General features: G+C 43.3%; 1 non-coding gene across 1 annotated transcript; it reads left to right on the top strand.

Annotated features, from left to right (window-relative positions):
- The first annotated feature begins 39,326 nt into the window (after window positions 1-39,326).
- On the top strand, window positions 39,327-39,418 carry trnar-ucu (transfer RNA arginine (anticodon UCU)). The gene is given in 2 exon segments: window positions 39,327-39,363; window positions 39,383-39,418. It is a non-coding gene; the product is annotated as a tRNA-Arg (tRNA).
- Window positions 39,419-72,089: the final 32,671 nt, after the last annotated feature.

Raw genomic sequence — 72,089 nt, 5'->3', positions numbered from 1 at the left:
CAGGGCCGCAGCGTTTCATATGAGCTTCTGCAGTGCTGAGAATGTCATCGAGAAACGGGAGGAAAAGGCTGCAAATCTTCTTCCCCGCTGCGTTGAAAATTCCAACAACAACTCCGAGGACCCAAGCTACACAAACTCTACGTTTTTCCGCCGCAGAGAATTGCACCCTCAACTCCCGCGTGCAAGGTGAGGATACCAAGCCCTACACTATCAAGGATGGTAGTTAGAGCGAGGCCAACACCTGTCACTATAATATGGACACCCACAGACACACTCTTTTCACATGAAAGTATTGGCAACCGTAGGACCGAAGCAGCCTGTGCTGGGTGTTCATATTCCAGACTATTTGTGTTGTACACCGTTTTCCATGAAAGTGAATGGAGATCGTTCTTTCACCGTTGCTGTGAAGCGAGATCCTGCACTGAATCTGATCGCTGTTTTTTTTGCTGTGGCGAAACGGCGGGCAATCGCGTTATAAAACATTGTTATACTTCTCTACTTTCCTTCATTACTGTCTTGATGAGCGAGGCTGGTGATTGGCTGTCTCGATCAGATGGAGGCACCATTGTTGGTCGAATTTAATGAAGAATGGAATTGGATATAATTACTTTTCATGGTTCATTGTCGTTTTGTTTTCTGTTACTTGAGCAATTTCTGGGACTTGGCAATGCGCTAAATATTCAGGATGCTTGGAAGCACCGCTTTGAATTGTCTCTCTGCCATTGTGTGAGCGGTTCATGACATACATGTCAGTAATTTTCTCGCTTTTATCACCGAAATGACCAGAGGCCATAGAAGCCGCAAACACAGGCACTCATATTGTTCATTTCAGTGTGTGTGGCACAGAAGGCCTCTGGTTTTTTCGGTGTTAAAAGCAAAAAAGTATTGACTGCCTGTGAAAACAGTGAGTGCTCCTCCTGTACAAAACCTCCTCAAATCCATTCAAACAGCCCGCTTTCTGACACATAGAGGGCCGCTTTTGCTGCCACATTCAGTGTCTGAAATGGTCAGCGCATTTGGCTGAAATGTTGGCGACTCGAGCTCACCCAGGCACAGAGCTTCAATTATTTCAGATCAGTCATTGAGACCGATCACGTACTGACATTGCAATCATCAAACCTTCAACACGAATCCGCGTGGAGTGAGACGAGAACTCGCAGCAGAATGCGACCACACTCTCTGCAACCTTCACTGCCAGCAGAAAGCGGCCACTACAGCTTCAATCAGCGGCTTCCTGCTCAGCCCTGGGACACAGCTCAGAGAAACTCCTTCCTCAGGAACGGCACTTCCCGTGTGAAAGGGGCAAACAATCCACTCTAATTTGCAAACAGCTTCAGAAAATTGGAAAATTGTTCCTGTTCATGGAAAGATTTTTAATCAAAACTTCTGTCTCAGAAATGACAAATAGTAAAAGATGTCGGCAGGAAATACAAAGAAAGTGTTGTTCGTGAGGACTGTGTCTCGTCAGGCAGACTGGGTGTCCGACATTCTAATCAGAAATGATTGCGTGCCCTTAGGCAATTTTCTGATCGATTTGCCGTCTGAAAGATTGACTGGGAATCACATCGGCGATGTAAACATGAGGGTAAAAAATATTTAAGTATTAATATTGAATATTAAATCCCGATACAAGTGCGAAATAAATTGTAATTTCCTGAAGGAATAAAAGTGAGACGTGAAAGGTATGAATGATGTTATTTGTGATTGGGAGGAATGAATGAATCCTTGCCAATTGCAGTGCCACGTGAATTATGCGTAGTATAAAATGATGAACTAAGCCACTGTGCCCCTGCGTTGGCTAGACGGTCGTGGGGTCATGCCCCGTAGTGGTCGCTTTTCCTTGTTAATACAATTCTTGCTCTCCATTCCACTTGCAGTATGACAAAAGAGTGCTACTTTTGTTGCCACGTTTTTGATCACACGTCGCTTTCTGAGTGAAAGCTATCTCCACTTAACTGGAAGTGCCAGATACAAGTGTATCAGTGACCCTTTCAAAACGTCATGTTCCACTCTAGCCGTACAACACACAATGTGCTCAGAGTCACTGAATGGGAATGACCACTTGTTGGGGGGACTGACAGTGACGGTTCCATATCAGATTGTCCCGAACCAAAATTAATTCATTCAGAAAGTTCTGATGGAAAGCGAAGGAAACTCTTCCTGGAAGTTTCCCAATTCACAAGGAAAATGATTTTGTTGTGTGTCAATGTGGGTTTAGGTTCTGAATAGTTTATTGTCAGTAATAGGTCAGACAGGATTGTGAGGTTTCACAGTGGACAGAAATGATCTGGTTGAACAGGGAAGTCAAATATCCACAAAGCAGAGAAAGAGGTTCGTCCAGTGTCATTCTCCCATTTTCTGTTTCTGTATTTCAAAAGAAATTGCTGTAAAATCTCAGCAGGTTTGAGAGTGTATTGGAAAGCAAAACAGAGTTAAGACCTCGGAACTAGTGACACTTCTTGTTGGATTTCCATCTCCCTGTGCCTCTCTGCACACTTCTTTTTAATGAATCCTTCCTGACTTCCAACTTTACGCTTAGCTTCTCTTTTGTTACTTCCTCTCCAAACATTTTCGATCATGCTAATAACCCCGGACAACATCGATCAACTCGAAACAGCAAGGTAGTACATTGGGCACTGCCAGTTTCAGTGCTGGCCGAATGTCAGTAGGCACGGTTGCACGTTTGTGACGTCGAATTTCCGTTCACTTCACACCCTACACGTCCTCCGTTCAAACCAAGCAGGCGTTTGATTTGTTCCCTTTTTACATGCAGAAGTTTTTGAATTGTTGTGAACGGAGCATTCGTGCTTGTTGTACTCATTAACAAACCTGCTTTGAATTTGCTCGCCCATGCCTGCCGCTGCGCTGAAACGAATGACAGTTCCAATTTATTGTTGTATGAAACGTTGTTCAGCTTCTCTCCTCAGATAAAGTGAGGACTGGAGATGATGAAGCGCTCCTGCCAGAAACCCCGTTTCTCCTGATGCTTGGATACTGCCTGAACTGCTGTGCTTTTCAGGCACCACACTCTCAAGTGAAATTCTCTTCTTCCTGGTTGACAATATCTTTCGCTTTGTATCCCTCGATGGGCGTCCACTTTCAAGGTACAGTTACCGGACATTAATCCTTTCTGTACTTGTACTAAGGCATTTGCTTTACATGTCAATGTGTCAATGTGTCCTGCTTCAGTGTCAGGGAGAACACCTATTTGCTCCTGTCACAGCGAACATTGGAATCCTGATGTACAGTCTCTGTCAAATGCATGCAGAAGTAGGATCCGAAACGGCGCATTTGGCTCTCTCTAGTGTAACTCAACCTGTGTGAACCAAAATCAGAAATCCTCAGTCATGTTTTGGAGCAGTTCACACATTAGAGTGTCGAAGCACTGGACATGCTTACACCTCTTTCAGTCATGATGACGAATGAAAAGATTTACAGACTCAGGTGAACTGCTTGACTCACAATCTCGGACAGTAACTCATATTACCGTGTGGTTTGAAACCCATCCACTGAAATTGAGGAAACTGCCGTTAGCGTGCCGAATGTCATTGTATCCATTTTGTTTTCTTGATACACAGAGTTGCAGAAAAGTATGACGACGGACAGGGAGGAATGCAAGTCAAATGCAACTCTGTTGAAACGCCTTCTGTCTGATTCAGTCATGAGCAAGAGACAAGGATGAGACTAGACGCAGATCATTTCGTACACTGAAGAAAGATCAATAACATACAGTTACTACTGCTGCCACATCTCAGATCGCCTTTGATCTTTACTCAATTTGTGTAGAGTTTTATACATCTCTAAGTAAGAACCGTTTGATTTACTAACATCAAGTGAGTCGCATCTCCTTGATTCCCACACAGGTTTCCAACTCAGCTGACAGCCAGGTTGCAGTTGCTCATGCCTCTGCTGGAAAATTCACGACAAATGAGAACGAAAAGGGAAGTTGCAACTCGTTACGGCACCGTGTTTCGAATAACCTCGCTACGTGGTCTGTCATTCTTGGATTCCAGAGTTAGCATAGGTTTTCAGGTGGAGGAATACCTTTCTGCTGCGTAATCTGCAGAACAGGCTCACTCGCTGTGAGCATGCTGCAAGGTATCATCAGGTACACGGTATTTGCTTTCCGCTTTTAGCCTGTCTGACAGGGTGGTTGAGCAAGCTGAGAGGCTGCGTTTCAGGTCCTAGTTCTTCAGAACGCTTAGCTTTGAATCTTAGCTTTGCCACTTGTATTAATGGATTAAGCTGGCAACGTTTGGCAGAATGAGCTTTCTTGAAGATGAACAGAATAAAACGTAATCATTCCTTCTAAGCCACGCTGCGTTGTGGCAGAACACAGAACTACCAATGTGGCAGTATTCACGCAGTGTTCCCCTAATGCTGTGCTTATCACACGAGCGTCCAGCTGGAAAGGCCCCCAGCATAAGGACCCGAGATATCCCCGTCATGTTCCAGATGTTTTGCGTGCTTCACCATTTTCTCTGAAAGTGAACAGAGATCGTTATTTCACTGATGATGTGAAACCAGATCCTGCGCTGAATCCGCTCGCCGTTTTTTGTTTGGGCTAAAAGAAGGGCTATCGCAACATGAAACTGAGTTCCATTCATTTCGTTTCCTGCATTTCTGTTCTCAACAGGGCGGCTGGTGATCGGCCCACTTGATCCGGTTGTGGCACCTGCGCATTGTGAACCTAATCTAAAACAGATTGCAAATGGTAATCTTCACTTTTCGTGGTTCATTGTTCGTCTGTTCTGTTTTATGTTACTTTCGTACTTTCCAGGTAATGGTGGTGCACTAAGAATCCAGTGAACTTGTGAGCACTGTTTGGAATTGCCTCACTGCTATTTGTGCGAGCTGTTCATGACCCAGATGACTCAACTGCTTCACAGAGAGCAGTCCTGCTTCGGTGTGCCAGGAATTAAGTTATCTTTGTCAGTTGTGTTTCTGTTCCATGTTAACAGCGGTCAGTTTTTGGATTCGTTGGAGAGCTGAGGGATTAACACGATTTGTGACGTCTTTTATGCAGCCAAAATCGTTGACGCAGAACTTGGGAATGTGTCAAGAAGAATGGTCAGAGGAAGCAAAAGTTCAGAAAACCTTAACCTCCGGTTGGATGCGAACCAACCATCTTCAAAAACGCTAACAAAGCGTGCAGGATGAATAACGTGCGCCATCTGATCTTGCCAATAAACTACACAGGATGCTACTCAGTACTGAAGCATCTCAGTTGTACTGTCATGGAAAATAAATCAACTCGACTCAAATGTTAGCAAGTGCAAAAAGAGACGCTTATTTGAGACCTTTGCAAAGGGACATGATACATTGGCAAGACGCCTCATATAAGGAAGACCTGAGAAATTTCAAATATTCCTTTTATACAATAATGCTACAAAGTGAACATTGCCAATTGCAATCTGGATTAGATTAGGTTCATAATGCCTCTCCTTGTAAACACCCCAAGGCCAGGAGGCTGGAACAGTCGATTTCCTTTCCAGATATGGAATTGTTTTTCTCATTCCTTGAGTTCTGATATGGTAGTTTAACTGGCCTTGTAAGTCTGCTGATAGGTCAGTTTGCCATTTAATTTTTTCTGTCTGTCTGCAATACGTGCCCCAAATTTTGGTCAGGCCGTTACTTCTTTGTTTTCCCTATGCTTTTATAGATTTCACAATAAATGTCAAATTTCCATTATATTTCCCCTTTTTTTGTCATTTTATAACAGCAACAACAAAAAAGTACGGAGCCTGACAGCTGTACATCAAACTGTAAGGGAGCCCCAGACCTTTACTCGGACACCAGCTGCCAGTAAAACAGCTTTCTGTTTGTATCAACACTTGCTCAGTTGTGCCCTATACATAGCCCAAACTTCACATGTAACACACTTCAACATTACGGTGTGGTGTGATTCGTGCGATTGGACTTTCCTGCTGTTGGGCATCTGATCGTTTTGCCATTTGTTAACACCGCTGCACTCATAAGCAAATTCAGGAGGCACGTACTCAAGCAGGGTCCTTGGCAAAGCCCTATGTGTAAGACCAGTCCTACAACTGGTCGAGTGTGTAGGATCCAATATCCCCATTCGCCCCAAAGGGAGATTAACCTTTGGAAGCAGGAGTCATCTGCTGGAGAGGCAGTCTAGTTGCCAGTTTCATGTGATTTATTACACCAGTGATATTCTGGAACTCAGCTTGAGGTACCGAACATTGTGCAATGGTACCCTCTCTCGGCCGTCAGTATGTCTAGTAATAATCAATTTAGTATCACCGTTTCCCTTACTGCCGTTAACTCAGTATTATTGAAAGTTAGACCTTCCTCCGTCTCATTTGCTGGCAGTAATACCCTATATGTGAGGCCGTTCATCATGTTTATTGCCATCGTTGTCCCTGCTCACAAGAGAATAGACCACCCAATATTCGCTCCAAGTCTAGTCTAGGGGTCTGCGAGTGTGTACCATTCCACTTCCGTGGGATGTCACTTCGGGTTCGCCCGTTCCTGGCATTTGGTACGAACACTGTCATGCCAGAAGACAGTACCACGGGGTAGCAGCACCGCTTCCATCCCTGTCTGTGGTGGTATCCTTTCTCTGCACAGGTCCATATTATACCCGACATCATGGTCTGATTATTGATAAAGGATCAAGCATTGTGTAAAATCGTACCACTTGCATAGGTTGCGGAGCAAGAGTCATTGTTCAAGTACAGCGTCGTATAACACTGGGAGATCCACAAATGAAGTCTCCCCTGATGTGTACAAATACACGTTTCTCCCCTGCCTTCCACTGTATGGAAGGCTGTGGTTGGTCGGGTATCAACATTGGTACTGCAGTTAACGTTAAATTCGTGTGTTGGCGCGAGATTTACCCTAATTCCTCCCCCTATTAAGGTCAGGGTAGTCACCGCCCGTGGAAGCAGGCAGCTCGCATTTCTTGCCAAGCTCTCTGTTATTTGCTCAGCAGTCCATCGTCGGGCTGCGTGCATTAATATCCAACAATGGTAGCAAATCTCTATTCTCTGGTGTTGCATTAGGTCGAAGGCACACGCACTGCTCCCTTCACATCTAGTGATAGCCCTTCCCAACTCCCACACATACTGCCATCGCATTTACGCCATTTATCTCATGAAGCGCCAATTCCATTACCGAGTTTGACTCCTTCCCGAACCCTGATCAACTCCGTTCAGTTTTTGGCGTGACATTAATACGCTCTGCTCTGCTTGGTGTTTGGTCCATTATTTCGTTTGGATGGTTGCTGTGCCCTGGTGCTACTATTTCCTGTAATATACCTCGCTGGGGGAGGGGGCTGTACCACTATATTCACCATATATATCGACGAAGGGTCGAACTATTGCACACCACCAGTCTTCCTCATCCCTCTTCTGAGATTTGGTTATTATTACCCGTGCCATAGCACTTCCTTCATTGATAATAGAATACCGATATCCCGTGTGAGGTGCCCCTGCAGCCGTGGTGGCTACTACTAAGTACCAGTCACTGCGACCATAAGGATCCCTCCACAAATATTTATTGTGCCATTTATAGTTGTACTGCTTACTAAACGGCCATGTAAAAGTCAACTAACCATCTTCGGTTAAGACTACCGTCTGCGATGTATCCCAGACGCCCCTGCCTTCACGAATCGTCCTGCCAGGGAAGCCCCATATTTGTGTGAGTCTTCTAATCATTACTTGCATGTATTTGGTTCCGCTATTGTCCGATGGCTCTTCAAGTCCAGCTACACGTTTACAATGGCTGGTGTGTATCTACGTTGCTCTTTGGGCGATCTTCACAGCTGACTGTGTTGTAAGGAGCACTTCAAACATTCCCACACACCTCTTCGCCTTCCAGCGTTTCCTCCTGACGTCTTTCAGCACTATCCACTCTCCAGGTTCTAGGTCTTGCATCTTCATTTCGGCTGATTTGGGTAGTGCTGCCTTCACTTGATTCTGTATTTGAGACAAAAGTGTAGGCAGTTGCACGGTGGCATGGTGTTTAGCACTGCTACTGAACAACGTCAGAGACCCGGATTCTGTTCCCGCCTCAGGCAACTGTCTCTGTGAATTTTTCACATTCTCCCCGTGTCTGAATGAATTTCCTCTGGGTGCTCCCGTTTACTCCCACAGTCCAACAAATGTGCAGATTACGTGAATTGGCCATGCCCATCGTGTTAGGTGTAGGGGTAAATGTAGCTGAGTGGTTCTGGATGGGTTGTTCTTCAGAGGGTCGGCGTGGACTTGTTGGGCCGAAGGGCCTGTTCCCACACTGCAAGTAATCTAATCTGATCTCATCCTGACAGTGATCTGCTATGGGTCTTACCTTATGTCTTCGGCCAATTCCTGTCTTGGGCGGCCGAACAAACAAAATTTCTCAAGGGACAAGATTAGCTCTTCCTCCCCTTCTGGATCTCATGTACTTTAGTACAATTGGAAGCCTTTGTCCATGTCCCCCCGAAATCGTCACGACGTTTGTCAATTTATTTTTTAATGTAATCTCTTTCCATTGCCACCAGTCGCTGTGTGGTAGGAACAGTGGTGTCTCACGTTTACTCCCAAGTAATCACTGATCTACTCGAGGGCAATATTGACAAATGGTGTCACATTGTCGCTGCTAAGCCATTCAGGAATTCCCCATTTCGGAATTATTTCAGTTAGCAAAGCCTGGACTACTGCAATGGCATCCTGTTTAGACTTGGGGAGCGCTTCCACCCATTTCGGAAACATATCAACTAATACCAGACAATGCCTTTTCCCTTCGTTGGGCATTAGTTCAATAAAATACATCTGCAAATGTTCAAAGGGTCTTCGGGATTGGGGGTGTTCTGCCTGATTCATCTCCCCACATTATTAGTCGCACAGATAACCATCATTCACAATATTTTCAGGAGTAATGAGTAAATCCCTTAGTGTACCAGTGCGTCTAAATACTGTCGTACATCCCCCTTTTGACACATGGTCCTCGCTATGTGTTGTTTGGCATAGAATGGCAACAATGATCGCGATTGGTTTACCAATACGGCCGCACCACACCCATGACCTCATTGCCGTTGTCGATTCACGCTTCTTCTCCGGCATGGTCTACATCTGTAACTAGCATAAGTCTGTTTTGGATTACACATATTTGACATACACATGACAACTGAGCACTTGGCAGCTGCTGGGCTGCCGTCCTTGCCGAAAAGGAATCATGATTTTTTTCATGTGGGCTTCACATTTGCAGACAGCGATTGAGTTAGACGATAGGACCGCTTCCAGGAGGTCAGAAGCAGGCCACGGTGTATGTTGGGCTTTCCAGTGTAAGTCAAGAAGCCCCTGTGTTTCCACAGGGTTCCAAAATTATACACAACCCCAAATGCACATCTGCTGTCGATGTAAATTTCCACCTTTGTTTCCTCAGCCAATTTACATACCTCAGTCAAGGGAATCAGCTCTGCTGCTTGAGCTGACAGATGAGAAGGGAGTGATTACGTTTTGACTACCCCGTGGGTAGTTACTACAGCATACTACAATCCTGGCCTGTCTGTTTGCTCCTGAATGCTGACCCATCCACAAAAAAATGCCATATCCTGATTCTGAATTTGTGAATCCTGCATGTCTGGTCTTGGGCTGCAAATTCCATTCGTTACAGCGACACAGTCACGTGGGTCTCCTTCTCCTTCTGTTGGGAGAAGGAGAACAACATTATGGACGTAACATCTCTTTATTGTCATGTTAGGCATCTCCAATAGCACAGTATTGTGCCTGAGTCCACGTGCTACCGACATGTGTGCTGTGTTTTGCTCTGAAAACAGTAAGGATGCATGTGGGATCAGGGCGGGTAATTCACCATCGCCAACTGTGTCCCTGGACGCTACAATAAACGTTTTCCGGTGCAGCCACGGACCGCAGGCATTTTGGCAATCCTGCCTCGAATGGGTCGATATTAAGCCGAAATGTAAGCTACCTACTTCAATTTTCCCGCATTATCCTGCATCAGCACAGATGTTATGCAGCCACGCTTCTCATCTCCCGTTTGTACAAAAGGCTTGTTTGGATTCGGACCCCCAGTGCAGGTGTAGTTTGGAGCGCCATTTTCAATTCAACTGCAACATACTCTGGTTCTACAACGCTTAGCCATGGGAAATTTCACTTCGGGGGTCCTCAAGGGTTGTGTAATGTGGGATAAACATTCTACAGTCAGAGCACATGACCAAAAAGGATAGCAGTTGTTTCTTCATGTGAGTTTTTGGAATTTGCTGGATTGCTTGATCTCTGTCTTGACCAATGGCCTTCCCTTGTTCAGATAAGATGTGACCTTAAAAACGTCACCTGTTGTTTAACAAACTGTAGTTTGGCGAAACTAGCTTTGTGCACATCCCTGGCTAGATGGCAGAGCAATGCAAGCGTATCTTTCTCACATTGTTCCTCTGTTGGGGCTGCTATTAAGCATTCGTCTGCATACTGCAGAACCGCAGATCACGGGGTGAAAAGAAGAGTCTCCAGACTCCTGCATAGAGCCTCATTAATTATGGTGGGGGACTCAGTACTCTTGACAAAGTCACGTGAACGAATACGTTTTGCCTTTGAATATAAAAGTGAACCAGAATTGATTTTCTGGGTGTATTGGTACACGAAAGAAGGTATTTGCTAAATCCACAGCAGAGAACCATTTACTGTCCGGTGAAATTTGAGCGAATATAGTGCAAGGACTAGGAACATTTGGGACGGGCGGAAAACAGCATAATTGACTATTTGCAGGTCTTGAACAAACCTCCATTTCCCCGATTCACCTGGAATGTTTGCCTTTTTGACCGGACAAATGGGGGCTCTCACCGGTGATTATCCACAAGGGATTATCACTCCTGCCTTCAGGAGGGATTCAAAGATTGGAGTAATTCCCTTTACAACTTCGGGTTTTAACGGGTCTTGTATTCTGCAAGGACGATACTCAGACTTCGGGGTTATTCTTTTGGGTTCACAGCTTTGTATGGATCCTACATCACGTTTTCCTTTTGCCCTGCACTCAAAAGGGACCCTTCTTAATCTTCGGTCCGAGACACCTACCATAGCTAAACGCCAGGCTACCCTCTTGGCGGTGGTTACCTGGACTGCCCTATCTGCCTGAGTTAACCAATCTAGTTTCTCCATCTATGTCCTTATATCTGCATTGAAGCAGATATGCACATCGTCCCTGAAGACAGAAGCTTTCGTTTTTTTTGGTGCCAGCAGTACCCATTGTCCCAAATCCTATCACCTGTTACTGGATGTATTCGCCAATGGTACATCAGGAAAGGAGCGTTCCACATCAAAATGATAGGGTCTACTTGCCGTCACAGATACTTTGCATAAGTTTACAGTGACTGCACATCTGTTATCATTCTAATCAAATTCGCACAATAATAACTGATCTGGTTCAACCAATATCCTAAAATAAGACTTCTCATATGATTTGCCAGGGCCATGAGGGTGTATACGTGCTGTGCAGCTCTACACATCTCCAGCAAGATAAGCGGTGTTAATGGGATGAACATGGTTACTTGCTTCCTGGGCGAACGAATCCCTCACTGAACTTATGGCTCTCTGGCTTAATCACCACTCATAGCCATGCATCGGGGTCGTGATTCGTATTTTACAGCCTGTGCTGGTAAATCTTCTATTTGTATTACCTGCAAGCGTGTCGGGGTACTGCGCAAATCTGACCCCAGTCTCACTGTGAGACCGCCAGCCATCAGATTTAAAGGACAGAATTCCGACAACAGAAATGAGAATTGGAATGTTTCACCATTACTGGTTTCGCACAATAGGGGTGCTGTTAATCTCTCTTGTGTCACGAATCCTGATGCATCCATTGCGTTGAGTCTCTCAACTGCCTTAATTAAAGGAATGAATATGTTGCCCCTGTATCTACCGAAAACTGGCGCACATTCCACATATAATACATTTTCCCTTGAGACTAGACTTCGCTTCTTCTTATCAACACCTCAATATCAGGGGCCTGAAACATTCGAGTTCCTTCCAGATACGGAGTTATTTTTTTTCCCATTCCTTGACTGTTGATATGGTAATTTACTGGCCTTGTAAGTATGCTATTAGTTCGGTTTAACTTTACATTTTTTTTCAGTCTTTTTATAATACTTGCCTCTGCAAAGTCAGGTTCTTACTTCTTTGTTTCCCTTTGCTTTTATTGGTTTCAAAATAAGTGCTAATTTTCCATTAAAATTGACATCACATTATTTTTTCAGGTCGCTGCATCAGCGAGGGCCGAAGTGCCTGCACTGCATTGTAACGTTGTATGGAGTAAGCTAAATTTCCTGCTGGTTTCTGATGTCTCTCCTCACTGTGGAAGCTTCCAGTCACACCTTCCAGAAATTTGTCTGCACTTCATTTAATCGAGGCAACTGTATTTGATGCTCAGAATGTGATCTCTGTGCAATGGAGAGAGGAAGACAGAGTCCGTGACAAAGCTGAGATCACTTACGTTCTTTCCAGAATCAAAAAAATCTATCCCGATCTTCCAGTCTCATGTAACTTTCAACATCACAGTGTGTTCCCACCCTTCAGGCTCTCTGCCTGTATTCCTGATGAAGGGCTGTTGCCCGAAACGTCGATTTTACTGCTCCTCAGATGCTGTTGATCTGCTTTGATTTTCCAGCCCCACTTTCATCGAGACATTGTGTTCCCAGGCCACTATTTTGGTCTCTGGTCTGCTGCAGTGCTCCTTCAAGGCACAACACAAGCTGGAAGACCTGCAACACATTTTCAACTGACAGACCATGCAAACTTTAGGACCCAACATGGAGTTCAATCATTTTCGAATCCATCCGCCCACTTCCATATTCGTCACCCACCCTCCCATCCCATCAGTTCCGAAGACAGATCATTGCACTCGAAACATTAACTGTCCTTTCTCATCAGAGATGGAAAAGAGCTGCTGATTTTGTTCAGACCTTTTGGCTTTAATTCAGGGAACTTTGCTTGTCCATTGTAATCGGCAGACTGCTGGAAGCGTCTGATTGCAGATGTTCACAGGAGTTGACAACAATGGCAAGGGCTGAACCTTTCCCATTGTGAAGGGTAGACGAGCTAGGTCGGGGATGTTTATCTAAGCGCAAAGAAGACTGATTGAGTAACTGATTAACGTGCACATTTTATGAAGAGGATAGATATGTATGACAGGGATAATCCTGTATTGGGAAGGAATAGAGTGACATAAATGAAAGACAGGAGACAAGATGTTTTGAGGAGATTTTGGGAGAATGCTTTCACCAACAGAGAGTTGCTTATCTGGAAATCATTATCTGAGCATGTGGTTAAGCTAAGTATCATGAGAACGTTCCAGCAGTCTGTAGCTGAACATTTGAAGAGCCAGAGCACACGTAGATAAGGAACATGTACTGGAAAGTGTGACGAGGACACACAGACGCGAGGTGGGCGTCCTGAACGCAATGGGTCAAAGGCAAACTTGTGTGCTAAAATGCATTTGCGAGTACGGCTCTGTGGCACAATGGAAAACGTGTTGGACTTTTATGTCTCTTCTCTGGTTGTTATTCAAAGGTCGTGAGTTTGAGTCCCATCAGCGTCGGGGTTTAGTTTATGGTTTGGAAGGTGGTCAGACCAGATTCGGCTGCGCCTCTGCAAAACCAACAATATTCGTGTAGAAACGCAACTGTCTCAAAACGGAACATGTTCCTCTCACAGGTTTCCATTTTCGATGTCTATTTATGATAGAGTAGGCAACACGATGATGTGGATAGACTGGAAAAAGACACAAAAGTGTTGTGTCAGCCATGATGATATAGAATCACGGAGCAGGGCAGGATCGGTGTTAAGAATGGGCTCCTTTGTGTCTGTGCCATTTCTGGCCCAGGTGTTTAAACAATCACAATAAGGACAATATACATTAAGCGCCAAGTAATATTTTGGTCTCACCTCCATTTCGATTCCCTCCCAGCTGGAATATACAGTTCTTGTTTCAGCTTTACATCAGACAGCGGAGGATTCTCACAAGTTCTCCTTCAGGCTGAATGTTCTTCCACACAGGTTTCCAAGTGGACACATGGAACAAGCAATTGCGTGGATGCTGGGGATTCAGGGGCGGTTTCCCCTTTGCTGGGCTGGAATTCTGACCAAGGTAATGAACGTGAATTTATGACATTTTGAATCTGACTCTGGATTCTTGCGACTTTACTAATTAAACTGAATTTTAATTTGCCCTAGCATAACATTATTCAATCTTCACTGTTTATGAAAACCATGGCACGTGCTCGTGGGTGCAGTATGCTGAATATTATTGTCGTTGTGTGCAGTGTGGGTCGATGTGTCATATGAACGTGCCAAAGGAAGTTGGTGAAATATCAGTGAATCGAATTCTCTGTCGAATTGAAGCCGATAGAAGGAAAATCCCAGGACAGTGGCGACATGACATTTACTATGATCAACGCAGGAAACCACGGCAAACGTACGCAGCATTCAATAAAACCGATGTTCACCACATTTTTCTATGCCACATTTTAACCACATTTCAGGGACATTACTGTAATCTCTAAGCTCTCACATTCTACAGGAAGTACATTCTGTATGGCCGACCATACATTACTAATGTTCTGAATTCACACGCACACATATATATGCTCATATTTTGCGCATGCATGTACTTGTGTGTGCATATATATTTAAAGTGCAAAAGAACATTGAGTAAAAGAGCATTTATTCTAAAAAAATATGATTTTGTAGAGTGTTCTGTTCTTGGGAAATACCTCAGTTCCTTGAGGCCAGTCATAAATACTCCCTGAGTGTATATCCATCACTCAATAGAGATGCAGAGGTGATTTTTGCAAAAATGACGTTTTTCATACCACTAACCCTGCGCTGTGTTAAATTCTGGAAATGATGTTTGGCGCGTTTCATATTACTAAAATTGCTGCAAGCTCGCACAGGCCATTAAAACAATCCACAAAGTATTAGATTTAACTCATTGGACATTTTGACTGTTATTGGAAAAACTGGAATCGAAATGATAACGATGTTTTTAAGTATTACTACGAAGATCATAGAATTCCAACAGGAATATTTTTCGTGTCTTGTCGCTGGATATTTTTGGGGGAGATGATTGAGCAGCAAATGGTATCACTCCCTTCTCTGTGATTGCATCCAAATTTTCCAATGCAACGCATGAAAGAAAAAACGTGTTTTACATCGGCAGGTCAGTTCCAACTTACGATAATATAGTTTCACTTTGATTATCGCCATCATCTAAAGTATTATCTGAGTGAGGAGATCAGGATCCTGACGGTATGCTGAGACATTGCGAGAATTAATCCTACACTGTTGGCATCACTTTATCTCATAAACTAGTTATGCAGCGGACTGAGCTACCCGGCTTCCCTTGAATGCTGAGCTAACACAAACAGCTCAGTTCTTTGATAGACGTTCACGTAGAACAAGCTGCTAAACCTTTCCTCACAATCAGCTCATTCTATACTTAGTTGTACGCAGTTGCAGGTGTTATGAGGTTTATTTCAAATTAGCGTTAACCAATTAGAGAGTGTGCACGTAACACGTACCCATTCTAGCCGCCCAGACTCCCTGTCCTGGCAACATTCACGGCTTGTGTGTCTGCACGCGTCTTCACAAATATTTTAGAATCAGCTTCTGAATATTCTTTCCTGCCAAAAAAATAATCAATTTCAAATGCAATAGCTGTAGAAGGAAAAAGAGAACGTGCTCCAAACTTCTCTTTATCATTCCTCGCTGGTTTTGAAGTTCCATAGTCTAGATATAGATCCATCCGAATGAGGGAATTTCCCTCCTGTTTATTCTCACCAAAATACATCGCGTGGAAACCTTCCATATGGACACAACTCAGTTTTACCTGGTGTCACACCACATGATCTATTCGTCTTTTCCACCACCCCATGAAACCCCGCCTTGTCTTTTCAAACGGCATTACTCCTCACTACATCGATGGCTTCCTTTCCGTTTTATTGTTTCCAAATAAACGCTGTCCATTCTTCCTGACGACTTTTCATTCCAGTCATCTCAATCCATGTCTTTTATTATCTCTACATATCCAAGTATAGTCCATGCTGATAAAGGATACTGGGTCCAATGTCACACATTAAAGCCCGTTCTAATGCTGTATACTGCCATTACCAATGTAGGAAAAATGGGAGCTAGTTCAGTCAAAAGGGAATCCGTTGGTTGTCGTACAATGGATCATCCCTGACTGGGAAGTGACTGTTTTTCCTCACTTTTCTTCCCTGTCTGAACATTTGCTAAAGCAACACAATAAGGGAACATAGAATGCCTAAAGTTCAGAAACTGACTATTCGTTGCAACAAATGCACACCAATCCTCTCGGGATTTACCCTCACAGATTAATTCCTTACCCTTTTTCTCTTCGTTTGCTCCTGAATAAGGAACCTTACTGACAGTCGACCCAGTTGTAGGCAAATCATATCTCTGGCGCTGTGGGGCAGCAGTGAAAACCAGTGAGCCACCTTGCGGCCCTGTACAATATTGCACGGCATATGCGGATGCGTTTGAAATGCGATTCCTGTCAAAGATGCTCTACTTTTGTTGTTGCCCTTATCAGGAACAATAAATCCTGATTCCCTGACCAACAAATGAACCCAAACCACTGTGGTGAAAGCGCTGCATTGTAACCACGAGTCGACCAGGAAGGTCGGCATGTGCAATTGCATCTTCTCTTAACAGCATAGCTTTCATTTCCTGTGATGAGAAATTTCTATCAAAAAACAATGTTCGTGACACCATGCTTTTTCAGCACAGAATAATACATTGTGTCAGTGACAGTCATCAAACAAACATCCATTCTCGTTTCCAGATACCAATACTTGGCCAACAGCCTGACGTCTGAAATGTTCATCTGAATGAGACTTTCCCTGCAAAGTTTTAATCTCAAATGAACCAGCAATAGAGACTGAAGTCAGATACTGTCACATTTGTTCATGACCTGCGGGAGAACTGAACCTCATTTTGACCTATAGAGGGAACTATACAGACACATCTTTTGAGAGCGTCAAAGGCCTCAGGAGTGCCCAACTTAAATAAAATGAGGAATTGAACAGTTTGGCCTCTTCTTTTTTCGCTACTAGCTTTAAAATCCGTTTCTGTTTACATAGGTAAACTGAAGACTGCCCCAATCGTGAACATTTGGTACCTGCTAAACGTTGATTTCTCCACGTCTGAGGCAGACTGGCTAGCTGCGCTCTTCCAGCCTCCTACCTGTTTAATTTGGATTGAAGCACATTCCTGTCTCTACATAAGGAACGGAAGCACACAGCCGCATCACTCTCCGTTTACGTCCTGCACTGTTTCACCGTTACTTTACTGCTTCTACTGAATCACGTTGTTCTTCCTGCCAAACGAAGACATTCTTCGCATCAGAAGCTTGTCTTCCCCATGGTCTTCAGAGGAAAAACACGGATGTGGACTTCCATACTGAAACCGATGAGGCCTGGTCACCGAAAAAAAAATGACTTCCAGCTGTTCCATCAAAAGTAATTCCTAACAACATGTAGAACGCACCTTCTGATGCTTGCTGCATAGTTGTAAGAAAATTCAGCAAGGCTGCCGTGAGAATGGAAGTTAAAACGCCTGGTTTACAAAGCCAGGGCTCGAACCACTGCGTTATGGAAGCACTAACGTTCGAGTCGTTTTGAGACTGACAAAAGATGATGACTTCGAGCAGAACAAATTCTTTCAAATCAGTTTTGTGATACAAGCTTCGTTTTGTGTGACAAAATACGACTTGAAGCCCACTTCTTTGATCACTTGTTTGATATAACACTTTGTCAGCTTCCCAATATCTCATAATGTGACAGGGATCAACATTTGTTAAACTGCCTCCAGTGTAAAATCTTTGAAGTTTCTATTATAAAAAGGCACGACGTAGTGTTGATACCAATTAATTGCCTTTGATTTCAAAATGTGTTACAGTTTTTCTTCTTCACTTGGTGAGCAATTCCTTTCCAATAGCCCTGTGCGATTTACGTAGCAACGGGATTTCATAATTTATGGCCTTGGCAGATGACGTTTAGGCACCAAACGTGAAACAGTTCAAATCGAACATGCTCTGGAGGTTGGAATTCTAGGGAATGCATATGTCTGAGAGAGCCCTTTAAAACATAATCTCGGGTGTCGTGTCCGCTGGCTGGGTTGGCATACTATTGACCAGCTCTGTTTGATCTTGAGTGGGCTGGAGGACATGACAGTGATAGATAGAGGGAATACTGTCAAGAGACTTGTAGAAAATGATGAAACCTCTGAAATTTAGCAGCCCGGTGATGGGTGAGCAACCCTTGTTGTGAGTACACCCACATGTAGAAGAGGTATTGAAAGACATCAGGATTACATCAATAACCTGCAACTCCTTCCCTTCCACCATGAGGGAGTCCGTGTGGAAAGATAAAGCTGAGAAGGCCACATTACACGTTTGGGAAAATGGGCGTTGGTAAAAATGTCATTCCGATAATGCACAATGAAACAGTGAACAGAACGCAAGTACACCCTTGAACAGAAGCAGAGGGAGTTAGACCATAGAACATAGAACATTACAACGCAGTACATTCCCTTCGGCCCTCGATGTTGCACCAACCTGTGTACCAATCTGAAGCCCATCTTACCGACATCATTCCATGTACGTTTATATGCTTGTCCAATTACGACTTAAAAGCACTTAAAATTAAGGAATCTACTACCGTTGCAGGCAAAGCGTTCCATACCCTTACTAATCTCTGAGTAAAGAAACTACCTCTGACACCTGTCCTATTTCTATCGTCCCTCAATTTAAAGCTATGCCCCCTCGTGATGGCTGTCACCATTTTTGAAAGAAGGTTCTCCCTATCCATCCTGTCTAACCCTCTGATTATAATATATGTCTCTGTTAAGTCACTTCTCAACCTTCATCTCTCTGTCGAGACAACGACAAGTCCCGCAGCCTTTCCTCGTAAGATATCCCCTCCATACAAGGCAACATCCGAAGAAAATCTCCTCTGCATCCTTTCCAAAGCTTCCATATCCTTCTTATAAAGTGGTGACCAGAACTGTACACAATACTCCAAGTGTGGCCGCACTAGAATTTTGTACAGCTCTAACATAACCTCATGGTGCCAGAACACGATCACTCTATTAATAAAAGCTAAAACTCTGTATGCCTTCTGAACAACTCTGTCAATCTGGGTGGCAACTTTCAAGGATCTGTGTATCTGGACCCCGAGATCTTTCTGCTCATCTACACTACCAGGAATCTTACCATTAATCTAGTATTTTGCATTCCTCTTACTCCGATCAAAGTGAATCACCTCACCCTTGTCCGCATTAAACTCCATTTGCAACCTTTCAGCCAAGCTCTTCAGCTTGTCTATATCTCTCTGCAAAATACTACATCATTCGTCACTATCCACAACTCCACCAACCTCAGTGTCGTCTGAGAACGTCCGAACACACCCTTCTACGCACTCGTCCACGTCGTTTATAAAACGAACAGCAGTGGACTCAACAGCGACCCTTGAGGTTCAGCACTGTTAAGTGGACTCCGGGAACAACACTTCCCAACAACCACCACCCTGTGTCTTCTTTCAGCAAGCCAATAACTGATACAAACTGCTACATCGCCCAAAATCCCATTCATCCGCATTTTGTACGATAGCCTACTGTGGGGAACCATATCGAACGCTTTGCTGAATTTCAAATACACAACATCATCTCATCTACCTGCTTGGTCACCTTCTCAAATAACTCCAGAAGGTTTGTGAGGCACGACATAACCTTCACAAAACTATGCTGACTATCCCTAATCAAATTATTCTTTTCTAGATGATTATAAATCCTATCTCTTACATTTTCCAACATTTTCCCAACAACTGAAGTGAAGCTCACTGGTCTATAATTAACAGGATTGTCTCTACTCCCATTCTTGAACATGGGAACCACATTTGCTATCCTCCAGTTTTCTGGCACTATTCCTGTAGACAATGACGATTTAAAGATCAATGCCAAACGCTCTGCAATCTCCCCATTGGCTTCCCAGAGGATCCTAGGATAAATTCCATCTGGCCCAGGGTACTTTCCTATTTCCACACTCTGCAGTATTTCTAATATCTCCTTGTGAACCTCAATCCCACCTAGTTTAGTAGCCTGTATCTCAGTATTCCCCTCGACATTATTGCCATTTTCTAGACTGAATACTGTTGAAAAGTATTCATTTAGTGCTTCCCCGATCTCCACTGACTCCGCACACAATTTCCCACTACTATCCCTGATTGGCCCTAATCTTACTCTTGTCATTCTTTTATTCGTTAAATACCTATAGAAAGCCTTCGGGTTTACCCTGATCCTATCCACCAACATCTTCTCACGTCTCCTGGCTCATCTGACCTCCCTCTTTAGGTCTTCCTTGGCTACCTTGTAAATATCAAGCGCCCTAACTGAGCCTTCGCATCTCATCCTAACATAAGCCTCTTCTTCCTCTTGTCCAGAGAATCAACTTCCTTCATAAACCACAGCTCCCGCGCTCTTCAGCTTTCTCCCTGCCTGACAGATTCATCCTTATCTCGAACACACAGTAGCATTTCTTTGAATAAGCTCCACATTTCTAATGTGCCTATACACTGCAGTTTCCTTCTCCATCCTCTGCTTCCTCAATCCTGCCTACTGGCATGATAAATGACTTTCGCCCAGCTGTAACTCTTGCCCAGTGGTAAACACCTATCTATTTGTATCGCAATAGGAAACTTAACAGAACTGTGATCTCCATCACCAAAGTGCTCACCTACTTCTAATTCTAACTTATGGTCGGGCTCATTACCCAGTACCAAATCTAATATGGTCTCGCCCCTTGTTGGCCTCTCTACATACTGTGTCAGGAACCCGTCTTGCACACAGTGGACAAAAACTTACCCATCTATAGTAATCGTACTATAGTGTTTTCTGTCAATATTTGGAAAGTTGAAGCCCCCATGGCAACTACCCTGTCTCTCTCACTCCTATCGAAAATCATCTTTTCTATACTTTTGTCTACATCTCTGGAACTATTCGGAGGCCTGTAGAAAACTCCCAATAGGGTGACCTCTCCTTTTCTGTTTCTAACTTCAGCCCATATTACCTCAGTTGACGAGTCCCCAAACATCCTTTCTGCAACTGTAATACTGTCCTTGACCAACAATGCCAAACGTCTCCCTCCTTTACCTTCTTCTCTGTTCTTACTGAAACATCTAAATCCTGGATCTGCAACAACCGTTCCTGTCCCTGCTCTGTTCATGTAATCGAAATGGCAACAACATCGAATTCCCAGGTACCAACCCATCTGCAAGTTCATCCACCTTATTCTGGATGCTCCTGGCATTGAAGTAGACACACTCCAAACCAAATGCATGCTTGCTGGTGCCAGCTTGCGCCCCGGAAAGTTGATTTTGGACCTCCCTACTCTCAAACGTTTCTATACTTGAACTAGAATTTTGGTTCTCATCCCCCTGCTGGATAATTTTAAACCCACCCCAATAGTCATAGCGAATTTCCCCCCCACCCAAAGATATTGGTACCCCTCTGGTTCAGTTGAAGATCATCCTGCTTGTACAGATCCCACCTACCCAGAAAGAGCCCCAATTGTCCAAGAATCCAAAACCCCGTCTCCTGCACCATCCCTGTAGCTACGCGTTCAACTCCTCTCTCTCTCTCTATTCCTTGCTTCACTAGCACCAGAGAAGGGAGGGAATTTGAAAGAACGGATGGAAGTGTATTATGACCGTGTAGTTCAAACGAATGGTTTAGAGTTTGAGCTGCAGAAGGGCAGAGATGTGGAAGAGTTAATTATGTTAATGAGGTGCAAGTCGGCTGACATGGTGATGATGGGGATATGTGGTTAAAAACACATCACGAGGTGAAGGATGTCACCCTGTTTATGACGTGTCTGTTCAGACTCAAACAATTGCCAGGGAGAAATTTGAATCAGTGGCGAGGCATTTTCCCCCGTGACGTTGTCAATGATGCCTTCCAGCTCATCTCATCAACTTCCCTCAACCAAACTCCCAAAACCCATCCCTCCAAATATGACGAGGACAGAACTTCCTTCTTCATCACTTTAAAATCTCGCAGCCTCTGTAGACATCATGTCATCCTCTGGTATTTCCGTCAGCTGCAAATGATCCCAACAATTAAGATAGGCTTCCCTCCCCACCCCTATCCATTTTCGTTAAAGATCATTCCCTCTTCCACTAGCTTACAAAGTGCACGCTACCACCAAACCACCCCCCCCCCAGCATCTTCTCATTACAACACGGGATTTGCAAAACATCCACCAACACCTCCGTCCTCAACTCTGTCAAAGGCCCAAAAGGACCCTTCCATATCCATCAGAGTTTTACCTGCATTTCCACGCATGTCATTTACTGAAGCAATTGCTCCCTTTGCAGTCTCCTCGACATATAGGAGATCGGATGCCTAATTACAGACAGCTACGGAAAACATTCCCGGGACACCCGTACCAAACAACGCCACTCTCCCTCTCACACAGCCAAGATCATTCAGGTCCAGGGCTTCCACCGCTCTCATGAACTATCCTATCTGTCCATCTTCCATCCCACCTATCTGCTCTAGCCTGCGCGACGACCTATCATCATCATCCTCATCTCCATCAGTCGATCACACTCTCAGCTACCTTGTCCCAGCCCCACCCACTCCCATTTGTCTCTCTACGCCCTCGGTTCACAAGCCTGTTTCCTGATGAAGACTCGTGTCCAAAACGTCGATTGTCCTGCTCATTCGTTGCTGCCTACCCTGCTGAGCTTTTCCAGCATCACAATTCCAACTCAGTGGTAAGGCAGTGGAATTTGTGTTAAGATTGAAGTCAGAGGCCTCACTTTTGCAATGATTCAATTGTAAGAAATGTCTGCTCCAACAGGACTGGATGTTAGACATGACAGGACAGTGTTTGACCTGGAGGGAACAGGGAGGTGATCGTGTTCATATCCACCTGCTGACCTGCTCGTTCTCTGTGGTGGAAGTTGTGTGCATGAAAGATTCTGACAAAATTCTGGTCAAATCCTTAGTGTAAAAAATCCCTTATCTTCAGACAGATTCTAGAGTCTTTTGAAAGAGAGTTTCACATTCTCATTTTTGGATAACATCAATTTCCCAGGATATTAGAAGGGGAAGGTTTAAAAATGAACCTCTCCACCATAATCTAATGAAGCCACGCATTTTATCCCAAATGCAACTTGATCAGATTTCGAACATGAAAGGAAAAAGCTCTGATTACAGTGTGAGATAAGTCGTTCACTGATTGTGTGTGTGGACCAGGTTTTTACCTGTCATCAGACTTACACACCTCAATTGCAGTCATATTGAGGAATGACTGTGGAAATGTAGGGATTCATTTCCCTGACTGAGCTGAATTCCCATGGACGCAATGATACCAGGAACAAGCGATTCAGCTGCTCAGAGTTTGGGAAGGGATTCACTCTGTCTCTGACCTGCTGCGACTCCTGCTCGTTCAAAATGATGAGAAACCATTTCAATGTCTGAACTGCGGAAAATGCTTTAAAACTTCCAGCGATTGGAGAACCGAACACCACACTCATAGTAATGAGAAACCTTATATCTCTCCGGACTTTGGAAAATGTTATCAAACCTCTATGTGCTTCATCTCTGAGAAATATGCTCACATAAATAAGAGTCCATTAAGATATATAGAGACTTGACGTCTGACCCACGTGCTCACCCCGAATAGAGACCTCTCCAATTCGAAATCTATGGGACCGTGCTGTAAAGTCCGAGCGACAGGATGGCTCATCAATTTTCTCGCAATATTCACAGGTCTTTCTAAATGGCATGACTGCGGGAAGTGCTGCACAAGTTCCTGAATACTTACGTATGATCAACGTGTTCACACTGAATAAAGACATTAATCATTATAAACATTCCTGGGGACAGTTCGTCATCACATTGTGGAGAGACCTATCAAATATGTAGCCTGTGAGATTTGCTCTCTACTCTCTGTAGAACTGATTTCCCATTGTTATTTTCGTAATGTGAGAGACGTTTCAAGTGTATTTATTCCAGGGAGAGGTTCGAGCGATCATCTCAACCTCCAGTACACCATCTGGTTTGCCGTTGGTAGCAAGCATTTACCTGCTCCATGTGAGCAAAACAGTTAGGTCACTCATCGACCCTGCTGAGAGAGTAGAGGATCCCACTGAGGGAAGAAATTCACTCACTCATGACCCTACTGAGACAGCGTCGTGTTTACATATCTCAACAGCAATTGAACATTGTTGTTCTTCACATTCAGGTCTGAAATCAAAGTTGGAATATTCTAGATAACAATCAAATAAATCAGCTTTGTGTTAAACACGGTATCCAAGGTCATTGGAAGGATGGGATTACAGAGTACGTGAACTATCAGCACAGGTTCTCAGGAACAAATCATTTCTGACAAATGTATTAGAATGCTTTGAGGAGGTAATGAGCAAGTTCGACGAAGTCAAGCCTGTGGAAGTGACCAGCTTGAATTTCCACAGACATATGTCAAGGTGCAGTATGTAAAACTGCTATATAAGAGACCATAGATTGAGGCTTGGCTGACTGGCAGAAGGCAGACAGTTGTGTAAAGGGGTCTTCTCTAGGATGGCAGCCCGTGACTAGTGGAGTTCAGCAGGAGTCAGTGTTGACAACACAGCTATTCACATTATGTATGAAGGATCCATTCAAATGAACTCAGGGTGCTGTTGCTCCATTTGAAGAAGAAACAATGACAGGTGGGAGGCCAAATCTTATTGATGAAGCGGACATGCTGCAGAATAATTTGAACGGACTGAATGCTTTGAAAAAATAGTTGCAGTTGCGATACTTTGTGGAAAAGTGTAAGGTCATATGTTTGGTGGTAAGAGTAGAGACATAGACAATTTTCTGAAAGCAGAAAGAATTCAAAGTTCAATTTTCTCTTATGTTTAGCATACAGTTTCAGTTGGTGTTTGGGAAGGCAAATACAATACAGGCGTTCGGTTCAAGCAAATAGGAAAGCAGGGGCAGAGATTTACACCTCAGTCAATAGGATGCACTGGACAGATGCATTTGGAACATTAGGAACAGGTCTAGACCCCATATCTAAGCGATTATATGTTTTGAATTGTGGATAGGAGGTTCATAATGGCTGACTCAGTGGTGAGTACTAATGTCTTGCGGTCTCAGTGATGCTGGTTCAATATCTACTTTGGACGACTGTGTATTTGGAGTTTGCACATTCCTCCCCAGACTAAAGATGTGTGGCTGACGTTCTTTGGTCATGGGAAATGCAGAGTTACAGGAATTGTGGAGAGATGTGTGTTTGTGTGTGTTTCCCTTCGCAGGATTAGTGGGGGCTTCTTGGACCGAATGGCCTGTTTCCACATTGTAGGTATTCCGTTAGAACAACGTTGATTGCTGAGATTTAAGCCTTGTCATAAGAACCGTTCTTAAAAAAGGTGACAGCTTCCATATAAACACATGGTTTAAAGTGAATCTCTTGAACGACATAAGGAGTGGAGGGGCATTCTTAAGGAGGACATCATAAAGGTCAATCGAGGATATGAGATGTCATCAGAACATAAAGTTAAGTAGAGTCTAAAAATTTTATGCAAGTAATTAAGAATTTGAGACAAAATAGGACAACTTTAAAATGAAAGTGCTCACCTTTGTCTTGAACCTCAACAGATGGAGAGAGATATAATGTTCAGTTCGCGTCAGTTTACACCATGGAGAATGAAATCACTTGGACAACTAAATATTGAGTTTTGAAAGTAGTTCACGTTGAAAAGGGGAAGGGCTGGACGACCTGGAAAATATCAAGTTGGATATTTCTCTGGGTTCTGATCTCCTGTATACCGGAACCTTGTGGGAAGATAGGGAAAGAAACCTTTGGGCCTTCGTAGAAATATTTTTATCATCTATTACGACGAATGGGGCGCCGAATGACTGTGGGTTGGCTAATGTACCTTTGTTTAGAAAGGAATTCATGGAGAAGTTTGGGAGCGATAGAAGTTTGTGTCTGCTTATGGTCGTGGGTAAGTTGTTTGGTGCAATTTTAAACGATAGGATTTATATGAATCTTTAGATACAAGGAATGAATTGGAATAATCAGCATGGGTTTGCACAAAATTGATTGAATTTTTTGAAGGCGTAACCAAGAAGATCAATGAGGACAAAGTGGTAGAGTTTGCTCACTTGGGCTTTTATAAAAGCTTTTACACGGTTCCACATGGTTGACTCATTCATAAAGTTAGATCACATAGAGTTAAATGTAAGGATTCCAATTAGATATAAAATTAGTTCAATGGAAGGATGCTGAGAATGGTGGTGTAGAGTAGTTTTCAGACTGGAGGACTGTTACTAAATGTGTCCCATTGGCTGAGCGCACATTCATTTTTTTTTCATTTAAATAAATGATTTAGGTGGCAAGATAGATGTAAGTTTGCAAAATTGGTAGTAGAAGGTTGTCAAGTGATTTTCTCGTCAGGTCAGTTTCTCTCCGGCCTCAAGTTTAAAAAGCGTGTGGGAGAAAAGTGGTGAAGGGCCATTCGTCCATCGTGAAGCGCACGATATCAGATATCCATCTATTCTCGTCCCGGTTTGCAGCAATGAGAGTCTCTCTGTGATCTTAAATGACATAAGAATGGTACTGTTGGTTGACCTGGTCACACTGTTGAAACCTATTTGTGGAACGTATTCTCATGTTCACATGCAGAGGCAGTCACACAGGCACATTCCCAGATAGTGACAGAGTCCTCAGGATTCTCCCCACTCCATGTGCTTTATGTCTGCAAGTTTCTCCGGAGAAAGGCGGCTTTAACTGGAATACAGGGCACTTCGCAGAAAATGTGCATCATTGCGGTGAGGCGTGATATGAAGTGGATACTGAGTTGAAGTAGTCCAACACGCTTCTCATGTGTAACTTTCAATAACACAATTCCCACCAAAACAAGCCCTCTGGCTCCTGGGACCTGACAGGATAGCGGCCAGCAGTCATTCCTCACAACAAACAACGGACACACAGCAAATCTAAACACTTTCACGTCTCGTCTTGTTCTACTTCTGTCCCTGTCACACCTCCAGTTTCCCCTGAACGTTCAGTCCCAATGTCAATGAGCTGTTTGCTATAAACACAGGCACATCGAGAAAGTAATCTTTATTTCAAAAGCAGAGCCAGGGAATATAAGCTGCAAGGGCTTGCTCTCGGCTGGGTAATGAGACATCATGGTCTCATCGTCCTGATTATCATATAGACTGATTCCACAAATATGCACCGTAACAGATATTACCAATTGAAATGTGCCAATGAATACCGTGACTGTCAGAAAGATCAGGGGAGAGTAGCTTTGACTCCTTACTCGCCGAGGGACATTTTGCAAAGAATGTCCTGCTACTTCACAAACTGTCCACCTCGCAGTTGGCCATGCAATTGTCTAGCACAAAAATGACCTTTGGCCCACTAAGTCTGCACCAGTCCCCTGAACTGTTCTGATCTCATTTGGCGTCACCTTGTTCAGAGGGGCAAACATATTCAGTAATGGAAGTGTACAACTAAATGGGTATTACCTGCTTTGGAGTCTTCAGCCTTTTCTATCCTGACAGGCGGTTGGTTGCAGATTACTAACGTTCCTTGCCTGAGTTATCTGCATTTCATCTTATCCTACGATTTGAATTTCAAACAAGAAAGCAGAGAAAAAGCACTCTTCAAGTTCACTCTCGGCTCTCAATTACAGTCAGCAAAATGCTTAACTGCATGAGGAATCCACAGTGGAGTTAACGCACATTGCGTCAAACACTTGGCCACAACTGCAGAAGTACGCGACTAAACTTCTTTCATGTTCTTCCTCCCTGTGGAGCTGAGGGACAGGCAATCATTGTTCGGTTTGTTTGAATTCAATCACCACAGTTTCGATAGGGTGAAATGTCAGGACATGTTTGGACTGTGTAATCAATCTCGATGATTGAAATGGTCATTCAGTTAAAAAGAAAGGCAGAGATTGCAGGATAAACTAAATAGATCTGGCAGCATCTGGGCAGAGACAAACAGAGACAACGAATCGGAGCTTCTCCAGGAGTTTCTCAGAACACCATTTTCTCTCACAGCTAATGTCATACCAGCCGAGTTCCTTGAGCAGTTTGTGCTTTTGTTTGAGATTCCAAGTGTTCACAACCCTTCACGAGCCATTCAACAATACAGAAACGCATTTGTGGTTGCTTACTGAATTTGGTTTCCGTTTGGGTACATATTACTGATCCTATTAAAAACCCGAAAGTGCACAGCAAATGAGTCGGTTGGATAAGAACAGCGACCGCTCCATGCGTGTGTACACCCTCTCGGTTAACAGCCAAACGAGAGGACTAATTGCTCCACAGAGGCTGGGGAGTCCCTTGTAGTAGACCCCTTGCAGGATCTCCTAAAGCACACTGTCAGTGAATTCAAGCTTTCACTTGCCCTTCGCATAATGAAAATTGTCTTCAATTTGTTTAACGTTTCCAAAATAAATCCTGGAACATTCATTGTGGACAGTGGGAACAGTTTGATCTCACACTTTGCAGACACATACATGACACCAGGAATCAGCTGTCCTAAAATTGGAACATTCTCTCCCCTTCGAGTCTTATGAAGAATATTTCTCTGACCTCGTAAAAACCCTGAAATGTGCGTACAAAAAACAGATTGTGTGAGAACAGCTGTCGCTCTGTTCCTGATTCGTGGGAGAACAGCATCCTGTCAGTGAAGAGCCGGACGCACTGACTAACATCGCCACAGAGACTGATGAGCCAATTGTGTCAATGATCCGCAATGCAAGCTGCAGCCTGCTCCTCCCATATTGAAAATCGTCCTTTATTAGTATGCCTTTTCCGAAATAAATCCTGGGCAATTCACGGTGAAGACATGGTAATAGTCTGATCCCACTCTTTATAGACACACACTCGACACCGGAAATCAGTTATGCTCCTACAGGGATCATCTCACTTCCAGCCTTTCAGTGTCCTATCTGTTCCCGAGTTTTCTAATTGCCCCGGAGCTGAGATGAGGTTTGACATCCTGACGTGTAGGAACGCGAATCCTTCAATGTCACAGATCAGTTCATGTCCAGAGTACATCAGAGTCAAATTACTGGCCTCCAAAAGAACAGAAAGATTTCTAAACTGTCTCTGCCCTGTCGGCCAGTTCACCCTTCATTTTCCTCTGAATCCGCGTCGAAAAGAATATTGAAAGATTCACAAAGCTCGAGGCTGGGATTTCTGTTTTGCTTGACAGTTTTCCCACTTGACAATTGGCACCATTTTGCCAGAATCTTTTCACAATCCTCTGCTTTGCACCATGTACAGAGATAAATAAACCTCCTTTTGTGGAGAGATTCACGACTCTGGGAATGTTTTGTTTGGAGCAAAGAAGAGTAATGGGAGATTCATTGAGGACGTCTATAATGATGTGGGAGAAAGAGCTGTGGATGGGCAGATTAATGGTAAGGTGGAACTGCTGCCTGTGATCAGGGCAGTAGACCGGAGGACGAGGAGTGAAGACGTTTAATGGAAAAACATAACTTGTTTCAAACAAACTCAGTGAAACCTACATATATCCTATGCACTTTTTATCATCTGTTGATAGAGAGACAGAGATAACGTTTTGAGTCAGGTCCTTTTCTGGTTCAGAACGCAAGTTTCCTGTATGTCAAGAAATGAGCAGCCTGAGAACATATCGAGTTGTTGAGACTGTGTTTCTGGAGTTGCAGAGATAACTCATCCAACAAGAAATCATTTAAAATTAACTGTGAGGGAAACATGCTCGGAATTGATGAGAGATAGAATGGATATGAAGGATCCATTTTTATGAGCAGAGAGATTAATAATATGGCAATGGTCGAGTGAAAAAAGATGCACTTTTATCGCGCCTTTCAGCTCCACTCCAATCACAGGCACTGAAGTACCTTTGAAGCAGTTGTGTCATTGTCAATAATAATGTGCGAATCAGGGCAGTTTGTTTAAACAGAGATCAAAAAAGAAAACTCAGAACTGGGATTGGAGACAGCACTAAGATTGTGTTTTACTTTAAAAGTTTGTTCTGCTCTACTTTATATCCAGAATAGTGAAGGACCGGAGATCACAATCTCAGCGGAAGGGGTTACACACTTATGAAATAAATGAAGAGGATGTTCTCACATTCAGAAGGTAGCAAGTATGTAGAAGCATTTACAGCAGAGGCCTTTCAAGACTGGTTATATTCAAGGCTTCAATTATCTCTCTGTTAATAACATGAAGCAAGTGGCAGTGTGAAATGTGTCCAAATTTGCTGACAATACACACGCATGGGAGAGCATGTCATGATGAGATCGTGGCAATATGCATAGGCATATAGATAGTTTGGGTGAGTGGGGAAAAACTTGTCAGATGCAGTTACATGTCCGGATTATGAGGACATGCACGTTGGTCAGAAGCGTCAAAAGACCGAGTACTATTAAAATCGAGAGAAATTTGAAGAAACGTGTGACACAGAGGAATCTTATGGCACAAACAAAGTTTGGTATCATATTATTTCTCTGACAAAAAGGATGGCTGCCTTTCCGATTGCTAACAATGAAAGAGATGGTTTCCCAGGAAAGAAAAAAAGTAACTGAAACTAACAGCCAAAACGAAAGTTTAGAAAAGACTTGGATCTTTCCAATGGACGACATTGATGTTTATGGCTATCTAACATTTGTGTACAATGGGTTTGGGTGTGGGAAATAGGGGGGCTGGGGAGTAGAAGTCAGATTACCCATTATAACTCTCATCCTACATCTGTCTTCGTCATTTTGTACGTTTTCTTTCACATTTGGTTCCTGTGAGTGCCCTTGTAAACTATACCCGCTGGTGACTTATTTCCCTGGTTGTTCTTCATCACGACCCGAAAGAATTTAACATTCATTTCTCCTGAATCTTGGTAATTTCTGATCAAATGTCACCAGAACCACGATATTTTCCACGTCTGTCTGCCTTCTTGCAATATTAATCGATCTGTCACTGTGTTACTGTTGCACAGATCAAGAACAAATCAAACAGCATCAATAGCATCTAGGATGTAAACGCAGATAACTGCAGCCGCTCCCCAGAGTACTGCCAACTATGCGATCACAGAAGCATACATTGTACAGCCAGGAAACTCAAAACAACAGGAACACTGTTTTGGGCTGCGGAGTTGTTTGTATTTCTCAATCAGCAATCGAATTTTACATTGGTGATATCAACAGTTCCCACACTCAAGGAGCTAACTAATACTGCAAATGAAGGAGAAAGTGAGAACTGTAGGTACTGGAGATCAGAGTAAAGAGTGTGGGGCTGGAAAACACAGCAGGTCAGGCAGCATCCGAGCAGTAGAAAGTCGACGTTTTGGCTGAATGCCTGATGAAGTATTCATGGCAGAAACATCCATTCTCCTGCTTCTTGGATGCTGCCTAATCTGCTGTACCTTTGCAGCAACACATTGTACATTGCTGCAGACTGTCAAACATTCCAAGCTTCCAGCCACGGAATCAGCGACACTCGGTGTCATGAGCCAACCTACTGTGGACACCTGGCAGTGGTGTTTTGTGTCAAGTTGATCTTCAAGAATGCGTATCGTGAGTTGTCTGCCCTTTATAATGATTCCTGCAGTCACTACATGCAACATTGTTTGCCGAAATTTGTCCTGCCTTTGATGGCTATTTGGTCTAATTTTGGTGAGTTGTTGTCAAATGTGTCTTTCGGTTTATGCTGTCTCAGACATCCGAGTGGCCAGAGGAGTCTGGGTGTATGTGCCGAGACATAATTTTACCTATAATATAGATAGCTTCGTTTGTTGGTTAATGGCATGTCCTCCTGGCGTTGGTTTTGACAATGAATCTGCGGGAATATCTGCTGTTGCAAAATATTTCTGGAGGATCCACTAAACAACACCACTGACTGTTCCGAGTAGCAATGCACAGCGATGACAAGGACAACAAATTCGATTGGGACAACACAAAAATATTTGGGCCAGCTAAACAGAGGGCAGCCAGAGAATTTCTAGAATGACGAGACTCATCCAATGACTCCATCAAAAAACATGTTTATCTGGACCCAACATACTGGGACATGCAAAGAACGACAAGAACCAGCAAATTAAAGCAGTGGGGAATAAATCAAATCAATTCGAAACGCTGCAGGACAACAGCGCTTCACACGAGTTTCATCTGCCTTGAGGATATCACCGAGAGAGGGGAGGAAACGGCCACAAACCAACTTCCCAAAAGCACCGAATATCCCCACACCATCTGCACCCTTCACTGGAACTACAGATCTTTACACAAACCATGAAACCCTGAAACAGTCAGAGATGCCCCAGCCGGAAAATGAACCCTGGCCTCTCACGTGACAACTGAGGTTACCAAACGCCACAAGGTGGATGTCAGAGCTAACTGAGCCTGCAAGCTACTTGTGCATGCTCTTGTCAATGACACCTGCTTAATTATCCTCATCCTATTTTCCATCATTTAGCATTGTATGCCTCAAGCATTACAAATTCACAGTAAAGTATCTCTGAAGGTTATTAGAATTTCTGCCGCTCTGACATATAGACAGTGATGTCCAGATTCCAACCACTCGCTAGCTGATAAAGTTTTTTTTTGTGTAGAGCTACTCGAACATTTATGAATCTTATCTTAAATATATGATTGATTGATCCATTCATCATCGACAAATATTTCGTTAAGTGTACCCAATCCATGCCCCTCATTATTTCCTACATCTCAATACTGTCTCCTCTCAATCTCTCCTGCTCTCACAAAAGCAAGGTCAGTCTGTCTAAACTCTTTCATAGCTGAAGTTCTTCAATCCAGACAATATATTCGCAAAACACTTCTGCACCGTTTCCACAGCTGTCATATCGCTTCTTTTATGTGAATTGCAGAATTATACGTAACACTCTAGCGAGAGACGAATAAACACTTGACATCAATGTGGGGAATTGAGAAACATTGGTCTTTTCCAATAAAGTCTCTTTTCCTCGATACCGTTCTGTGTCCTCTTCATGATCCCAGTGCCTCAATGAACTCTGGTCCATGCAAATCAACACTTCACATGAGGATTGATAACCCAACCACATTATCTGCTTGCATTAAGTGGGTTTAAAGCTCCTCATGATGGTATTGGGGCACGTTCACCTAACAAGAGTGACAGCTGCAGCACTAACTTAACGGTGTCAATGTGAAAGTGAATGTTAGTTTGTGCAATGTCCGAGTGACATGGAAGGAGGGAGGGAAAGAAAGAATAGTGCTTGTGAAAGGGAGAAACTTCGCCGAGATTGGGTGCAGATGAAGTTTGAAGAAAAAAATCATCACCTTCAAGAGCATTTTAACTTTAAAAAATGATTGTTTCCTTTCTGCGTTTGTTTTGGAAGGGTTATGTGGAGTAACACGGAACAACTGCGCATTACTGATACTCGGATTTGAATGGACGTTGCTGCGGCCACAATGCAGAGAACGATCACATGAAAAAATAACCAACCGTAAAAGCAATAAATGCAATGGCTGAGATTGACAAGGAACAACACCACATGCACAAGAGGATAACCTACTGAGATTGGGTTGTATCGTCATCTTCTATGTCATCAGTGGCTTTGGAGATTCCATCATTGAGAATGTTGAAGACTGAGTTCGATACATTTCAAGAAAAGATGAAATGTACAGGCGTAGCACACAAATTGTTGAAATGTAATTTTCAATAAAAACGATGTTTCACATCGTTACTTTACCAGTGCCGCGAGACAAGGTAGTAACTACGCTTGCACACTTCAATCACACCGGTTTCCAGGTCTGGAATCAGAGAAATTTAGTGACGCAGTGGCGAAGATCCGATCGGAAATTGAGAGTGGAATGAACGCGTGAATCTCTATTCTTTCTGCCAGTGATCACGTCCGTGAGCATGCAGTCCTTCTATGAAAGCAGAGAGGCGCGTGAAGCGCCCAGGCTGGGAGCGACAAACTAGGCCGGAGCAACTTCTGCTGACATGGAATAGGGAGCTGTGGGAGAAGAGGCTGGGACTTCTAACCTCATCTGGATACACTTTAATTGACATGGCACAGGAAACTTTGGATTGATGGAAAGTATCCTGAGCGATTTTAATCTGAACTGAAATAGTTTTTGGCAGCATACATTTTTGTGCATTGAGGGAGGATCTGCCTCAGGGAATTGTCACAATTATAAATAAACATTCTGCAAAGACTGAACTCGTCTAGGAGTATCTGTGCATTGTGAAATGGGCTAAATATCAGTGCCCTCTGACATTTCTCATATTCTGACTCTGCAGTCGGTTAATTTTCTAGAAGGAATTTTAAAAATCTTTTTTGTTTTATTCAATTTCCTGCTAGCTTGTTCTGGTCTGATCATTGATGTGACATAAACAACCGAAAATTAATATGATGTTGGAATTCGGTTCGAAGTTCTCTCGAATTACAGAAGAACAACAGGAGAGTAGAGGTGAAATTTTTCAGAACAGCATTAATCAAATTGAATGAATGGGAAGTCAGATGGTGAAAGGAAGCTTCATGGGGATAAATGTCTTTTCTTTGCCAATGAAACTACCCGCATCACAAAGTGTCTCACCTGGACTGACAGGAATGGAGTTTATAAGTCCTTCTATATAGAGTGAGGCGGGGAGAATGTAAACACAGCAAGCTCCAAAAAAAAACAGAAATATTTGTTCTTTTCTAAACCTCAGTCCCGGACTGACTAAGATGACCTTTGGAAAATTATTTTGCACCATGACAGAAGAGGAGTTACAGATTCGACCACGGAAACCAAATGACATATCAAGATAAAATCATTCCACGTTATTCGCTATATCCCCCCTTTTTGAAAAATGCTCCTCACTGTGTGTTAATTGGCATGGAATGGGAATAATGATCGCTGTAGACAGGGGTTACCAATGGGGCCATACCACACCCATTCCCTCATTCTGCACCCTGCCATTGTCCATTCACGCTTGTCCTTCGGCGTGGCCTGCGACTCGACCTCCCATAAGTCTGCTTTGGATTAAAATATTTGACATACACATGACAACTGATCACTTGGCGGCTGCTGGGCTGCCGTCCTTCCAGCTGAGTTTGCATTCACATTGCCTTGAGAACGGGAATCATACTTTTTTGTGTGGGCTTTACATTTACAGACAGCGAATGATTTAGGTGGTAGGACCGCTTCCAGAAGGTCACAAGTCAGGCCACGGGGTATTTTGGGCTTTCCAGAGTAGGTCAAGAAGCCCCTGTGTTTCCACAGAGTTCCACAATTATGTACAATCCCGTATGCATATTTGCTGTCGGCGTAAATATTCACTATCCTTCACTCAGCCAAGTTACATGCCTCAGTCAAGGCAATCAGCTCTGCTGCTTGAGCTGACAGATGACAATGGAGTGATTCCGCTTTGACTACCTCATGGGTAGTTACTACAGCATACCAAATACAAGTCTGGCCTGTCCGTTTGCTCCTGAATGCTGACCCATTCACAAAAAAAGCCATATCCTGATTCTGATTTTGTGAATCCTGCACGTCTGGTCTGGGTTGCAAAGTTTATTAGTTACAGCGACACAGTCATGTGGGTCTCCGTCTCCTGTTGCGGCGATAAGGTTAGCAGCATTACGGACGTTATATCTCGTTATTGTAATGTTAGGCATCTCCAATAGCACAGTATTGTTTCTGAGCCAACGTGCTGCCGACATGTGTGTTGTGTTTTGCTCGAAAAACAGTAAGGATGCATGTGGGAACAGTAGGGTTAATTCTCCAAAGCCGTCGGTGTCCCTGGACGCTACAACAAACTTTTTCAGCTGCAGCCACGACTCGCAGGCATATTGGCAATCCTGCCGCTACGGGGTCTACGTTTAAGCAAAATGTAAGCTACCTGCCTCAATTTTCCCACATTATCCGGCATCAGCACAGATGTCATGCATCTACCGTTTGTATAAAAGGCTTGTTTGGATTCGGAATGCCCAGTTTAGGTGTGGTTTGGAGCGCCATTTTCAATTCAACTGCTACGGTCTCTGGTTCTGCAACTCTTAGCCATTGAAAATTTCATTTAGCGGGGCCTCAAGGGTTGTGTAATGTGGGATAAACATTCTACAGTAGGAGCACATGACCAAAAAGAATAGCAATTGTTTCTTCGTGTGAGGCTTTGGAAATTGCTGGATTGCTTGAACTTTGTTTGACCAATGGCCTTACCTTGTTCAGAAAGAAGTGACCTAATAACTTCCCCTGTTGTTGCAAAAATTGTAATTTTGCGAAAGTAGCTTTGTGCCCATTCCTGGCTAGATGGCAGAGGAACGCAAGCGTATCTTTCTCACATTGTTCCTCTGTTGGTGCTGCTGTTAAGCATTCGTCGACATACTGCAGAACCGCAGATCTCGGTGTTAAAACAAGAATCACCAGACTCCAGCATCGAGCCCCATTAATTATGGTGGGGGACTCACAGTAATCTTGACAAAGTTGCTCGATTGTACATGATTTGCCTTTGAGTGGAAAAGTGAACCAGAAGTGACTTTCTGGGTGTACCGGTACACTAAAGAAGACATTTGCTAAATCCATAGCAAAGAACCATTTACTGACAGGTGGAATGTGAGCTAATATAATACAAGGATTAGGAACATTTGGGGCGGACGGAACAACAGCATAATTCACTACCAGCATGTCTTGAACAAAGCTCCGTTTCCCTGATTCAACGGGAATGTTTGCCTTTTTCACCAGAATAATGGGGGCTCTCACCAATGATTATCCACAGGGAATTATCACTCAAGCCTTCAGGAGGGATTCAAGGTAGTATCCTTTGACAGCCTCGGGTTTTAACGGGTCTTGTGTTCTGCATGGATTATACTCAGACTTCGGGGCAATTCTTATGGGTTCACAGCTTCGTATGAAGCCCACATCACGTTTTCCTTTTGACCTGCACTCAGTAGGGACCCTTCTTAATCTTGGGTCCGAGACATCTACCAGAGCTAATCGACAGGATACCTTCTTGGAGGGGGTTTCCTGGACTGCTCTATCTGCCTGAGTTAGCCAATTTAGTTTCTTCATATCTGTATTTATATCTGCATGGAATCAGATACGCACATCGTCGCTGAAGGCACAAAATTTCGTTTTTATTTTGCCTGCAGTACCCATCGTCTCAAATCCTGCCACCTCTCGCTGGATACCTTCGCCAATGGTATGTGAGGAAAGGTACCTTCCACATCAAAAGATACTTTGGATAGGTTTACACTGACTGCACATCTGTGATCATTCCAATAAACTTCGCACAATACTAACTGAACTGGTTTAACCAATCTCCTCAAACAATCCTTCTCATATGATTTGTAAGGGCCATCACGGTGTATGTTTGCTGTGCAGTGCAGCATATCCCCAGCAAGAAAATCTGTGTTAATGGAATTAACAAGGTTACTTGATTGCTGGGCGAGCGAATCAAATACTGAACGTATGGCTCTCTGGCTTAATCGCCACTCATAGACATGCATCGGGGTCGTGAGTCGTAATTTACAGCTTGCGCTGGTAAACCTTCTTTTCGTATTACCTGCAAGCCTATGATCGCGAGCCATCTGATTTAAAGGACAGATTTTCGACAATAGTAATGAGAATTGGAATGTTTCACCATTACTGGTTCCACACAATAGGGGTGTGGTTAAGCTCTTTCGTATCACGGCTCCTGATGCACCCACGACGTGGACTCTCTCAACTGCCTTGATTTAAGGACTGAATATGTTGCTCCTGTATCTCCCAAAAAGGTAACTAGTTCACCTTCCACAAATAATACAGTTTCCCCTGATACTAGAATTCGCTTCTTCTTATCAACTCCTCAAGTTCAGGGGCCTGAAACATTTGAATTACTTTCCAGATACGGAGGTTTTTATTTCTCATTCCTTGACTGTTGATATGGTAGTTTCCTGGCCTTGTAAGTCTGCTATTATTTTGGCTTAACTTAACATTTTTTTCAGTCTGTCTGCAACACTTGCCTTTGCAAAGTAAGGTACTTACTTATTTGTTTCCCTGTGCTTTTATTGGTTTCAAAATAAATGTTAATTTTCCATTACAATGGACATCACATTATTTTACAGGTCGCGGCAACAGCCAGGGCCGAAGTGCCTGTAATGCATTGTACGTTCTATGATGTAAGTTACATTTCCTGCTGGTTTCCGATATCTGTCCTTACTGTGAAGCTTCTCGTCACATCTTCCAGAGATTTGTCTGCACTTCATTTAATCGAGGCAACTGTATTTCCAGCTCAGAATGTGACCTCTCTCCAATGGAGAGAGGAAACCAGAATCGGTGACAAAGCTGAGATCACTTACGTTCTGTCCAGAATCAACAAAAACTATCCCGATCTTCCAGTCTCCTGTACTTCAACATTACAATGTGTTCCCACCCTTTTGGTTCTCTGCCTGTATTCCTGATGAAGGGCTGTTGCCCGAAACGTCGATTGTACTGCTCCTCGGATGCTGCCTGAACTGCTGTGCTTTTCCAGCACCACTCTAATCGAGACACTGTGTTCCCAGACCATCATTTCAATCTCTGGTCTGCTGCAGTGCTCCTTCAAGGCACAACACAAGCTGGAAGACACGCAACTCATTTTCTACCGACAGACCATGCAAACATTAGGACCCAACATCGTGTTCAATCATTTTAGAAACCGTCCGCCCTCTTACACATTCTTCACCCACCCGCCCTTCCCATCAGTTGCGAAGACGGATCGTTGGACTCGAAGCGTTAACTTTCCTTTCTCATCAGAGATGGCCAAGAGCTGCTGATTGTGTTCAGACCTTTTGGCTTTTCTCTGAGAACTTTGTTTTTCTATTGTAATCGCCGGGTACTGGAAGCGTCTGATTGCTGGAGGAGAATTTCACAGGAGATGAAAAGAATGGCAAAGGTTTGACCACTCCCATTGTGAAGGTACACCAGCTAGGCTGGGGATGTTTATCTAAGCGCAAAGAAGGCTGAATGAGAAACTGATTAACCTGCTCATTTTATGAAGAGGATAGATCTGTGTGACAGGGATAAGCCTGTATTGGGAAGGAACAGAGTGACATAACTGAAAGACAGTAGACAAGGAGGAGATTTCTGAAGAATACTTTCACCTATAGAGTATTGATGATCTGGAAATCATTATCTGAACATGTGGTAAAGGTAAGTGTCATGAGAACGTTTCAGCAGTCTGTAGCCGAACACTTGATGAGCCAGAGCACAAGTGGATAAGGACCAGGTACTGGAAAGTGTGACGTGGACAGACAGGCATGAGATGGGTGTCCTGAACGCAATGCGTCAAAGGCAAACTGGTGTGCTTAAAGCTGATTGCTGGCGCGGCTCTGTGGCGCAATGGAAAGCGCGTTGGACTTCTACATCACTGTTCAGGTGGCTATTCAAAGGCTGTGGGTTCGAATCCCATCAAAGTCGAGTTTTAATTTACATTTTGCCAAGTGGTCAGACCAGACTCAGCTGCAAAACCAGTAATATTCGTGCATAAACCCAACTGCCTCGAAACGGCACATTTTCTTCTCACAGATTTACATTATCGATGTCTATTTATGGTAGAGATCGATAAGTACCTGTTAGCCAGTAGGCAACACGATGGTGTGGATGAGCTGGAAAAAGGCAAATAATTGTTGTGTCAGCCATGATGATATTTAATTACGTGGCGGGGCAGGATCAGTGTTAAGAATGACCTCCTTCTGCTCCTTTGTGTCTGTGCCATTTCTGGCCCAGTTTTTTAAAATAATCACAATGAGGACGATATGAATTAAACGCCAAGTAATATTTTGGTTTCACCTCCACCTCGCTTCCCTCCCAGCTGGAATAGACAGCTGTTGTTTCAGCTTTAGATCAGACAGTGGAGGATTCTCTCAAGTTCTCCTTCAGGCTGAATGTTCCTTCACATACGTTTCCAAGTGGACACATGAAGCAAGCAATTGCATGGATGCTGGGGATGCAGGGGCATATTTCCCATTTGCTGGGCTGGAATTCTGGCCAAGGTAATGAACGTGAATTCCTGACATTTTGAATCTGACTCTGGATTCTTGCGACTTTACTAATTAAACTGAATTTAATTTGCCCTTGCAGAAAATTATTCAATCTCCACTGTGCATAAAAACCATGCCACGTGCTCGTGCACGTAGTATGCTGAACATTGTTGATGTTGTGTGCAGTGTGGGTTGATGTGTCATATGAACAAGCCAAAGGAAGTTGGTGAAATATCAGTGAATCGAATTGTCTGACGAATTAAAGCCGATAGAAGGAAAATCCCAGTACAATGGCCACATAACATTGCCTGTGATCAACGCAGGAAGCCACGGTAAATGTACGCAGGATTCAATAAAACCGATTTTCACCACATTTATGTATGCCATTTTCCTGAAGCTGAGGTTTCATAATCGATGATCCATTATCAGTGTAACCACATCTGCTCTGCGTTTCATTTCAGATAAACAGAAAAAAAATTGAGTAATTGGGTTGAGCGGCCCAGTGGTAAGATCAGGAGCCATTCGTCATCATTAGATGGCAGATCCAGTGGTGCAATTAGTTAGCTTGCTGTACTTGCATGACAGAATGGCAGTACATGAACTGCCAAAGTTGCGCATTGGATTCTCGCCAGGTGTTTGTTTTACTGATAGTGACCAGAGATGATTGCAACTTCAAGCTGAAGAACAGTTCAAACCCGGAATATTACACTGCAATAAAGTGCTTTTGGCACTAATGTTGCACCGACCTGTGATACCAATCTGAAGTCTATCTGACCAGCATTTTGACATTATAAACCGAAAGTTTATCCAATGGTCATTTAATTGCCCTGAAGGTTGGTGAGTCTACGACTGTTGAAGGCAAGGCGTTCTGCACCCTTACTACTCTCTGATAAAGGCATCTACCACGGTGTCTATCACCCTCAAATTACATCGATGTTCCCTTGTGCCAACCTTCACCATTTGTAGAAAAAGGCCTTCACTACCCACTGTACGGCAACCACTGATCATCTTTAATGTCTCTATTAATTCACATCTCAAACTTCTTATCTCTATCAAAAACAGCCTCAAGTCCCTCAGCCTTTCGTCGTAAGACCTTCCCTTCACAGAAGGCAACATCCGAGGAAATCTCGTCTGCAACCTTTCCAATGCTTTCAAATCTGTCCTATAATGAGGTGACCAGAACCGCACGCAAATCGACAAGTTTGGCCATAACAGACAAATTTCTGGAGCTGCAAAGGGATCGTTTGGCCCTGAAACTCAATCCCTCTCCCAATAAAAACTAACACACTGGGCTCATTGCAAACAAATCCATCAAGGTGTGTGTTAACTTTCAGAGTTTTATATACATGGACGCCGAGATCGCTCTGGTCATCTAAACTTCCAATAATATTACAATTAGCCCAGAACGTTTTATTCTTTTTGCTCATTCTAAAGTAAATCATGTAACACATTTCCACAATAACCTCCATATGCCACCTCTGAGCCCCGATTTGCAGATAATTCATGTCCCTCTGTAACCTGCAGCAGACTTCGGCATAGTTGACAACTCCATCGACTTCGTGTGTTCTGTGAATTTACTCATCCATCATCCCATTCCCGAACCCAGTTCATTTATAAAGGTGACAAACAGCAGTGGACCCAAAAAGGAACCTTGTGATACACCATGAGTTACCGAACACCAGGATGAATATTTTCCATTAACTACCATACTCTGTGTCCTTTCAGCGAGCCAATTACTGATCTAAACCGCTAAATCACCCTCAATCCCATGTATTTTATTCAGCAGCCGACGGTGCCTTCGTGAAAATCATATCCACCACGTTAACCACTTTACTCTCATCCACCTGTTTTTTGACCTTTTCAAATACCTCAAAAAAGTTTGTGAGGCACAACCTGCTATTCAAAAAATCGTGTTGACTGTAGCGAATCAAGTTCTTCCTTCTTTGGTGATCATAAGTCATACCTCTCATAATCTTTCCAAAAACTTTACCTACGAGGAAATACGGCTACTGATCTATAATTACCAGCGTTCTCCCTACTCCCCTTCGTGAAGAAGGGGACAATATTTGCTGAACTCGAGCCTTCTCGCACTAATCACATAGACAATGACGAAATAAAGTTGGTCGTCAAAAGTTCTGCAATCTCCTCCCACGATTCCCAGAGAATCCTAGGATACATCCCATCGAGCCCAGGGGACAAATCTATTTTCAGGCTTTCACCAATTGCTAACAATTCGTATTTATGAATATCAATTTCGTTTATTCTAACAGATTGCATCTCAAAATTCTCTTCGACAACATTGTCTTTTTCATTTGAGATATGATGAAAAATATACATTCAGCGCCTCTCCTATCCTCGGACTCCATTGATGACTTCCTACTGCTGTTTCTGACGGGCCCGAATCATATCCTAGATATTCTTTTATTCTTGAAATGACAAACTTCAGGGTTTTAAATGACCCTGCCAACTAAAGACTTTTCATGACCCCTCTTCGCTCTGTGTATCTCTCTCTTTTGCCCCTTCCTTGCTAGCTTTTAATTTTCAAGTGCCCTAACTCAACCTTCATATTTCATGTTTACATGCACCGCCTTCTCCCTCTTGGCAGGAAATTCAACTTTTTGAGTAAAGATGGCTCCCTGTCTCAACCTCATATCCCCTGCACGCACACATACTTAGCAAGGACATGCATGAGAGCTTCCCTGAATAAGTTCCATATTTCAAGTGTGCAAAACCCCTGCGGCTATTTTCCCATCTGGTGGTCACTAGCTCCAAAGTGCTCACTTACCTTCAAATCGAACAGTTGACTTGCTTCATTAAGCATTACCAAATCCAATATGTTTTTGATTCTTGTTGGCCTGTCTGCATGCTGCGTCACGAAACCCTCCTGCACACATTGGACAAAGACTGCCCAATCAGATCTCCTCAAACAATACGATTTCCAATCAATATTTGGAAAGTTAAACTTTCCCACTACAACTACCCTGTTACTTCCGTTTCTATCCAGAATCATCTTTGCAATCTTTTCCTCCATATCTCTAGAACATTTTGGTGGTGACCTCTACTTGCTTGATTTTAATCTCAGCCCATTCTAGTACAGCAGATTGAGTCGGGTCCTCACCAAATATCCTTTCTGCTGCCATTGTACTGTCTTTGACTAAAAATGCCACATCTCCTCCTCTGTAACGACATTCCTGTTCTTACTGAAAAGTCGAAACTGAGGTTCCAGGAACAACCATTCCTTTCAGTGCTCCATTCATGTCTCTGAAACAGCCACAATATTGAAGTCCAAGTCAACAACCCATGACACCTGCTTTATCCCAGATGCTCCTAACGGTGAAGTAGATACACTTCAAACCACTTTCATCCTTGCCAGCATTCAGTCCCAAACCCGAAAACCGATTTATGTACTAACCACTCACAGCTTCCTGCAAACTGCAGCTTCGCAATCAGGTTCGCACTCTGCTGCTGAATTCGTTTAAACCCTCCTGAGGAGCTTTAGAAAATTATCCACTCAGGATATGGGTACCCTACCGGTTCAGGTGAAGACCATCCTGTTTGTTGAGGTCCAACCGACTCCACAATGAGCCCCAACTATCCAGATATCCAAATCCCTATCACCTGCACCGTCCTTACAACCACGTCTTCCTCTGCTCTCTCCCTATTCTTTCACTCATTATAACGTGGCATGTTTAACCAATCAGAGAGAACAACTCTGTTTCATCTAGATTTAAGATGTCAACTGGATCCCTGAATTTCTGCTATGCATCCACATCACTTTCATTACATATGTTGTTAGTGCGTATGTGAAACATGACCACGGGGGGCTCCCCCTCCCTCTTAAGGATACAGAAACCACCTGCGAGACATCACAACCCCTGGTAACTTGGAGGTATCAAATCAATCATGAGCCTGCCCTGTACCCACAGAAACTGCAATCTGTCCCCCTCACTATGTAGTCCCTAATAACTATTGCTCTCCTCCCCTCTCCCCTCCCCTTCTGATCACAGGGACAGCACTGTGCCAGAGATCAGTAACACATGGTTTACCCCTCGTAGGCGATTCCTCCAAAAAGTAACACATATGGTGTGCTGGTTACAGATGGGCACAGCCAAGGCGGATGCCTGCACTGGCTGCCTGTTCCCTTTTCTTCTCCCGACTGTATCCCATCGACCTTTTCCTTGTACCTGAAGTGTAACTGCCTCCCTATAATTTCTCTCAATTCACCTCAGACTCCCGAAAGATCCAATGTTCAGCTCCAGGTCCCTAAAGCTGTTGCCAAGGATATGGACTTGGGTTCACTTCCCGCAGATTCAAATGTCAGGGACATTACTGAAAACTCTTAGCTCGCACATTCTACAGGAAGAACATTCTACAGGAAGAACATACATAAACATGCATATGTGTGTATGTGTGCGTGTGTGTGTGTGTGCGTATGTGTGAATTCAGAGTATTTGGAATGGATGGTTGGTCATTTGAATGTTCTTCACGTCGAATGTGCGACCTAGTGTGTGTGTGTGTGTGTGTGTGTGTGTGTGTGTGTGTGTGTGTGTGTGTGTGTGTGTGTCAGCATATATATTTAAAAGTTGCAAAAGAACATTGAGTAAAACAGCATTTATTCAAAAACATCTGATTTTGTGGAGTGTTCTGTCCTTTGGAAATACCTCAGTTACTTCAGACCAGTCATAAAGACCCCCTGAGTGAATATCCATCACTCACTAGAGATACAGAGGTGATCTTTGAAGTCGATGACGTTTCTCATGTCGCTGAGCCTGCGCTGTGTTAAATTCTGGAAAGGGTGTTTAGCTCTTTTCATATTACTAATTTTGCTGCAAACTCGCAAAACAATCCAAAAATTAATAGGTTTATCTCATTGGACATTTAGCCTGTTATCAGAAAAACTGGAATAGAAATGACAAAGATGTTTTTAAGTACTGCTATGAAGATTACAGAATTCAAACTGGAATTTTTTCGTGTCTTGTCATTAGATATGTTTGGGCGAGATGAGTGAGCAGCAAATGAACTCACTCCCTTCTCTGTGATTGCAGCTAAATTGTCCAATGCAACAGATGAAACAATAAAGGTGCATTACATCGGCAGGTCAGCTCCAACTCACATGGTAAAATTTCACCTTGATTGTCGCCATCTTCTAAAGTATTATCTGAGTGAGGAGATCAGGATCCTGAATGTATGCTGAGACATTGCGAGAATTATTCCCACACTGTTGACATCACTTTATATCATAAACCAGTTATGCAGCGGACTGAGATACCTGGCTTCCCTTTAATGCTGAACTAACACAAACAGCTCACTTCTTTTACAATTTATAGAAGTTCAAGTAGAACAAACTGCTAAACCTTTCTTCACAATCAGCTGATTTTATACTGAGTCGTACTTAGTTGAAGGTGGAATGAGATTTCTTTCCAATTAACTTTAACCAATTAGAGAGTGTGCACCTAATACGTACCCATCCTGGCCGCCCAGATTCACCGTTATGGTGAAATTCACTCCTTGTGTGTCTGCACGCGTCTTTACAAATATTTTAGAATCAGTTTCTGAATATTTTTTCCTGACAGAAAGTAATCATTTTCGAGTTCAATAGCTGTAGAAGGAAAAAGATTGCGAGCTCCAAACTTCTCTTTATCATTCATCGCTGGTTTTCAAGTTCTATACTCTGGATATAGATCCATCCGAATGAGGGAATTTCCCTTCTGTTTACTCTCACCAAATTCACATCGCCTGGAAACCTTCCATATGGGCACAACTCAGTTTTACCTGGTGTCACGCCACATGATCTATTCATCTTTTCCACCATCCTATGAAACCCCGCTTTGTCTTTTCAAATGGCATTACCCCCCACTACATGTTGGCTTCCTTTCCATTTCTCTGTTTCCAAGTAAACGCTGTCCATTCTTCCTGACCTCGTTTCATTCCAGTCGTCGCCATCCATGTCTTTAATCATCTCTTTGTGTCCCAGTGTCGTCCATGTTGAGAAAGGATGCTGGGACCAAAACAACACATGAAAACCCGCTCTAATGCTGTATACTACCATTACCAGTGTAGGGAAAATGGGAGCTAGTTCAGTCAAAAGTGAATCTGTTGGTTGTTGCACAATGGATCAATCACTGATTGGGTCGTGACTGTTTTTCCTCACTTTTCTCCCCTGGCTGAACATGTGCTAAAGCAACACAATAAGGGAACATGGAATGCCTACAGTTAAGAAATTGCCTATTCAATGCAACAAATGCACACCCATCCTCCAGGGATTAACCCTCACAGAACAACTCCTTGCCCTTTTTCTCTTAATTTGCTCCTAAATGAGGCACCTTACTGACAGTCGACACAGTTGTAGGGAAATCATATCTCTGGCGCTGTGAGGCAGCAGTGATAACCAATGAGCCACCTTGCGGCCCTGTACAATATTGCAAAGCACACGCGGACGTGTTTGAAATGTCAAAGATGCTCTACTTTTGTTGTTGCCCTTATCAGGAATAATAAATCCTGATTTCCTGACCAACAAATGAACCCAAACCACAGCGGTGAAGGCGCTGCATTGTAACCACTAGTCGACCAGGACTAGTGCAATTGCGTCTTCTCTTAACAGCAAAGCTTTCTTTTCCTGCGATGAGAAATTCCTTCCAAAAAAAAAGTTTTCATGACACAGTGCTTTTATGGCTCAGAATAATACATTGTGTCAGTGCCAGTCATCAAACATCCAAATATTCTCGTTTCCATTTTCCACTAATTGGCCCACAGCCTGACGTCTGAAATGTTCATCTGAATGAGACTTTCCCTGCAAAGTTTTAATCTCAAATGAACCAGCGATAGAGACTGAAGTCAGATACCGTCACATTTGTTCGTGAACTGCGGGAGAACTGGACCTCATTTTGACCCATAGAGGGAACTATGCAGACATATCTTTTGAAAGTGACAAAGGCCTCAGGAGAGCCCAACTTCCATAAACTGAGGAATTGACCCGTTTGGCCTCTTCTTTCTTCATGCCTCACTTTAAAACCCGATTCTGTTTACATAAGCTGAGGGGTAAACAGGCTGGAGGCTGTCCCTCGAGGACTGCCCCAAACGGCAATAATTGGTACCTGCTAAACGTTGACTTCTCCAACTCTGAGGCAGCCTGGCTAGCTGTGGTCTTCCAACCCCCTACCTGGTTAATTGGATTCCAGCACATTCCTGACTTGACATCAGGAACGGAAGCATTCAGACGCATCCCTGGACGTTTTCGTCCCCCACTGTTTCACCATTACTTTACTGCTTCGACTGACTCACGTTGTTCTTCCTGCAAAATGAAGGTATTCTTCGCATCAGAAGCTTGTTATCCTCATGTTCCTCGAAGGAAAAACGCGGATGTGGACTTCCCAAACTGAAACAAGTGCGGCCTGCTCTGCGTATAAAATGACTTCCAGCTATTCCTTCAAAAATAATTCCTAACAACATGAGAACGCACCTTCGGATGCTTGCTGCAATAGTTGCAAGAAAATTCAGCAAGGCTGTGGTGTGATTCGAGGTTACAACCCCGGGCTCGAACCACTGAGCTATGGCAGCACTTACATATGAAGCGATTTGAGGCTGACAAAAGATGATGACTTCCAGCAGAAAAACTTCAGTAATCTCAGTTTTGTGATACAACCTTCGTTTTGTGCGACAAAATGCGACTTGAAACCCACTTCTTTGATCACTTGTTTGATATAACACTTTGTCAGCTTCCCAATATCTCATAATGTGACAGGGATCAACATTTGTTTAAATTCACACAGACTAAAAGCTTTGAAGCTTCTATTATATAAAAGGCACGACGTCGTGTTGATACCAGTTAATTGCCCTTGATTTCACCATGTATTGCAGTTTTTCTTAATCACTTGGTGAGTAATTCCTTTCCTTTAGCCTGGTGCGATTTACGTAGCCACGGCAATTCATAATTTATGGCCTTGGCAGGTGACGTTTAGGCACCAAACATGAAACAGGTCAAATCGCACATGCTCCGGAGTTTGGAATTCGAGGGAATGCAGATATCTGATAGTGCACTTTAAAACACCATCTTGGGGGTCGTGTCCGCTGGCTGGGTTGGCAGACTATTGACCAGCTCTATTTGCTCTTGAGTGGGCTGGAGGACATGACAGTGATAGATAGAGTGAAGAAAGCCAAGAGATTTGTAGAAAATGATGAAAACTTTGAAATTTAGCCCCCAGTGATGGGTGAGCAACCCTTGTTGTGAGTACTCCCACATGCAGGAGAGGTATTGGAAGACCTCAGGATTACATCATTGAGTGAATAACCTGCAACTCATTCCCTTCCACCATGTGGGAGCCCTTGTGGAAAGGCCACATTGCACGTTTGGGAAAATGGGCGTTAATAAAAATGCCATTCAGATAATGCACAATGCAACAGTGAACAGAACGCATGTATACCCTTGAAGAGAAGCAGTGGGAGTTAGACCATAGAACATAGAACATTACAGCGCAGTACAGTCCCTTCGGCCCTCGATGTTGGCCAACCTGTCATAAGAATCTGAAGTCCTTCTAACCTACACTATTCCATGTACGTCCATATGTTTGTCCAATGACGACTTAAATGTACTTACAGTTGGCGAATGTACTGTTGCAGGCAAAGCATTCCATACCCTTACTACTCTCTGAGTAAAGAAACTACCTCTGACATCTGTCCTATATCTATCACCCGTCAATGTAAAGCTATGCCCCTTCGTGATGGCCGTCACCATTCTTGGAAGAAGGCTCTCCCTGTCCACCCTATCTTACCCTCTGATTATATCATATGTCTAAAATAAGTCACCTATCAACCTTCTTCACTCTGACGAAAACAACCACAAGTCCCTCAGCCTTTTCTCGTAAGACTTTCCCTCCATACCAGGCAACATCCGAGTAAATCTCCTCTTCACCTTTTCCAAAGCTTCATCATCCTTCTTAAAATGTGGTGACCAGAATTGTACATAATACTCCAATTGCAGCAGCACTAGAGTTTAGTCCAGCTGTAACATAACTTCATGGTTCCAGAACTCGATCCCTCAATTAATAAAAGCTAAAACACTGTATGCCTTCTTAACACCCCTGTCAACCTGGGTGGCAAATTTCAAGGATATCTGTACCTGAACACCGAGATCTCTCTGTTCATCGACACTACCAAGAAACTTACTATTAGCCCAGTACTTTGCATTCCGGTTACTCCGACCAAAATGAATCACCTCATACTTGTCCGCATTAAACTCCATTTGCCACCTCTCAGCCCAGATCGGTAGCTTATCTATGTCTGTCTGTAAACTACAACATCCTTCATCACTATCCACAACTCCACCGACCTTAGTGTCGTCTGCAAATTTACTGACCCTCCCCTCTACTCCCTCATCCAGGTCGTTTATTAAAAATAACGAACAGCAGTGGACCCAACACCGACCCTGGCGCTACACCACTGGTAACTGGACTCCAGGATGAACATTTCCCATCAACCACCATCCTCTGTCTTCTTTCGGCAAGCCAATAACTGAGACAAACTGCTACATCTCCCAAAATCCCATTGCCCCGCATTTTGTACAATAGCCAACTGTGGGGAACCTTATCGAACGCCTTGCTGAAATCCATATGCACAACATCAACCGGTTTACTCTCGTCTACCTGCTTGGACACCTTCTCAAAGAAATCAGTACGGTTTGTGAGGCACGACCTACCCTTCATAAAAGCATGCTGACTATCCCTAATCAAATGATTCCTTTCTAGATGTTTATAAATCCTATCTCTTATAATCTTTTCCAATACTTTACCAACAACTGACTGATCTAAAATTAACAGGGTTGTCCCTACTCCCTTTCTTGAACATGAGAACCATATTTGTTATCCTCCAGTCTTATGGCTCTATTCCTGTAAACAATGACGAGTTAAAGTTCAATGCCAAAGGCTCGGCAATCTCCCCTCTGGCTTCCCAGAGGATCCTAGGATAAAGCTCAGCCGGCCCAGGGGCTTATCTATTTTCACACTGTGCTGGGTTTCTAATACCACCTCCTTGTGAACCTCAATCCCACCTAGTCTAGTAGCCTGCATCTTGGTATTCTCCTCGACAACATTGTCGTTTTCTAGACTGAATACTGTTGAAACGTATTCATTTAGTGCTTCTCCCATCTCCTCTGACTCTACACACAACTTTCCACTGCTATTGCTTATTGGTCCTAATCTTACTCTCGTCATTCTTTTATTCCTTAAATACCTATAGAAAGCCTTAGTCTTTACCCTGATCCTATCCACCAACAACTTCTTATGTCTCCTTCTGGCTCATCTGAGCTCTCTCTTTCGGTCTTTCCTGGCTACCTTGTAACCCTCAAGCGCCTAACTGAGCATTCGCATCTCATCCTAACGTAAGCCTTCTTATTCCTCTTGATCAGACAATCTACTTCCTTCATAAACCTCGGCTCCCGTCTCAAAGCTTTCACTCTGCCTGACAGGTACATACTTATCTCAGAAACACAGTAGCGTTTCCTTGAATAAGGTCCACATATATAATGTGCCTATCCACTGAAGTTTCCTTCTCCATCTTAGGCTTCTTAAATCTTGCCTAATCACATCATAATTGCCATTCCCCCAGCTGTAACTCTTGCCCAGTTGTATACACCTATCTATTTCTATGACAAAAGTAAACATAACAGCATTGTGATCGCTGTCACTAAAGTGCTCACCTACTTCCAAGTCTAGCAACTGGCTGGGCTCATTACCCAGTACCAAATCTAATGTAGCCTGGCCCCTTGTTGGCCTGTCGACATACTGTGTCCGAAAGCCCGCCTGCACACATTGGACAAAAACTGACCGATCTATAGTACTTGCACGATAGTGTTCCTAGTCAATATTCGGAAAGTTGAAATCCCCATAACAACTACCCTGTCTAACTTACTGCTATCGAGAATCATCTTTGCTATCCTTTCCTCTACATCTCTGGAAGTATTTATGAGGTCTATTGAAAACTCCCAATAGGGTGACATCTCATTTCCGGTTTCTAACTTATTCCCATATTATTTCAGTTGACGAATTCCCAAACAACTTTTCTGCAACTGTAATACTGTCCTTGACCAACACTGCCACACGTTCCCCCTCTTTTACCTTCTTCTCTGTTCTTACTAAAACATCTGATTCCTGAAATCTGCAACGACCATTCATGTCCCTGCTCTATTCATGTCTACGAAATGGCCACAACACCGAATTCCCAAGTACCAACCAATCCTGCAAGGGTCATCGACCTTATTCCAGATGCTCCTGGCGTTGAAGTAGACACACTCCAAACCAACGTCTTGCTTACCGGAGCCATCTTGTGTCCCCGAAACTTGTTTTTGGACATCCCTACTCTCAACTTTTCTATACTTGAACTACAATTGTGGTTCCCATCCCTCTGCTGGATTAGTTTAAACACATCCCAGTAGTCTTAGTGAAATTCCCCCTAGGATATTGGTACCCCTCTGGTTCAGATGAAGACTATCATGCTTGTACAGGTCCCACCTACCCCAGAAAGATCCCCAGTTATCCAAGAATACAAAACCCTCCCTCCTGCGCCATCCCAGGAGCCACGTATTCAACTCCTCTCTTGCCCTATTCCTTGCATCTCGAGCACCACAGCAGGGAGGGAATTTGAAAGGACGGATGGAAGTGTATTATGACCGTGACGTCCAAACGAATGGATTAAAGTGTGAGGTACAGAAGAGCAGAGACATGGAAGAGTTAATGATGTTAATGAAGTGCAAGTAGGCTGACATGGTGATGTTGGGGATGTGTGTTTAAAAACACATCATGAAGTGAAGTATGTCACCATGTTTATGACGTGCCTATTCAGACTTAGACAATTGCCAGGGAGGTAATTTAATCAGTGGCGAAGCATTTTCTCCTGGCACGTGATCGATGATGCCTTCCAGCTCATCTCATCCACTTCCCTCAACTCCGCTCCCACAACCCATCTCTCCATCTATGACGAGGATGGAACTCCCTTCTACATCACTTTAAAATCCAGCAACCTCTGTAGACATCATGTCATCCTCCGTTATTTGGGTCAGCTGCAAATGAAACCCACCAACTAAGATGTGTTTCCCTCCCACCCCTACCCACTTTCTGTAAAGATCATTCCCTCTTCGACTCCCTGGTGGTGCACGCCCCCACCAAACCACCCTCCCATTCGGTCCCTGCAAACTTCTCATTCCAAGACGGGATTTGAAAGACATCCATCCACACCTCCGCCTCAAATCTGTCCAAGGCCCCAAAGGACCCTTCCATGTCCATCAGAGTTTCACCTGCATTTCCACGCATGTTATTTACTGCATCCATTGTTCGCTTTGCAGTCTCCTCGATACTGAGGAGATCGGATGCCTAAATATAGACCACTTCGGAAAACTTCTCCAAGACACCCGCATCAAACAACACCACTGGCCCCTGGCTGAACATGTCTACTCTCCCTCCCACACAGCCAAGTTCATTCAGGTCCAGGGCTTCTGCCGCTCTCATGAACTGTCCTATCTGTCCATCTTCCTTCCCACCTATCTGCTCCACCATGTGCGGCGACCTATAATCATTACCCCCACCTCCATCCTCCTATCACACTCTCAGCTACTTTGTCCCAGCCACACACGCTCCCATTTGTCTCTCTACCCCCTCGCTTCACAAGCCTCTTTCCTGATGAAGGCTCGTACCCGAAACGTCGATTGTCCTGCTCATTGGATGCTGCCTGCCCTGCTGTGTTTTTCCAATATCACACTTCCAACTCAGTTGCGAGGCAGTGGATTTTGAATTTGGGACGGAAGTCAGAGGCCAGGTTTTGCAATGATTCAAATGTAAGAAATGTCTGCTCCAACAGGACTGGATGTCAGACAAGTCAGGATGGTGTTTGACCTGGACGGAACAGGGAGGTGATCCTGTTCATATCCACCTGCTCACCTGCTCGTTCTCTGTGGTGGAGGCTGCGTGCATGAAGGTTTCTGACAAGATTCTCCTCAAATTCTTCGTGTCGAAAATCCCTGACCTTCAGAACTTATCTTCAGGCAGAATCGAGAGTTTTGTGAAAAAGTTTCACACTCTCATTTTTGGATAGCAACAATTTCGCAGGATATTAGAAGGGGAAGATTTACAAACCAACCTCTCCACCATAATCTGATTAAGCCGCGCATTTTATCCCAAATACAACTTGATCAGATTTTGAACATGAAAGGAAAAAGCTCTGGTTACAGTGTGAAATAAGTCGTTCACTTCTTGTGTGTGTGGACGAGGTTTTTACCTGTCATCAGTCCTTACACAACTCAATTGCAGTCACACTGAGGAAAGACTGGAGAAATGTGGGGATCCATTCCCTGTCTGAGCTGAATTCCCATGGACGCAATGATACCAGGAACAAACAATTCACCTGCTCAGAGTGTGGGAAGGGATTCACTCTGTCTCTGACCTGCTGCGACACACGCTCGTTCAAAATGACGAGAAACCACTCCAATGTCTGAACTGCGGAAAATGCTTTAAAACGTCTGCGATTAGAGAACCGAACACCACGCTCATACGAATGAGAAACCTTATATCTCTCCAGACTTTGGAAAATGTTATCAAACCTCTATGTGCTTCATCTCTGAGAAATATGCTCACATAAATAAGAGTCCATTAAGAATTATAGAGACTTGCTGTCTGATCCACGTGCTCACCCGGAGGAGAGACATCTCCAGTTCCAAATTTGTGGGACGTGCTGTACAGTCCGAGCGACCGGATGGCTCATCATCTTTCTCACAGTATTAACAGGTCTTTCGAAATGCCCTGACTGCGGAAAGTGCTGCACTCTTTCCTGAATACTAACGTGTTATCAACGTGTTCACACTGAAGAAAGACATTAATCACTATTAACGGTCCTGAAGACAGATAATCATGAACGTCTTCACATTGAGGAGAGACCTTTCAAACATGTAGCCTGTGGGATGTGCTCTCTAGTCTCTCTAGAACTGATGTCCCATCGCTATTTTCGAATTGTGAGAGACGTTTAAAATGTATTTATTCCAGGAATAGGTTCAATCGATCATCTCAACTCTCAACAAACCATCTTATTTGCAGTTGGTAGCAAGCATTTACCTGCTCCATGTCAGAAAAACAGTTAGGTGACTCATCGACCCTGCTGAGAGAGTAGAGGGATGGAATTCACTCACTCATCGACCCTACTGAGACAGCGTAGAGTTTACATATCTCAACAGCGTTTGAACTTTTTTTTTCTTCACAGGTCTGAAAGCAATTTTTTAAATATTCTAGAAAACAATCAAATAAAACAGCTTTGTGTTAAACATACTATTGAAGGTCATTGGAAGGATTGGATTACAGAGTACGTGAAGCATTAGCACAGGTTGTCACGGAGAAATCACATTTGACAAATGTATGAGAAAGTTTTGAGTAGGTAATGAGCAATTGAGACAAAGTCAAGCCTGTGGAGGTGACCAGCTTGAATTTCCACAGACATATGTCAAGGTGCAGTATGGCAAACTGCTAAATAAGAGGCCATGGATTGAGGCTTGGATGACTGGCAGAAGGCAGACAGTTGGGTAAAGAGGTCTCTTCCAGGATGGCAGCCCGTGACTAGTGGAGTTCAAAGGAGTCAGGGTTGGAACCATAGCTATTCACATTATGTATGAAGGATCCATCAAAGGAACTGAGGGTGTTGTTGCTCCATTTGAAGAAAACACAATGATAGGTGGAAGGCCAAATCTTCTTGATGAAGCGGGCCTGCTGCAGAATGACTTTAATGGAGTGAGTGCTTCGGAAAAAAGTTGCAGTTGCGATACTTTGTGGAAAATATGAGGTCATATGTTTGATGGAAAGAGAAGAAACATAGACAATTTTTTATGTCTATAGAATTCCAAGTTCAATTTTCTCTTATGTTTAGCATACAATTTCAGTGGTATTTAGGAAGGCAAATACAATGCAGGCGTTCAGTTCAATCAAATTCCAAAGCAGGGGCAGAGATTTAGATCACAGTCAATTGGAGGCTCTGGACCATTGCATTTGGAACATTGGGAGCAGGTTTTGGCCCCATATCTAAGTGATGGCATGTTTTGAGTGTTGGATAGGAGGTTTATATTGGCTCATTCAGTGGTGAGTACTAATGTCTTGCAGCCTCAGCGATGTATTTCAATATCTACTTTGGACGAATATGAATTTGGAGTTGGCACATCCTGTCCGTTTCAGCCTGTGTTTCCTCCCCAGAGAAAAGATGTATGGATGACGTTCTTTGGTCATGGGAAATGCTGAGTTACAGGAATTGGGTAGAGGTGTGAGTTCGGTGCGATTCCCTTCGCATGATTAGTGAGGGTTTCTCACTAATGGCCGGTTTCCACATTTTAGGTATTCCGTTAGAACAACGTTGATCGCAGGGATTTAGGCGTCCTCATAATAATTTTTTTTAACGGAGGTGACAGCTTCCATATAAACACATGGTTTCAAGTGAACGTCTTGAACGATATAAGGAGTGGAGGGACATTCTTAAGGAGGATATCATAAAGGTCAATGGAGAATATGAAATAGCCTCAGAACATAAAGTTAAGTATAATCTAAAGAGATTCTACAAGTACATTAAGAACTTGAGAGCAAATAGGACCATTTTAAGATGAAAAATCTCACCTTTGTCTTGAACCTCAGCAGATGGAGAGACATATAATATTCAGTTCGCGTAAGTTTACACTGTGGAGAACAAAATGGCGGGTACCACTAAATACTGATGTTTTGAAAGTAGTTTACATTGAAAAGGGAACGTGCTGGACGACCTGGAAAATATCAAGTTGGATATTTCCCTGTGATCTGATCTTTCTGAGATCCGTGTCCTGGAAAGTTGTGGGAATTTAGGGAGTGAAACTGTTGGGCCCTTCGGAGAAATATTTTTATCATCTATTATTACGAGTGAGGCGCCGAATGACTGTGGGATGGCTAATGCTCTGCCATTGTTTAGAAAGGAATTCATGGAGAAGACTGGGATCGATAGACCTGTGTGTCTGGTTATGGTCGTGGGTAAGTTGTTGGATGCAATTCTAAACTATAGGATTTATATGAATGTTTAGATACAAGGAATGAATCGGAATAATCAGCATGGCTTTACAAAAAATTGATTAAGTTTTTTGAGGGTGTAACCAAGAAGATCAATGAGGACAAAGTGGTAGAGTTTGTTCACTTGGGCTTTTATAAAAGCTTTTACACGGTTCCACATGGTTGACTCATTCATAAAGTTAGATCACATACAGTTAAATGTAAGGATTCCAATTAGATATAAAATTAATTCAACAGCAGAATGCTGAGAATGGTGGTGTAGAGTAGTTTTCAGACTGGAGGGCTGTTACTAATGTTATCCCATTGGCTGAGCGCACATTCATTTTTATTCATTTAAATAAATGATGTAGGTGGAAAGATAGAAAGTATGGTAAGTAAGTTTGCAAACTTGGTAATAAAATCGACAATAATAAAGTTCTGGAAGGTTGTGAAGCGATTTTCTCGCCCGGTTAATTTCTCTCTGGCCTCGAGTTTAAAAAGCATGTGGGGGAGGAGTTGTGAAGGGCCATTCATCCATCGTGATGCGTACGTTATCAGACATCCATCTATTCTCGTCCCAGTTTGCAGCAATGAGATTGTCTATGTGATCATAAATGACATGACAATTGTACTGAAGGTTGACCTGGTCACACTGTTCAAACCCCTTTGAGGAAGGTATTCTCATGTTCAAATACAGAGGCAGTCACGCAGGCACATTCCCCGATAGTGACAGAATCCTCAGGATTATACTCACTCATGTGCCTTATGTCGACAATTGTTCCGCAGAAAGGCGGCTTTAAGTGGAATGCAAGGCTCTTCACAGAAAATGTGCACCGTTGTGGTGAGCTGCGATATGAAATGGATACTGAGCTGAAATATTCCCAAACGCTTCTCACGTGAAACTTTCAATAACACAAATCCCACCAAAACAAGCCCTCTGGCTCCTGGGACCTGACAGGTTAGCGCCCAGCAGACATTCCTCCCTAAAAACAACGGACACACAGCAAAATCTAAACACTTTCATGTCTCGTCTTGTTCTGTTTCTGTCCCTGTCACACCTCCAGCTTCCTCTGAACGTCTAGTCCCGATGTCAATGAGCTGTTTGATATAAACACAGGCACATCGAGAAAGTAACCTTTATTTCCAAAGCAGAGCCAGGGAATGTAAGCTACAAGGGCTTGCTCTCGGCTGGGTAATGAGACATCACGGTCTCGTTGTCCTGATTAACATACAGACTGAATACACAAATATACAACTCAACAGTTATTACCAATTGAAATGTCCCAATGAATACCATAACTGACAGAAAGATCAGGGGAGAGTAGCTTCGACCCCTTCCTCGCCGAGGGACATTTTGCAAAGAACGTCCTGATACTTGACAAACTGACCTCCTTGCAGCTGGCTATGGAAGTGTCTAGCACAATAATATCCTTTGGCCTACTAAGTCTGCACCAGTCCAATACAATCCCCTGAACTGTTCTTATCTCATTTGGCATCAATTGGTTCAGAGGGGCAAATGTATTCAGTCATGGAAGTGTACAACTAAATCGTTCTAACCTGCTCTGGAGTTTTCTGCCTTTTCCATCCTGACAGGCAGTTGGTTGCAGATTCATAACGTTCGTTATCTGACTTTTACGCATTTCACCTAATCCTGCGATTTGAATTTCAAACAAGAAAGCAGAGAACAAGGGCTCTTCAAGTTCACTCTCGGCTCTCAATCACGGTCAGCAAAATGCTTAACTGAATGAGGTATCCACATTGCAATTAACGCCCATCACTTAAACCACATGGCCACATCTGCAGAAGCGTGCTACTAAACTGGTTTCAGGAATTCCTTCCTGTGGAGCTGTGGGACAGGCAATCATTGTTCAGTTTGTTTGATTTCGATCACTGCAGTTTCAATAGGGTTAAATGTCAGGACATGTTTGGTCTGTGTCATCAGTCTCGATGGTTGAAATCGTCATTCAGTTGAAAAGAAAGGGAGAGATTGCAGGAGAAACTAAACAGATCTGGCAGCATCTGGGGAGAGACAAATACAGACAACGATTCAGAGCTTCTTCGGGAGTTTCTCGGAACTCTATTTTCTCCGACAGGTACTCGCAAACCTGACGAATTCCTTGAGCAGTTTCTGTGTTTTTTTTGAGATTCCAAGTGTCCACAATACTTCACTTGCCATTCATCAATACAGTAACATATTTGTGGCTCCACACTGGATTTGGTTTCCGTTTGGGTGCATATCCCTGACTCCATTAAAAAGCCGAAAGTGCACAGCAAAGGAGTCGGATGGATAAGAACAGTGTCTGTTCCATACGTGGGTACAATTTTTCGGTTAACAGAGACTTGCTAGTCCCTTGTAGTTGGACCCTTGCAGGATCTCCTAAAGCAGACTGTCAGTGAATTCAAGCTTTCACCTGCCCTTCGCAGAATGAAAATTGTCCTTAATTGGTTTGAAGTTTCGAAAATGAATCCTATGGCATTCATTGTGGACAACAGGAACAGTCTGACCTCATGCTTTGCAAACACATACATGAGACCGGGAAACAGCTTTCCTAAAACGGGGAACTTCTCTCTTTGAGCCTTCTGAGGAACATTTTCCTGACCTTGGTAAAAACCCAGAACTGTGTGGACAAAAAAAAACCGATGGTGTGAGAACAGCTGTCACTGTGTTCCTGGGTCGTGGGAGAACAGTAACCTCTCAGTGGTGAGCCGAACGCACTGACGAACATCGCCACAGAGACTGATGAGCAACAACTTCAATGACCTCCGAATGCAAGTTGCAGCCTGCTCCTCCCATATTGACAATCATCCTTCATTGGCATTTTTTCCGAAATAAATCCAGGGAAATTCGCGGTGAAGACATGGGAATAGTCTGATCCCACCCTCTATAGACGCACCCATGACAACAGAACCAGTTATCCTCCAACCGGGGTCGTCTCACTTCCAGCCTTTCAGTGCCCTATCTGTTCCGGCGTTTTCTAATTGTCCTGGAGCTGAGATGAGATTTGACATCCTGACGTGCAGGAATGAGAATCCTTCAATATCACTGATCAGTTCATGTCCGGAGAACATCAGAGTCAAAGTACCGGCCTTCAAAAGAACGGAAAGATTTCTAAACAGTCTCTACCCAGTCGGCCAGTTCACCCTTCATTTTCCTCTGAATCTGCGGCCCAAGGAAATCTAAAGATTCACAACCCTCGAGTCCGGATTTTCTGTTTTGCTTGTTGACAGTTTTCCCACTTGACAATTGGCACGATTTCCCCACACACTTTTCACAATCCTCTGCTTTGCACCATGTTCAGAGATAAATAAACCTCCTTTTGTGGACAGATTCACGACCCTGGGAATGTTTTGTTTGGAGCAAAGAAGATTAATGGGAAATTTTTGGGGACATTTATAATGATTGGGAGAAAGAACTGTGGATGGGCAGATTAATGGTCAGGAGGAACTGCTGCTTCTGACCAGGTTAATTTACAAGAGGACGAGGGGTGAAGACGTTTAATGGAAAAGACAACTTGTTTCAAATACATTCAGTGAAACGTACATATATCCCATGCGTTTTTTTATCATCTGTGGATAGAGAAACAGAGTTAGCGTTTTGAGTCAGATCCGTTTCTGGTGCCGAACGCAAGTTTCCTGCATGTCAAGAAATGTGCAGCCTGAGAACATATCGAATTGTTGAGACGGTGTTTCTGGAGTTGCAGGGATAACTCATCCAACAAGAAATCTTTTAAAATCAACTGTGAGGGAAACATGCTCGGTATTGATGAGAGATAGAATGGATATGAAGGATCCCTTTTCATGAGCAGAGAGATTAATAACACGGCAATTGTCGAGTACTAAAGATACACTTTTATCACGCCTTTCAGCTCCACTTTAATCACAGGCACTGAAGCACCTGTGAAGCAGGTGTGTCATTGTCAATAATAATGTGCGAATCAGGACAGTTTGTTCAAACAGAGGTCAAAAAAGAAAACTCAGAACTGGCACTGGAGACGGCAGTGAGATTATGTTTTACTTTAAAAGTTTGTCCTGCTCTTGTGTATATCCAGAATACTGCAGGACCGGTGATTCCAATCTCAGGGGAAGGCGTTACCCACGTAAGAAACAAATGAGGAGGATATTCTCACATTCAGTGGGTAGCAAGCATGTCGAAGTATTTACAGCCGAGGCCTGTCAAGACTGGGTAAGTTCAGGGGTTTCAATTAGCTCTCTGTTAATAGCATGGAGCAAGTGGCACTGTGAAATGTGTCCAAATTTGCTGACAATACACACTCGTGGGTGCACATGTTATGATAACATCATGGCAATATGCAGAGGCATATAGATAAGTTGGGTGAGTGGGGACAAACGTTTCAGATGCAGTTTCATGTCCAGATTATGAGGTCATGCACTTTGGTCTGAAGACTCAGAAGACAGAGTACTATTAAAATCGAGAGAAAATAGAAGAAACGTGTGACACAGAGTAATCTTCTACATGGCACAAACATAGTTTAATATCATATTCTTTCCCTGAGAAAAAGGATGACTTTCTTTCCGATTGCTAACAATGAAAGAGATTGTTTCACAGGAAAAAAAACAACTGAAACTAATAGCCGAATCTAAAATTTAGAAAAGACTTGGATTGTTCCAATGGACGAAGTTTATGTGTATGGGTCTCTAACATTTGTTTACAATGGGGCTGGGAGTGGGAGTTAGGGGAGCTGGGGAGTGGAAGTCATGTTACCCATGATTACTGTCATCCTTCATCTGCCTACGTCATTTTGTACGTTTTATTTCACATTTTGGTTCATGTGAGTGCCCTTGTAAACTATACCCGCTGGTGACTTATTTCCCTGGTTGTTCGTCATCACGACCCGAAAGAATTGAAAATTCTTTTCTCCTTGATTTCGGTAATCTCGGATCAAATGTCACCAGAACCACGATATTTTCCACGCCTGTCTGTTTTCTTGCAATATCAATTGATCTGTCACTGTGTTACTGTTTCACAAATCAAGAACAAATCAAACAGGATCAATAGCATCTAGGATGTAAAAGCAGATAACTGCAGCCGCTCCCCAGAGTACTGCAAACTGTGCGATCACAGAAGCATACATTGAACAGCCAGGAAACTCAAAACAACAGAAACATTATTTTGAGTTACGAACCTGGTTGTATTTCTTCATCTGCAATCGGATTTTACGTTGCTGGTATCAACAGTTTCCTCACACAAGGAACTAACTAATGCTGCAGACGGAGGAGAAAATGGAGGAATGTAGATCCCGGAGATCAGAGTCGAGAGTGTTGTTGCTGGAAAACACAGCAGGTCAGGCATCATCCGAGGAGCAGGATAATCGGCGATTTGGCTGAATGCCTGATGAAGTACTCATGTTAGAAACGTCCATTCTCCTGCTTCTTGGATGCTGTTTAACCTACTTATCTTTTCCAGCAACACACTCTCCATTGCTGCAGACTGTCACACTTTCCCAGCTCCCAGCCACGGAATCAGCGACACTCAGTGTCAAGAGTCAACCTACTGAGGACACCTGGCAGTGGTGTTGCATGTCAGGTTGATCTTCATGAATGCGTATCGTGAGTTGTCTGTCCTTTATAATGTTTCCTGCAGTCACTCCGTGCAACATTGTTTGTCCAAATTTGTCCTGCAGATGATGGGTGTTGGGTCCATGTTTTGATGAGTTGTTGTCAAACGTGGCTTTCGGTTGTTGTTGTCTCATAAATCCGAGTGGTCAGAGGGGTCTGGCTGCACGTGTCAAGACATTTTTTTACCGATAATGTAGAGTGTTTGGTGTGTTGGGTCATGGTATGTCCTCCTCGCGTTGTTCTTGGCAAGGAATCTGCGGGAATATCTATTGTTGCAAAGTATTTCTGGAGGATTACTGTGCCGATTAGCAAGGCACAGTATGACGAGGAAAACAAATTCGAATGGGACAACCTTAAAATAATAGAACAAGCTAACCAGAGTGCAGCCAGAGAATTTCTAGAATGACGAGACTCATCCAATGACTCCATCCAAAAACATGTACATCTGGACCCAACATACTGGGACATGCAAAGAACGACAAGAACCAGCAACTGAAAGCAGTGGGAAGGTAATCAAACCAATTCGAAACGCTGCAGCATAGCAGCGCTTCACACGTGTTTCATCTGCCTTGAGGATAATAACGAGAAAGTGAAGGAAACGGCTGCAAACCAATTTCCCAAAACCACAATGCCCATGCAGACATTGTGTTCCAGATTCAACACTAGCTGGCTGTTTTAATTTATCCGCACATTACCTCAAAACATTTTGCCTCTTATCTTAAATCTATGACTCCCTGTTGATTGAAACCCTCCCACAATGGAAAGCGTTTCTTTCCGTCTACCGTATTCATGCCCCTCATTATTTTGTACTTCTTAACCATGTCTCCTCAAATTCCCCCTCTCTCTGAGAAAAAAAAACAAGGTGTCTCATCTCTCCTCATAACTGAAGCTCTTCAGCATAGGAACTATCCCCATCAATGTGCTGTCATATACTACGATATCATGAATTGCGGAAATGCAAATAAAAATCTGCAGCTGAAGGAACAAATTACATAAATGTCACAGAAAGCCAAGGAAATTGCTCTTTTCCACAATCAAAAGGTCACTTTTCCTCGCAACTGCTCTGAATTCCTGTCCTGAGACTGATACTGAAACACTGTCTGGTCAATGTCATTTAAAAGTGCTACATCTCACAACCACGGTGTCTGAATGATCCAAATGGTTTGAAGCTTAAAATGATTCGGTTAGACTGGGGCAAGTCCACGCAGCAAAGTGATAGCAACACAGACTGAACGGTGTCCATGCAGAAGTAAGTGTTAGAGGGGGCAGTGCATTTTTGAAATGGGATGAGGGAACACATTCGCAACAGGACTCGGAGAGATGTCAGACAGCGGCAGTAGAAGGAACAGAATCATCACTTCAGAGAACATTTTCACATAAAAATAGATAATGTTTAAAATGCCAAATCAATGACAATTTGATTATATAAATATAGTGTTACAAACCAACTTTTTGACCTCAGTCATAGAACGATATATAATGTAGGTAACAAAACGTATAATGTTCAATTCATCGTCTTTAAGAGGTATTTTAAAGTGAAAATCTGCGATCAAGACAGGGAGTTTAGTGAAGAGGCTACACAGTTTGCGCCCTTGGCATCAACAGGTTGTGGGCCGCCTTTTTGTACAAGTGGAAAAGTTAAAAGCGAGAATGCTTATATGCATGGTTTAGAGGTAATGCAGATATCATGAAGGGTGTTTAAAAATAATCTTTCTTTGTATATAGGCATCGTTGGCTATTGACCACCTCTAATTCCCCCGGAGAAGGCTGGAGGACTTTAAAGACCGAGGCAGAGAGGAGGTTACCAAGAGATTTGAATAGAATTACATCAGTTTTAAAATTTATCTCGGGTTTCTGGGTGCGTCGGATGTGGTGAGAATACTAGTTTGCCTTTGGAACTTGGTCGTGGAGGTGGCAATGCCCGTGACTGTGGAACTTTCGCAGTCAGCCATGAGACGGGTGCTCACGGTCGACAAAATCACGGCTTCAGTAATGTCTACAGCTGGATTCTGCAGCGAGACAGCTGACGTGGTAACGGAGCATGGCAGCAGAATCGGCCGAGCATGTGCCCGGATGGTGCTATTGACAGCAAAGGATGATTGAAGTGCTGAGGTATAGTGTAACCATTGAGTTTCGGCAGCAGCAGTCAGCAGTGAGATTAGCTGGTAGAAAACAGGTGCGTCTTTGCCCAATGTGGGAAAGTATGATCATGGCGGGGAAGTTGGAGCAATTTTGCGGAAAACCCAACTTGTAGAATTTGTACGCCGATGATTTAAAATAGACTGTAATATCTGCTTTTTTCATCAAATCTATTTCATTCTTCAACATTTTCTTTGGAGAAATCATTTGTTTCTTCTCCAACTTCTGCAGCAAATATTTGGTAATGGACACATTGTTCCAAAGATGCCACTGTGATAGGGACATTGCTCGCTTCTCTCTCATAGTCTGGACCGAAGAATATGTGACAATTCCATCTTAAAGAATCCCAGCAGTATGCAAACAGGCCCTTTCGTCCCAAACGTAAACCAGCCAGAGCAATCCTCATATCCCAATATTCTCTATTTACATCAGTCAAATGCATCTGACCCTAAATAAACCTGAACACTAAGGACAATTTAGCTTAGCCAATTCACCTACCCTGCACACCTTTGGACTGTCCGAGGACCCTGGAGCACCCTGAAAAAAATCCATGCAGCACAGTGCAAATGTGAAAACCCCACACAGACATTTGCCAGAGGCGGAAATTGAATCTGGGTCCTCAGCGCTATGACAAAGCAGTTATGATCAATGACCCAGCGAGCCTAACACCTCCCTAGTGCCCTCTCTCACACTCATGGAGAGTGAGGCTCGATCCTGCCCTTTTTTCCTGTTTAGTCAGCGACTCTTCTCCGCCACTGTACCACTAGCCCCGCCGTTTGCTTACTGTTGATAGTGCTAAATCAAAATATCGGTGGTCAGCTTGCAGGAGCAGGAAAACAATGTCGATTATGAGCATGCGCACCACAAGGTAGCTCCCGACAGAAATGTTGGTCTCTCCTGTCACAGGTGGCGTGTGAAGATTGAAGGGAGGGCAGCGTATGGTGCTATATAGGTTTCATGACTGGTCTGAGCAGGACTCTAGCCCCAAACAAATGGTTCTACGGGCCGTGATTGAAGCTGCAGAGAGCCCCAGTCTTCTTTGCAAGAACATGCCCCGTTCAACGGACGCTATCCTTGGGTCAGTTTGCCTTGTTTTTGTTTAAATTATCGCTTCACTATTTGTTAATCTGTCTTTGGTGTGCATGGGGCTGAAATCAAAGTTTATTGAGTTAAATCATTGCTGTCAAGTGTGGTGCTGCAAAAGTACCTCTGTTCAGGCAGAATCCGAGGAGCAGGAGAATTGACAGTTCGGGTGAAACGCCTTCTCCAGGAATGAGTCTGGTGAGCGAAGACAGTGGTAAGATATTTGGAAGGTGCTGGTTCGGGGGCATAGGAGCTGAAAGTGCATTAGGGAGATGAAGGTGGGGATGATGGGACAGGTCAGAGAGGATAGTGGAGTGGATAGGTGAGAAGGAAGTTCGACATTGTAGGACAGGTGGTGAGAAAGTAGTCAAGTAGACGAAGATTGGATTTGGGTTGGAGGGGTAATTAGGAAATTGTTGCAACTCACATTAATCCCGTGAGGTTAGATGGCCCAGAACCTTCATGTCCTTGGCCGAGTGGTAGCGGGTTGTTTGAGTGTTCGGCCACACAGTGGTGCAGTTGATTTGTACGGGATTCGCACAGATGTTCTCTGAAGCATTCTGTACGCAGGTGGCCTGTCTTCTCAATGGAGAGCTGACCGTATTGGGAGCAACGAATACAGTAAATCACGTGTAGAAATGCAGGTAAATCTCTGACGAATGTAGAAGGCTTTTTTGGGCCTTAGACATAGTTGATCGGGAGGCATGGGCGCAGTATTACCAATTATTACGGTGGCAGGGGACGGTGCTGTTATGGGTGAGAAGGTTGGTGGTGGGCAGTGATTGTGTTTTTGAGTGGGGAAGCTTGTGCCAATCTCGATTTTGCCATGTGATGCCGCACTCTTGACTTCGATATCCAGCATCAGCAGTTCTCACTTTCTCCTCCTTAAATCGTTGGTGTATTCGGTTACAAATTAACAGGTAACGTGATTTTTTCACGGTGAATTCCACCAATTTCCCAGAGATCACTTTCCTGCCATTGCGGGTTTCCCTCAGTTCCTCCCTCTTATCTATTCCCGAACATGTCAGTGATATCGTTTTGTCCTTGTTTGTGCTGACATAACCAGATATATAATTAATTCTTCTGCCATCTCCTCATTCCACATTATAACTTCGCCGGTCCGACTGTAACGAATGTGTTTGCATATCATTTTGTCTCTTCAAATACTTTTGGACGCTTTGAAAATTGGTTTGCATGTTAAGCTCCAACTTACCTTCAATGTTTATATTTCCACCTTCAGTAATCCTTTAGTCTTCTTTTGTTGCAGTCTGAACAGCTTCCAGTTAACTTGTATGCTGCTCTTTTTAGCCGGTTGGTACGCCTCTTACTAGGATTCACTTCTATCCCTCATAATCTTTGTGAGACATGGCAGGGCCACCTTTCCCGTTTTATGTTGTGCCTGACAGGAAGGAACAACAGTCACAGTTCCTCCTCGGGCTTTCCAATTTTTTTTCTTTGTTTTATGCGATCTTCCCAAATTATTGTGTCTCATGCCATCATAATTTTGTCAATTTAGATTTTAACCCAGTCTCACAATCGTCTTTGTCACTGTAGACCATTCAGAGTGCATCACTCTCACACAAGGTGTTTCATTTAGTTCGATTCCCAGCAATTCCCTTCTCATAACAAAACAGAAATATTAAAATGAAACTTGTCGTTGTCCCAGAAGATCATAGGATCGCAAACTCACGACCAAGAGAGACAGAGAGAGAGAGAGAGATGACTGATGTTGCTTTAAACTGAGTGTCAACATGCCTTAGGCCAGGGGGAATTTCAGAAACTGGAACTTTCATGGCAGCCTCAACCGCTTCAGGGATTGAGCACGTGCTGTTGCTGTCACTCTGCAGCACAAACCAGCCATACATTTACCAATTTTCCCATTCTGGACTGTGCGAGAAAACCGCAGCACCAGTACAAAACCCGCACAGACATGGGGAGAACGTGCAAACTCCACACAGACAGTGTCGAAACTGGGATGCTGAAGCTATTAGGCAGCCGTGCTAACCAACGAGCCACCATGCCACACGTTTGCTCAATGACTTGGCGCCCCCAGCCCTCTATGGCAACTATCTCCACAGAATGATCACGCTCTGGCTGAAGATGTTCCTCCTCGTCTCATTTCCAATTTGTTATTGCTTCAATTTGACTCTGTGCCCTCGGGTTCTGGCGTGTCATATTAGTTGAAACATCTTCTCCACATTGACTCAAACATCACTGAAACAGACTGCTGTTCCAATCAGTCCATGCCAACATTTACGGAACCTAATGTAGTCCCAACTGCGTGTACTTGGCCCATATCTCCTGAACATTTCCTATTCATGCACTTATCCAAATGTCTTTAACGTTGCAATTTTATCCACATTCACTACTTCCACTGGAACTTTGCACAGGTAACATACCATGTAAAGTAAAACAAAGTGCACCTCATGTCTTATTATACGTTTTCTCCTCTCACCTTAAAAATATGTCCACTACTCCTGAAATCCACCAAAGAAGGAAAGAACAGTAGCAGTGGAGGTAATCTCTATCCCTCAGGATTTTGAAAGCTTTTATAGGATAAATGTCACCCTCCTAAGCTCCTTTCAAGGAAGTCCCAGCCTATCCGGCCTTCCCTTACACCTCAATCCCTTCATTCGCAGCAAATTCCTGGTGAATCTCTTCTGAACTCTCTCCAGCTTACTATTCTCCTTTGTCCAACAGAGCAACCAGAACTTGACGCAGTACTCCAGAAGAGGCCTCACCTACGTCCTGTACAACCTCAGCATGATGTCCCAACTCCAACACAAAAAAAACTGAGCACCGAATGAAAGCATTCTCACAGCATTTTTAACGGACCTCTCGATGTGTGACACGACTTTCAAATTCTATTTCGGGACCTATTCACGTGTCTATTACTCAGCACTATTCAAGGCAGTGCTTGTAATTGTACAAGTGCTACATCAGCACCTTACATTTATCCAAGTTACATTCTCTCTGCCATTCCTTTGATTGTATACCTGAATGATCAGTGTCTCTTTTAAACTTAGATAACCTGAGATAACTTTCTTCTATGTCTACTGTACCACCATAGAGAGGTATAGACGTTTGGCACAAACTGGTTCATACTTATCATAATGCCAGTCCACATTAACCGCATGTCTCTGCACTTGGTCCATATTATTCTAATCAGTTGCTGCCCATGTGTTTGCCCAAAAGCCTTTTTAATGTTCTCAATGTACACACGAAACTTCGGCTCTCATCTCATTATTTGCATACCGCTAATTTTGGTGTCAACCACAACTGACGATCCCTGCCTTTCATATTGTTATCTAAAATATTTATTTAAGTCACAAACAAAGGGGCCAGCACGGATCGCTGTGGAACACTGCTGGTCACAAGCCTACAGGCTGGCAATCAACCCTCCAAATTCTCATCCTTTCCATTGTCGCTAACTGAATTTTCTATCCAATTGGCATGCGAACTGTGAACTCCATGTGATCTAACTTTAGTCTTCCATGTGGAATCTTGTCAAACGCTTTCATATATCCTAAGATAAGCAATGTCTATTGTTCTTGCCTCATCAATCTTCTTGTGTACTTGATCAAAAGCTCAAACAATTTTTTTGTGAGACATAGTTTCCACCTCACGAATCCATGCTGATGATCCCCTTTAATTTCGTGGCCTCTGCAAATGCTCTCTTCTAAAACCACCTCTAAAAACCTGCGAAACACCAATTTCAAATTCACAAGTCTGTAGGTTCAAGTATTTTCCCTATATCTGTTCTTCAACAACGTACGTCAAAATCCAATCATTTGGAATCTCACCTATTTTTAGATATGACGATTATTTGAGCAAGGAGTCCTGCAATTTCCGCGGTTACCTCACACAATGATTTTGGATTTAGTTTCGGCACAGGGTAAACCTCTATGCTAATTGAAACCAGCAACACAGAAAAAATATTTACCCCGTGCTGTAATCTGTGTGAATCCGAGAGGCAAGGCATATCTCAAAGGTCACGATTTAAAGGGAAAATTAACAACTTTATTCTCTACATCAAAGAGAGAATATGAAAACTAAAAACTATTCAAAAATACTTTCCCTGAAACCCATCTTTTACCTTTCAGTCCGCAATAGTATTCGAATTTTAAAATTTCCCAATGATGACTTTAAAAAAATTCACGGTTCAAAACCACTCAGCATTGCCGTGTCTCCATTTGTGGATTTTTCTGTATAGATTATCTCCAGGTTGATATCGATGTTCTGCCATGCAAACACATTCCCCGGGTTGGTACATTCGTGAGATCTCTTCAGCTTGAAATTTCTGACACAGTCCTCTCACTAGCTATTCAAAATGTCCTGTTATATACAACAAAACTTCACATTATTTCATTGGCTTTAATATTATCAAAATGCTAAGTTTCAACCTGATTTTGGTTTGGGAACTTGGTTAATAATTTAACCTGATAGCAATCCAGCACTGCTGGCTATTTCGAACAAATGTCACATTGTTCCCTTTTTCAGAACAGGTTGTGCTGTGTCTTTGCAAGTTTTCAACTCTTTTCTTCACAACATCTTCTTAACAATACACTAGTGCAAGGTTTGGAGATTTATCCGCCTTTTACATTTTCTGAGACCTTCAGCAATTATTTTCCTGTAATATGAAAATTTTTTCAGTATGTTTTTCCATGATTTCTGCAGTCTCCTTAAGTGCAACATATCTCAAACTGAACTATTCCATCTTGCTTGCATTTGATCTCTATCCTTCTATTCATTTCTTCTTCACCTAAATGTCCAAATGTCTTTCTTATAATGTAACAGTATCTCGACGTACCAATTGCTCCAGCAGTTGATTCCAGAAAGAAACCATCCTCTGCGTGAAAAGTTTATCTTGTCATTTCGTGTAAATCTTATGAATTCTGGATTGCCCATATCCAAGGGAAAGAGACCATTGCTGTTCACTTTTTCGAGAGCACTCATGATTTTATGAATCTCTATAAAGTCATCCTTCGAACTCCGATGCTGCAGTCCGACAAGTCAAAGCCTACACAGTCTCTCCTCGTTATATTTGAATCGAGTCCTGGGAACATATAAACGCATTGTTGCATGAAGTAATGCAGAGTCGAATGCAAGCCAGCTGCTAGAAATATCATCTAATGTCAATTTCTTTGATGCTTTGTCAAATAGTTTAAGAAAATGAATCGTCCTCCTGATACATGGAGAGTGAACATTCGGTTTTGCTTTCTCCACAGTAAAAACTGACGTTAAAAATTCGTTTAATGGCTCTTCCATCTGCTGAGCTCAGACGCAATGTCTACCTCTTTAATCTTTATGGTACTATTTCTCGAGTTGTTCTCTTGCCAGATATATACTTGTAGACCCTCTTTGGATTATCTTCAGCCCTGGCCGATTCGATAATTTCATATCCCTACTTTGCCTTCCTGGTCTTCATCTTATTAAAGTCCCCACAAGAAATTGATTTGAACCTTATTACAAACAGATTTTAATCAACAAGGCATTCGAAGGATAGCTGATATTGCAGGAAACTGTATCTGTCGATTATCAGATCAGCCGTCATCTCACTGAATAGTGAGAGCAGACTGTATAGGTTGAATTGCTAACTTCTGCTCTTGCATCTTATTGCCTTTTTTCTTGACTTCAAAATACTTCTGTATTTCCTTTATCAGTAAATTTCCCGGGCATTAGAAGAAGAAGATTTACAATGCAAAGGCTTAAAACCACAAATTATCTCAGCATCTGATGATGTCCAATTGATTGTTGCTCGAATTGATTCGCTTTTGAACATGGAAGGGAAAAGCATCATTCACAGTGTGGAGAAAATTGTCTTGTACGTGTGGACAGGGATTCAACACATAATCTGACTTGTCAGAAAATAAACGCAGTCAGACCAGGAAGAAGCCATTCGTCTGTTTCGAGTGTGAGATAGAAGTCACTTGATCCACCACACTGATTGAACAACAGGAAGGCCACACATAGGAAAAGATTTTTTAAATGCCTGTACGTGGGAGGAGCTTTAAAATCTCTGAGTATCTGTTGACTCATCAACGTGTTGACACAAATAAGAAACCGTCATTTGCTCTCAAAATGGGTCTGGATTCAAGTCGTTAATTAGACTCACTGTGCATCCGCCATCTCACTGTGGGGAGAGGCTGTTCATCTGCACTGGTGTGGGAAGAGATTTGATGTGAAATCCAAACTACTGAAACAACAGCAAGTTGATAAGTGAAGGAAGTGCCTGTTTTTTTTTAACAGTACTTCATCGTGTGGCAAAGTCTCAACTAGAAGTTTTGGTTTTAATTCCAGCCTCCTGTGGAGTTGTACCAAAGAGGTTCGTTGTTTCTTAATTGATGATTGAATGATGCCCATAGTGTCTTCCTTCCGATGAAGTTAATATACCGGAAGAAATGAAATGTATTCCATGTTCATCCTGTTCTATAGCAGCTAATTCATTCAAAATAAATTCTTCAAACGTCAGAAAAATGCCTAATTTTCTCCACATTGTCCGGACAGGAATTGCTTGTGTGACTGACGAGCCACAAATGGTGCTAAATAATAAAGCAGTCAGGTGTGGCATGTTGGCGCAATTGTCACCATTGTTTTATCACAGGGCCAGGGGCCTTGCTTCCATTGCAGCCTTGGATGATATTCTGTGTGGAGTTTGCATGATCTCCCCATGTTTGTATTTTTCCATTCCACGGCCCAAAGACGTGCAGGTTCGGTAGGTTTACAATTGCTAACTTATCTAAGGAAGTCTGGGTTAGATACTTAGCGATGGGAAATGCAGGGTGACGGAAGGAGGGTGGGGAATTATTTTGGGTGGGATGGTGTTTGCAAGGCAGGTGTAAACTTGTTGGGTAAATAGGCCTGTTTCAGGGATTCCATATTTTTGTGAGTAAAACAACCAACTCTTATTTTATGATTGAACAATAGTGATTGAAATAGCTGAGAACGATTGGGACTGAGACAATAACCTGCGAGATCCCTGCAGTGTTGTCCTGGGCGTGGGATGATTGACATTCCGAAATTGCGAGCATTTGGGCTGGATGGTTACACCAAGTGGAGAGTGTTACATTGTTGAAAGCACATATGTTCACTTTAAAATAGTGTATTTTCTGAATGTTGAAGGAAATTAAGAGTGCATGCTTTGCTCCCTGAATGAAAAGGCTGGGGACGGGCTGTTCCAAAATAGATACAGGTAACTCTTCTCGGTGAAAACCTGATTGTGTCTTGCTGTTTCGAGAACAACTCACATTTAACCAATTACATTAAATTATGCTGAGCATCCCC

Source organism: Chiloscyllium punctatum, chromosome 17, assembly GCF_047496795.1.
Source record: "Chiloscyllium punctatum isolate Juve2018m chromosome 17, sChiPun1.3, whole genome shotgun sequence".
Taxonomy (NCBI): Eukaryota; Metazoa; Chordata; class Chondrichthyes; order Orectolobiformes; family Hemiscylliidae; genus Chiloscyllium; species Chiloscyllium punctatum.
Note: the sequence above shows the minus strand (reverse complement) of the source record. Positions and strands in the feature narration are given on the sequence as shown.